Consider the following 66119-nt stretch of genomic DNA (forward strand, 5'->3'; position numbering starts at 1 on the left):
ACACATTAGATACTGGAAAAGGTTTCTTTTTTTCATCTTTTCCTGTAGACAACGTAAAGAAATGAAACTAGTCGATTGTTAGATGTATTCCTGACTGTATTATATCATTAATCATGCAGCATGCATTCAAATCACATGCAAATGGCACAAACCTGGAAGTATCCTGCTAAGCAGAGCCTCCATCAACCAGAAGGACTTCTCTTCATCCTTGGTGATGATGAGGAGATACCCGGCAATAAAGTTCATCCCCTGGAAGAGCGAAAATATTGAAGGATTAAGAAGCAGGAAGAGAAGAAATTCCTAACATACATCATGACAGCACTCACAGGATATTACAGAATCAGATAGAAGGCCTACACCAATTAGGCATAACATTATAACATGGGAAGTGAATAACACTGAAAATCTCCTCATCATGGCACCTGGTAGAAGGTGGCAGATATCAGGCAGCAAGTGAACATTTTGTTCTCAAAGTTGACGTGTTAGAAGCAGGAAAAATGGGCAAATTGGGACGTCTAGACGACTGGGTCAGAGCATCTCCAAAACTACAGCTCTGATGGGGTGTTCCTGGTCTGCAGTGGTCAGTATTTATCAAAAGGTGGTCCAAGGAAGGAACAGTGGTGAACCGGCGACAGGGTCATTGATTCACGTGGGGAGCGAAGTCTGGACCGTGTGGTCCGATCCAACAGACTGCTGAAGAAGCAAAAAGGGAGGACCAACACAATATTAGGCAGGTGGTCATAATGTTATGCCTGATCTTTTTATATTTAATACACCCAAAAAAGAATTAAGGGAAAATTGTGGTTACGAAACAGGAACATGCCGAACGGCAGGCGTCAAAAAATACGTGAACTACTTTGCATTGCAAATTGGATGTTAAGTGCTACAGAAACGTTGACTGTCAATGCAAAACTTTTCGTGCGTCAGGATTTGGACACACCCTACAAAACCAGATGACTGAGTTGCACTACAAGCAACGCATGTGGACTTAATGGCGTCATCCTGCAAACTATGTCCATGTCCTTGCAAATACCAGTGCTTCAAACATTAACTTGGACCAAAAACATAGAAACAACAGCAACCTCTGTTATCCCCTCATGTGCCCTGACAGCAGGACATTGTATCCTGAATCAGCAAAGAAAGGAGATCAAAGTTTATTGTGGAGAATCGTGTACCTGGCAATATCCCACTGCCTTGTTGTGGTGTCCGTACGCCAGCAGCACGTTATATAAGGGCTTCTGAAGGCACGGCTCGGCTGTCTTCCGGAACTGTACGTTGTCTGGGAACGTCCTGTGCAAATCTGTAGACAAGGTGTGGACAGCTCTAGATGTGGGCTCAATGTCAAAGAATATACATACTAAGCTTCAGTGGAAACTGCTGATTAAGGAGAGCCAAAAGGATCAGTTAGCATCATCCAAATAACTTCACATGCAGTTCGTCATTTAAGGACGTAGACTGATAGCATGAGAAGGCAATCTCCATTGATATTATGCTGTCAGTCAGTACACATCTGCAGTGGTGGACAGTAACTAAGTAAATGTAATTCGTTACTGTACTTAAGTAGCTTTATTCACGTATCAGTACTTTATTGTAATGTTTCCATTTGGGGAGATTTTTACTTCACACCATTCCAAAGTCAAATATCTTTTTACATTTTGTGAAGTCGTTCCTTGTTATTTATGAGGATAAAAACTTGACTGGTCAAACACGCAGCGATCCACCAATCAGGGTCAAGTGAGCGCTTCGTTTTGAACTGGTTTTGATTGGCGCTTTGTGTATCTACTGATCACCAACACACAGTTCAGCATCAGTTCAACAGCAAGCAGAACATTTAAAGAGGAGGAATAAATGATGGAGGAAACTTCTGACTCAAATTCGCCTGAGGTGATTAATTAAAGAGTCGTGATAAAAATGATAACAGGAACCGTAATAAATCATAGTACTTTGGATACTTAAGTACATTTGAAGGCAAAAACGTTTGTAATTTTACTCGAGCAAAAGTTCGAAGGGACGTTTACTTATACTAGAGTCCTATTTTACACAGTGTCTCAACTACATGGTTTGTGTACTTCATCAATCACTGTTCATCTGTAATATACATTTTACGTTTTATCATTCACTGTGAGCCCATTAACACTTCTCCACTCCCCGAAATATTTCAGACTTCTTCCTTCTTTGTATGTTGATCATGACACCGGGGTCAAACTGACCTGTGCGGATTGCATCCTCCAGTTTAGGGTCGTGTTGCCCCTGGAGCAGTGAACTGTAATAGTGTGAGTTCCTTTCCATCTGCTCCTGTGCGCCACTTGCTGCCATCCAGACCAAAGCTCGGTGTTCGTTTGGGATCCCTTTCCGGACATAACGCTTTACTGTGGGGTACACATTACACACACAAACACACACACACACAAGGTCATGATTCATCCCATAACCTAGTTGGTTCTCAGTTCCTTTATGGGTCTGTTTCTACCCTGTAGAAAAGAAGAGCTACTTCAGTGCATTATCAATGCTCTGAATATTTGTAATAGTTTCTTTGCAACTAACAGGAAATACGTGTGGAACACGAGGACATGTAATTGTTGAAAATCAAGTTCCTGGCAAGACCCGCGTCGACGCTGTCACCAGGGATACTGCTGCCACAAGTCGAGTGATTCTGCTTACTGATTATATATGACAGAAATATCGTTACCATTTTCTTAAAACAGGAAGAACAACTATTTCAAAATGTTGACCTTGCTGTGACCTTGACCCTTATTTAGACCGATTCCATTATCTCCTGGTTACAACAAGGATTCTGTGTAAATCCTACAAATATCCGAATGTTCGTTCTTGAGATATCACACTAGCATTGATCTCAGTGAGATTCTCAGAGAGCTCAGTGGTGAAGTTTCCAGATATTTCCATGGGAACTTCATCTGGGGAATTTTGGGGAAATATTCCAAGTTGGAAACTTTCCAGGAATTCATCCGAATTTACAGGAATTTAAAGGAATTAATAAAACAAATTAACCTAATCATATACAGATATAAAAATTTTGTTTAGTCATAAGCTACGAACAAATAGAATTTTTCATTAAAAAAAATTTTTTTTTTCAATTTGATTTAATTGTTAGTATAATTTTTTTCGCACACAGCACAAGGAAGTTTAAAACATAAATGTTGCAATCATCCAGTAACATGGGCGGTTTTTGGACGTTATTTTGTGTGCAGGACGCAATAAATGATGTGTGTTATGGTATGGATGACTGCACGGTGCATGTAGGTGGCGTGGCCTGCGGTAAGTTTTGCACACAGCTGTGATGTGCACAGGAGAAATTCAACAGAAATTGCATTAAATCTGGTTGTTTTAACCAAAATCATCCTGCAGAACTACATTCAAGATTCCTGTTATAGGCTCACCTGCAATTAAGCAAAAAGTTATTCCCATTAATTCCCATGGAAAGTTTTAGTCTTAAAAATTCCTGGAATTTTGCAACCCTAGAAGGGATAATAAAGTATTTCTGGGCTGGATATCTTCTAAATGTCTACATTCCCTTCTGTCAGTGGTGCTATAGACGCAAAGATAAAAGAATATTGTTAACTCCGCCATGAATAACCAGTACAATACAGATTTTACACAAAATCGCTGCCAGTGCGCATGCTGTATTACGAACACTGCTTTGTGTAAAAACATCTGACGGTCTTCTCATCATGTGTGAAAAACTTATCAACAATATTCAGGTAAGCCAAACTGAGGCCAACCCAGTTCCTGGCAGTGTCTGTGTTGTTCTAACTTGAGTCAAATGATGACATTTGTGTGGGTGTGGTGAGTTTAACACGTCATATTAAAACAGTCCAGGCCAATAGTACACTATATGGACAAATGTTGGTGGACACCTCTCTAAGATTCATGTGCTTTTTTTTTTTTTTTTTTTAACATTCCATTCCACATTTCCATTTGCTGTTATAATAACCTCCGCTCATCTGGGAAGATGTTCCACTAGAATTTGGAATGTGTTTTTTGGAGATTTGGACTCGTTCAACCACAATACAGGCAGTACACCTCAAGAAAGATGGAAGTGTTATGAATGGACAATTGGTGTCACAGATGTGGATCGGTTCCCTTTCTAGTCTGGTTCCTCTCAAGGTTTCTTTCTTTCTGTGTTTTGTATTGTTTAAAGATTTATGATCACACTCTTAATATCACCCAAATGAGGATGGGTTCCCCTTTTGAGTCTGGTTCCTCTCAAGGTTCCTCTAATGGATTTTTTCCTTTCCACAGCTGCTCATCAGGGATAAATACACATCATTCACCTTAACTCATAAATTCTGTAAAGTTGCTTTGAGACAATGTCTGTTGTAAAAAGCTCTATAGAAATTGCTATAGAAGTCTTATAGCATCTCAAGGAGTTCTTCCTGGCCACAGTTGCCATTGACTTGCTCATTAGGAATACAATTATAAGCAATCTTATAAGCAATCTAAACTAACACTACACAAAATGCATTATACAACCTTATAACCTCTGCTTTGAGACAATGTCCATTGTTAAAAGTGCAATAAGAAAAGGGTGTTCAAAATCGTATTACTGTTCGTAAAAACTGATGTAGGTGAGGTGATGAGGCATTCACATTCATCCCAATGGTGTTTCACTAGGGTTTGTGGTTGAAGCTCTATTGCAGGCCACTCAAGATCTTCCTCTCCATCCCATGTTTACACGGAGCTGGCTTTGTGCACAGGGGTGTTGTCATGCTGGAGCAGGTTTAAGTGAAGCGAAAATTCGACCACATCCAAAGATCCTGTACAACTATGTGCCTCAAATTCTCTGGTAACAGCTTGGGGGAGAACCACATCTGGCTGGTCAAATTTATTTTGTTCTATGTAGTGTATATTTTGTAGAACATCCTTGGATTTTGAGCCATGACAGCCTGATGTTTTCATAGAGCTGTGTGATGAAGCACGTTAATAATTTATTAACTACTTTAACAAGTCACCAAAAAAACAGCAGTTATATTGTACATCATAAATGCACTTGCTTAAAAACAGATGTCAATAGAATAAAATAATGGCTGTGTTCAGTTTAGGGAGAAATTGAGAAATCTTTTTTCTCTGAAAGTATCCAATGTACATTATTAGCTTTTTTTTTTTTTTTTTTTTTACAGGCAAGAGGTCGTATTACTGGTAGTAAACATTGCCATCCTGCTGTACTGCTTTGTACATATTACAGGTGTTATTGTGCTGTATTTATGCTATTAAAATAAAGGGAAAAAATTCCCCAAATTCCCCTATTTTAACTGATTTATTAGGATATTAAGAAGCCTTTCATCGATACAAACACATAAAAAGGCACGCCACTGTTCTACTATAAAATACACAATCCAAATGGGGTTAATGGACCAAAGCTGTGCATGTTGACGGTGTAGTAAAATGCATTATTGCCCTATAAATAAAATTAAAAGCACACATTTTACCTTTAAGACTCTTCTCGATGTGGCTTCTCCCCTTCAGAAATTTCGACCATTTGATGGTCCTTTTGGTGAGAATGGCCAAATACTCAGACATGAGCTCCTCATAGGACTCGTAATCGAAGTCATTGGGCCTTTCGAAGCCGTACGGATCCACTCTGTGGAAACATGGACGTCAACCGAGTGCACAAAGGAAGAATAAAGACAAATAATACAAACGTCATCAATGAATTATTTCGCTTTGGACAAAAAACTGTGCTTTGAGAAGGCCAATGAGGAAGCCAGATAGATGCAAGATCATCAAAATCATTTAACAATAAATCAATCTAACAGCAATATCAATAGAAGAAACGGAAAGTGGAAATGTTCTATTCATATTTATCAATAGCGATTGTATTGATTCAATTGAGGATTTTTAAATTTTGGTTCAGATGTCCAATGTATGGCAAAATTATTGGGACACCTGCCTTTCCCCAAACTGTTACCACAAAGTTGGTCGCACACTAATTAATAGGATGTCTTTGGATGCTGTAGCATTAAAGTTCCCTTTCACTTGAACTTAGAGACCCAAACTTGTGTACAAAATCCAGCTCAATGAAGATATACATGGGTTGGAGTGGAAGATCTTGAGAGGCCTGCTATAGAGCTCGGACATCAACACTAATGTACACCTTTGGGATTCATTGGAATTCTGACTGCACCCCAGGCCTCCTCACCTCACCTACATCAAAACCTGACTTTATTAACACCCTAGTGGCTGAAACGGCACAGATCTTCACAAGCACACTCCAAAATCTAGTGGAACATCTTCCCAGAAGAGTGGAGGTCATTATAATAGTAAACAGGGACCAACTGTGGAATGAGACACAAATCAAGAAGTTTTCCTGAGGTTGTGATGGACTTACACATGAAACATGGCAAGCACATCCATCACACACAACACAAGGAGCCAATTTGGGGAAAGTTGTCTCTATGTGTAGAGACTTTTGGGACTCCCTGTAGATAGTAATAACACAGCTGCTATCCAGTGTTAACGTTTCATCTTGTTTGTAGGGCAGCGTGTTTGAAATCCTTAGACCTCAGCATGGGAGATCACACTGTACCTGATCAAGTAGTTTAGCTATTTCAGTATTAACTCCTTACTCACAATCACTGTCAATTTAAAATGTATTTGTATGGCGCTTTTATCAATTAGACATCATCCCAAAGCAGCTTTAAATAAATAATTATTATAATTTTTATTTTCCCCCCTACAAGTGTATCCCTAATGAGCAACCCCCTGGCAAGCAAAACTCCCCCTGAGACGGTATGAGGAAGAAACCTTAAGAGGAACCAAACTCAAAAAGGGAACCCATCCTCATCTGGGTGAGACCAAATGTCTATTCATTACAGTTCCATCATTGTGAAGGATATCACTTGAAACCAATGTGAAACCATCGATCGTTTACGTGGCAGTATCAGAACAGTTCATTGTTAATGAATATAAAGGCTTTTAAACACTATACGATAGCAGCGGAATTGTAAATTGTACTGCTTTTTACTCTGTGTCCAATTCTTGGACAAATTCTGTGGCAAACTGTGCATCTGTTATGTTCACATTTAAACCACAACTAAGATTCTCAGCTACAATGCACCAGATAATCTCCTGCTGCTGGAGACCACAAGTAAGTGGGTTAAGTTGATGGACTTTGGATCGGAAGGTCTTGAGTTTCAATCCCAGTACCCTCGAGCTGTTTAAAGGGTTTAAATTCATGTCAATAAATACATTATTATTGTAATTTATATTAAGACTATGAACAGTGTAGACTTAGTACAGAACCACACTTTTTTTTAGATACAAGTCATGATATTTAGATTGATGCAACCTAATTTGGATTTTAAGATACTACAGTCTCAGTCTATAGTCTAATTATAATACACTTTACACACATATCAGTCATAACTTTAAAACCACTGACAGGTGGAATGAATTCATTTATTATTTCTCGACCAGAGATGGTGCAATTCACAGATTTGCATCAGTGCATAAAAGTTAAAGAGGGGCTGCATCGTTTTTTTATACATATTTGCATCAGTTAAAAAAAAAAACGATTTACTTGTATATAATTATTAGTAGATGCACAATACTTTTATTAATTAGGAAGTGACCGATAATTTGTGAACAATATTTTATATGTAGATTGATTTCTCCTCACTAAACTGTTTCTGCACCGCTGCTGCTACACGAATATGACGTATCACAACGGTATGGAGACCGAGGCGTGTCCTGGGAGTCACACGGAATATAGATTAACATGGCAGAGGTAGAGCTGCAACTTCCTGGAGACACAACAGGAAACAACAGGTCTGGTTAATTACTTCTTTTTTTTTTTTCCCCCAACTACAAAGGTGTGTTTGTGAAAGGGCCATGTGTTAGAAATCAAAAGGCACTTAAGTTAATGTATGATTTATTCTCTGTCTGAACCAAACAAATAAAAGTGAACTGTATGTACGATATTGGATTACATAGAATCATATTTTTTTCCATCGCATCGAATCGCATCGTGACGAATTAAATCGAAATCGGATTGCACTGCATCGTAAACCGTATCGCACCGGTCGCTGCTTCATATGTACCTTTAAATGTATCATATCTTTCACTACGTATGGAGATGCAAATCGCATCGGCCTCGGTCATGAAGATGTACATCCCTAATCCCTACGGCTGAAGCCGTTATTGTAATTCTATTGTATTTCTTCTTCTCATATATATCTCATATATCTCTTTATATATTCTTATATTTTATATAGTTTTTATACTTTATTTAACTGCCTTCTTTTTCTTTGTTTCATTTTTCTCCCCATCCTATTCCCTCATGCCGGACCGTCGTAAAAAGCATTTCACTGCATGTCGTACCCTGTATGTATGTGTATGTGACAAATAAAATTTGATTTGATTTTAATGTTATGGCTGATCATTGTAGATGTTTAAGGTATTTAATATTCAAAGGTTCGGAAAAGTCCAGAACCACTGGGAATACTTTGGCCATAATCCATAATTATCAGCTGAGAAAGTGGTGTACTTTACTTTAATCGGAAAACCTGTGCACCTGCTCAGTTATCCAATCGGCACATGTGAATGTGTGCGACATTCCCAGGAGTTCAGCAGTTCCTGAAATACTCATAGCAGCACATCTGGTGCCAATAAGCATGCCTCGATTAAAATCGCAGAGCTCACACTTTTTCTACATTCTGTTCAAGTTTGATGTGAACATTGACTAAAGCTCTCGCCCTGTATCTAACACGTGATGGGCTGATTAGATACCTGCATGAATGTATAGGGGGAATGGTTTTCCTAAACAAGAGGACGGTAAGAGTACGTGGTAGAGCAGAGATCCCCAAAAAAACAGGTCTGGATCGGTACTGCTGCTATTGAGGCTTTAACTGCACAAGTCCATGTATTTTGCTTTTAATTATTTCCTGACTTTCAGTAAACAGTTTTATTCTGGATTCGTGATCGACATGATGTTTAGGAAATAAATGTAACTGTCCAAAAAAAAAAAAAAGTATTATAATGTACAAGGTTGGAATATGCCAGGTTTCTTCCTCAGGATGCCTCAGGGAGCTTTTTCAGCCCTGAATCATTTTATATATACATAATTTATTCATATATATTTTTAAGTTTGATTAAAATTGCAGATTCCAGCACTGCTGCTGTAGAGCCTTTAACTGCATAAGTCCAAATATTTTTCCTTTCATTAGTTCCTGAATTTTTTTTTCCTCTCAGTAGACAGTTTGGATTAGTGTTTTACAGGATATTTAGGAAGGGATTGCAGTCTGCCAAAAGCTAAAAGCTTTAATTATTATTATTATTATGTTTCATTACTATAAACTTCAATCATTAAAAAACGTTGTGACTGAATATACATGGTTAAAAAAGTGCAAGGTTTCTGCCTCGTTATGTCTCGTGAAGTTTTTTTTGGCTCTGAAACCTTTTAGTTACTGTTGGACTTCATATGAACATCATTGTGGATATTTCCACAGACTGGTACTGCTGTTGTAGAGCCTTTAACTGCATTAGTCCAAGTATTTTTCCTCTCGTCGGTTAATTTTCTTTCCTTTTAGTAGACACTTTTAGTCAGGATTAATTTTACATGATGTTTAAAAAGTGATTTTGCAAATCACCCAAAAAGCTTTTATCATTCTAATCTTTTATTACTGAAAAACTTCAGTGGAAAACGTTGTGACGAACAGCCAAGGTATTAATGGATTTCATGGAGTGTTCGTGGATATTGCTGGTGTAAGGCATGATCGAGAAATTTCTAATCTCATGTATATATTAACTTTTCCTTGGTCAAAGCTTAAACTGGTGAAGATTGCAAACAATCTTAGAAGTCAAGTTTTTTTTAGGACTCTCTATAAAAACAGAGTAAAGGATATGAAAGAGATGTTGTGAAGATACAGTATGAAATAGAAAGAGTGTGAGGCACCTGGAGATTCTCTCCCTGGCGTTGCTCGGGACGTTGATGCGGTGTTGAGGCTGCTGCTGCTGCTGCTGGGAGCTTCTCGCCTTCTCCATTGTCCGGGTTTCACCTGCAGCTTCTTCTGCACAACTTTCCAGCCTTCATGTTAAAACCACATCACATCACATCTCAGCACACATCCACAAAGCAGGGGGGGTGTTTTTTTCTCTCTCTCTTTTTCTTTTGTTTATTAGGATTTATGGTTGTAGAATCACACGAGTCTTCTTCTCACGTCCATGGCATGAAACAGTCCCAGGAAAGTCCTCCAAGTATCTGAGATGCATCAGATTAAAAAGCAATAAAGCGTTGTGTATGAGAGAATTTCTCTTTGACAGGTTTCAAGTGGGGTTGGATTATCAGTCCAACTGCACACGCGCGCACACACACACACACACTCAGAATATACGCACCAACCGGCGTCCATGAACCAGTCCTGTACTGAGATAGTGAGCACAAGCTCCTCACTTCAGCACCGTGTCTCCGTCCCCGACCTGTGTGCGCACTCTTAACTCATCCCCACGCTAAAGGCGCCCGGTAGCCCCTCTTTCATCCCGCGATCACACGCACCGAGCTCGGCATTAAGGCTTCCCCGCTTTCCCCCAGCGCCACGCGTAATCCACCGGCGTGTTTTCCCGAGCTCAAGGGCAGACGTCGATCAAAGCGCGGAGGCGGGGCCTTAGGCCACGCCCCTCCCGGAAGCAAAACAAATTGCTCAGGCACACAGCGCCCTCAAAGGGGGCCCAAGTCAGGGATCCCAGTCTTAAATTAAATTTATTTCAACATTAAACGCGTTCAGGACACAAGTTATCCTATTTACTATTACTTTTATAATAATTATTTTACAATAGTATTAATATTACTTAAAAAAATTTTTTTAACCAATATTACACCTTTTTACAATATCCATGTAAAAAAACAAACTCACATTTCCCCGCTTTTTTTAGGAGAACCAAAGTCTCATCTGCCTTCTCACTTGTGCTTAAGAAGTGCACCTGTAATAATAAAGACAGTACTCTTTTCTATTCCATTCATAATACACTCTGAATATCCTTTCAACACATTTAGCATTGTTTATTCGGAAACAATTTATATTCTGGTATCACGATCACCGTCACGTAGAGCAAAATCTATTTTGAGGCTTGTCCCTCTCAATATTTCGTACTTACGATGTCTCGAGAAGCTTTTCCGCCCCGCGGAATCGTGTGTAAAAACCATTGTGCTGAAAGACACTGTTTTAAGATGATGTTTGCAGTAAAATTAGGCTTTAACAGGCACATCACAGACATTTGAGTCTCTGGAACTTATCACAATTTGTCCATAATCAAATTTCATGAATTATATGATCCCATTTTTTAATGAACACCATTTCCACTATTTCAATTCAATTGATTTGTATAGTGTTTATAAAAAATGAACATTGACCCAAAGCAGCTTTAAAGAGGTAAAGAGACTATAACATTTACATTTATATATTGGTGCATATTAGTTTATCCTAATGAGCAAGCCACTGGTGACAGTGGCAAGGAAAAACTCCCTGAGATGGAAGAAACCCAGAGAGGAACCAGACTCAAAACGGAACCCATCCTAATAAGGGGGACACTGAATATCCATGTTCAGTGAATTGTTCATTGATGGGCAGATAATTACAGAATGAATGGACAATCGGTGTCACCCAGATGAGGAAGGGTTCCCTTTCGAATCTGGTTCTTCTCAAGGTTTCTTCCTTATTCCATCTCATGGAGTTTTTCCTTGCAAGCGTTTTTCCTTGTAACCATCATCGGGATGGATCAGGCGGATCCAAAAAGAAGAAAGGGACAAGAACACTGGTCATTGTTACCTTAAGAGCATGTTTAACTCAATAGATTTAACTTGATAGAGAGTGACAGAGAGAATGATACCATACATGCTCCTCCTTCTTCCTCTTCTCATCCTTCTGCTGTTGTGTAAACAGGCTGAATAGAGATTAGTGTCATATTCACTAGCCCAGAAGACTTCATGAAGCATTGGTTAATAATTATTTCATGTTTAACATATTATAACAAAAAGTGGAAAGTGTCTCTTGAGAGCTTTAATTTTAGTTTATGAAGCACCTAAATGGCCTGATTTAAACAGGGATGTAGGATTTCAAGAATATTTCTGTTATTATTACACCTAAGGTGGTCTTCTGATTGTAAAGAAAAAGTTATCTGTGCAAGTGAAAAGAATTTCTCTGCAATGCGTAAGATTTTAGGTAACACTTATCAGTGGACTGTTAGGTACCAGGTGCATTCCTCATTGCCTTTTGGAATTCAACTCCTCAGTGGAAAAGACATTTCTAATTATTCATGGTTCATAAAGAAAAAGTATTCTTGGAGAAAAACCTTGTCAGATTAACTGGGATCCAGGTCAGTTTTCAGGAAACAGATTTCGCCTATTCCTAGAATTAAATCTGAGTTTATCTGGGACAAAACACCATACCATTGTTTGTTTTTGTAGATATTGAATTGTTTATATATATATATATATATATATATATATATATATATATATATATATATATATATATATATATATATAGCATGATATTTCCAAATGGTTGTGCAAAGAAAATGACAGGGTTAGCTTTTATTATGTTGCTTTGGGAAAACTGGGCCAGGTGTGTCTCAACAAATAGCTCTGTCGTTAATCACATGAAGAGCAAACAGACCGAGGTATAAGAGGTTTAACCTTGAAAAAGAAAACACACATATGCAATATTAAATATCTATAATAAACGAACAGTAAAGACGTATTAATCGCCAGATGCTTTTACATTCATGTTCTTAAATCTGCTTTAGACAATGATGTACATAAATAATAGCCTCTTTTTCCTTCGACAAGCTCTACAGAACCACTCCCTCGTGAACCGGGTGTGTTGCTCATATTACAGAACCTCCCACTGGAATTTCCATTACCTCACTTTATTTACTGAGCATCATTACATATAATAGCTGAGGTCAAAGCTCTAACTGCTTTATATTGTTAATTATTTTGGTTTGAAAGTCCTACAGGAGGTGGAGCGGAGTGCTTACAATGCCCTTCACAAATATTGGAACAGTAAGGTTTTGATGTTTCACAGTACACATGGTCACGAAACGCACTTACTTATTTGTATATACTGAAATACATTCATATCTGGTATGTACTGTATATTCAGTTAAAATGTATTTTTTTCTTTTAAAGTTTTTTCTATATACTATCACTTCAGTGAGATATGATATTAAGACATAAATATCAATCCTATATAATACATAGGAACCATCTTGGTTGTTATTGGTGTAAGTGGAAGCTCAGTGGTTTACTGAGGTTACTGATTCGAAGGTCAGCAGTTCAAGCCCTAGGATAGCCAAGCTGACACTCTTGGGGCCCTTGAGCAAGGCCCTCAACCCTCTGTATTCCTACAGTGCTGTAACATGACTGTGACTCTAGCATCACTGGAATATTAAAAAATAATAATAATTTTGAAGAAAGAACACTGTGCTGTAAAGTTCTTTTCTTTTTACCTATTGGCCTCAGAAGAACATGGTTCATAAATTTATAGCTCTACATCCCATTGTCTTTTACCCTTCAGTAAACAGAATGCACTTTGAAACTTCTTTTATGTACACTACATAGCCAGAGGTTTGTGGACATCACTATGTGATTTAATATTTAATCCCCCTTTACTGTTGTAACTTCCACTCTTCTGTGAAGGATTCCCACTAGATTTTGGCTATCAGGATTATATTCATATACTGTAGCTACAAGTGCATTTCTATCGTCAGGCACTGATGTTGGGTGAGGAGGCCTGGAGTACAATAGTGTTCCAATTCTTTCCAAAGATTTGAGGTCAGGGTTTTGTGTAGGACACGCAAGTTCTTTCACTCCAACCTTGGCAAACCATGTCTTTAAGAAGTTTGAGGTGATGGACCGCTGATAGCCATATTGTGTTCAATATATCTTGTGTGTTGACTCGATGCTGCCTGCAATAAGAATAAACTCCTCATTGTCTAATGCATGTTGAGAATTTAGAAGTTGAAGGTATCGGTGAAATGAATAGTCTTTGGTACGTAAGTCCTCATTGCAGAGGGATCATTATAATTAAATGTTGTGTATTTTGGACTTTCTTTTAGTGAAGGTAGATTTTGTTCATTCTTCATCATTTGCGAAGGTTGACTGTTTGATGTCGTCTGGCTGCATGAATTGCCTTCTGGAATCATTTGGTTTAGTACAGGTTTTCCTGAGAAATTAGGGAAATCTTGTTCATTGTCATTACTAGCATGATTCGAATCTTTGCAGGCTTTTCTTGTACATGAGGTTAGATGTTGAGTTGTGTCTTGGGACATATGTTTGTCACAATGCTCAAATGTTGTGCTCTTTATTGGTTTTACTGGCGTGAATAATGATGTAGAAGAGGTCATGGGCTCCAGAGTCTCACTGTCAATCCTAATGGGTTTACCTACCAGTACATCTGACAAAAGACTGGGAATCATGCACTGCCATGGTAAATAAGATTCACTGGCTGTTTGTATGATTAGAGAAGTACGGTTTATAGGTATTTTGCGACAATCTTCTGAACGCTGATCTTTATATTGAGCAAACTTAGCTGTACCATTCTGAAGGATCTCCTGGTGCATCTTATGCTGAATATCAGAGGAAAAGTGCTTCATGGTTTGTATTCCTGCCTGGTCAGGGCATGGCACCTCTGTGCTATTATTATGAGGCTGTAGCTCCAGTAAGTTCTGTTTGTGGTGGCAATGATCCAAACGTACTCTTGTTGAACAGGACAGTTCCCAAATATTAGGGTGTGGTAAGACTGTTGGTAGATTCCATTCCAGTGGGCTCTCAATTACAAGAAGTCCATACTCTGGCTCAGGTTGGGAGTTCACCAACAAAGATCTGAGAAAATCCTTTGGACTTTTCCATACCGCTGAGTCAGAGATAAACACACAAGGTCTTGTTCAGTCTCGAGTAAGTTGTACGGTGAGCATTTTACTACAGCCAATGGACTTGGCTGTTCCCCCAGGCTAATGCTGTGTTTCTTTAAGCTGGCAGACTTACTTATCACCTGTTTCTCCTGCTTGTCAAGAATAAATAAACCTTGAGCTTTCTTTTGTTTAGGCGCTTCCTTTTGCTTAGCTGCTTTCTTTATCCCCAATGTGTTATACTTTATTGCACACTCTGGCATCTTATGCTCGTTCAAACCATTTCTTTTTTGCAAGTTTGGCAGATCCTTAAGTCTCTTGATCACATTCGATAAAACAGGACCCTGGTTAACATGTCTGGCCAAGTCTCTAGTCTCGAACTTCGTCTTCTTCTGCTCAACCGCTGCAAATCTGGCAATCATGTCTCGCACCTTGAGTCTCGCTCCCTTCCTTTCTTGCCCTGTTTCATTGATGGGTTTGTCCATTTTCATTAATTTGTAGACTTGTTTTAATTTTAAAGTGCCCACTTCTCTTCTGTGTGTCAAAGCCGGCTTGGGGTTGCTCAACATATACTTGGATTGAAGAAGCTGAAAGCTGGTAGGTTGACGAACTCCTGGTTTCTTAATATTCTTATTCATGGTGTCCTTATTTACAGGCCTCTTCTGGGTATCTGTGCCCAGCCTTGGCAACTCCTGGGTAATATATTGCAACAGAGTGTCCAGAATCTCTCGGACCACTGGACCGGTTAAGTGTTCCAAGATTAGCTGTTTAAGTGTCCTGCCATTTACTGCTATGTTGTTCTCTAGAGAAATGACTCCTTGAGGTCTTTCCTGTTCTGCTCTGTATGAAACAAAAAAGCCATTCTTTATACTCATAGATCCTCAATAGCGTATCTGTAACAGCTTTTTTTTGTACAGAGGCCCCAATATAGCAAAAACAAGACATGAATGGGGGACTTGGTTATTCTGTAAGAATCAGAGCCTCTGCTGTAAAGCTTTGTGCATTTGAGCTAGATGATGGTTAGGTTTAATCAGGGACATACCAGGGAAAGAGAAGGTTTAGGTTTTTTTTAAGGACTCTGAGGTTTCACACTGCATTTTAGATATTCAATCTTTGCCTCAGACTATTTTTACTGGGAAATCCTCTGAGATTGATGAAAAATCAGAACATTATATCATGTTGTGTGAAAAGTCAGATGTTTAGACAAGTAGGAATACTATTTAATTAGCTGTGTGGTATTGCAATTAGGAGTAAAATTTTAAATAAAATATATTAAAAAGTCAGATTTGTTTAATGTCTTTTAATTTACATTATATACTCACATCCCAACATGCACACGTGCTATTTATTTACTATAGATTAAGCAGACATCAAAAATTGGCACAACTCCTGATAAATATATTTTACATCCATTATCATTGAAATAGCAATTCATTTATATATATCGACTTAGTGGAAATTAGCAGTCCTAACAAGCTTTAATAACTTACCAAACTTTTAACGGACAAAGGATGATAGTGTCAGAGCAAACCGAATGCCGAGAAAAGGTACAGGAGGGGTGTGTATCTGTGCAGCTTGTGAACCATGTCAACTCTACGTGTGAACAAGAAGGTGAGGAGCAGAGCTGTTACTTCTCTAGATTCTTTTCCGCAGATGCCGTGTGGTACAGTTTGACGCCAAGCGCTTCTAGTTTTTCCTTCTTTTCGAGGTTTTGGTACAGTCCTGAAGGCACGTGTTTCAATCCATAAAGCAGGCCATAGAGACATCCAGCAATCAGACCTGTAGCACTGCTCTCCCCTGGAACAGTTTTAGTGTCAAGATTTCTTTATTTATACATCTTGTTAAATAATAATTATTTAATTACTTGATTATACATAAATACATGCAGATATCAAAAATCTTTGGGGCAGACAATCCTCTTTTGTTTGTATGTTAAACAAAAATTATCACTAAAATTAATTTACATACAGGTGCATCTTAATAAATTAGAATATTATTAAAAAGTAATTTAATACAAAAAGTGAAACACGTATATTATATAAATTCATCACACACAGACTGATATATTTCAAGTCTTTATTTCTTTAAATTTTGATGATTTTGGCTCACAGCTAATGAAAACCCAGAATTCAGTATCTCAGAAAATTAGAATATTATTTAGATATAAAACCAATAAAAAAAATTATAATAAATACAAATATAAGATTTAACACAGAAATGTGGGACTACTGAAAGGTATGAACATGTACCAACTCAATACTCGGTCGTGGCTCCTTTTGCATGAATTACTGAAATAATGCGGTGTGACATGGAGGCGATCGGTCTGTGACGCTGCTTATGTGTTATAGAAGCCCAGGTTGCTCTGATAGCAGCCTTTAGCTCTTCTAGGTTGTTGGGTCTGGTGTCTCATATCTTCCACTTTACAATACCCCATGGATTCTCCATTGGGTTTAGGTTGGGCGAGTTTGCTGGCCAATCAAGAACATGGATACAATGGTCCTTACACCAGGTATTAGTACTTTTGGCAGTGTGGGCAGGTTCCAAATCCTGCTGGAAATTGAAATCAGCATCTCCATTAAGCTGGTCAGCAGAGGGGGAAGCATGAAGTGCTCCAAAATTTCCTGGTAGACAGCTGTGCTGACCTTAGACTTGATAAAGCACCAACACCAGCAGATGACACGACTCCTCAAACCACCTCTGACTGTGCAAACTTTACACTGGACCTCAAGCAACTTGGATTCTGTGCTATTCCTCTCTTCCTCCAGACTCTGGGACCTTGATTACCAAATGAAATGCTAAATTTTATTTTCTTTCATCTGAAAAGACAACTTTGTCCCACTAAGCAACAGTCCAGTCCTTTTTGTCCTTTGCACAGGTAAGACACCTCTGATGTTGTCTCTGGTTCAGGAGTGGTTTTACACAAGGAATCCATCAGTTGTAGCCCATTGATAAGTCTGTGTGTGGAGGCTCTTGATGCACTGACTCCAAATGCAGTTCACTCTTTGTAAATCTCCCCAAATGGGCTTTGTTTCACCTTTTTGTACCACATTTTTTCTTCCATTCAACTTTCCATAAATGTGCTTGGATACAGCACTCTGTGTACAGCAGCTTCTTTAGCGATGACCTTTTGTGTCTCACCCTCCATGTGCAGGGTGTCAATGATCGTCATCTGGACAACTGTCAAGTCAGCAGGCTTCCTAATGATTGTGAAGCCTGAACCAGACTGAGACTCCATTTAAAGGCTCAGGAAACCTTTTGTAGGTGTTTGGATTTAATGAGCTGATTAGAGTGTGACACCACGAGTCTCCAATATTGAACTTTTTCACCATATTCTAATTTTCTTACATACTGAATTTTGGGTTTTTATTAGCTGTAAGCCATAATTATCAAAATAAAAAGAAATAGAAATATATCAGTATGTGTGTAATGAATCTATATAATATACAAGTTTCACTTTTTGTATTGAATTACTAAAATAAATCACCTTTAAATGATATTCTAATTTATTGAGATGCACCTGTATATCGTCTTAGTGAAAATTAGCAATGAATACAAACTTTGTGCTTATTTAAAATGTTGCTCTAAACAATAAATATTATATTTCTACCCTCTTTATACTTTTTTAAAAGTAATTTTGGTTCTGGGTTAATAATGACAATTTACCTCCATGAAACATGGCCCTTTTGCACAGCTCGCCCCAGTCCGAGCCTGCAGCCAGCAGAGCATCGTAGGCGATCATGGGTGCATCATGGCCTCTATGCCCTCCTCGACCTTCTGAACTCCAACTCTTATACAACTGTGAGAGATGCAGTATAATTACTTTTACACATAAAAACTATATTTGAAGTTAACAACATTTCATGCTGGAGGTCTATGCAATATTCTGGTTGCCTGCACCTATGGGCATCACAGCTGACTTCAAAAACTGGTCATGTTAGTTAGTTTGTCATGTCATTCGTTTATTTTCATTAAGCATCTTATCTTGTATATTTAGAGCCTATCCAAAGAATCATGATGCTACATTGGGAATGCACTCTAGACAGATTATCCCTGACCATCCAGCATGTTTTAGGCAAGAAACTCAGAGGAATCCTATGCAGAACATGCAAAATCCCACCAAGACTGTAACCTGAGCTCAGGATCAAACTGACTACAGTCAACTACTGTAACAGTACTGATTACTCCTAAAAGGCAGCAGTATTATGTTCTACACCATCATGCTTCACCTAGTTTGGTCTTTATTTTCATATTTCATATCCATACTTAAACGTGTTTCAGGCATCTTCCTTAAATCTTAAATACACTAGTTGTGGTTGTGTTATGTATACAAAGTCATAGACACACATATACACACAGTCTAGAATATCTTCTTTTAAATACTGGCTGGCATCTTTTATGAAGAATGATAAAAATGATATAAAAAAATGATTTGAAAATTATTATATGAAAATAACTCAACATACAGCCATTATTGTCAAAATAGCTGGCAACCAGAGTGAGTACACCCTCTGAACACACTGCCTTAATCCTCCTGTGTATGAAATTCACCAGAGCTGCACAGGTTGTTGCTGGGATCATCAGGCACAGTACATGTGGGAATCCATGTTTCCTATAATGAACCACAGCTCTCCAATACCAGCAATAATAGCAGCACTCATACAGCCCCAGACCATGATGCTACCACCACCATGCTTGACTGTAGGCAAGGCACAATTTTCTTGGTTCTCCTCACCAGGGTGTCGCTACACATGCTGGACACCATCTGATCCAAACAAGTTTATTTTAGTCTCATCAGACCACAGGACATGGTTCCAGTAATTCATGCTCTTGGACAGGTCACATTTAGCAAAATGATTGTGGGTTTTATTGTAAACCAACTTCAGAAGAGGCTCCTTTTGGGACGACTTCCATGCAAACCGACTTGTTGCCATGTCCAGCGTACGGTCTGAGTACTGACAAGTGGACCCTATGCTTCTGCAACCTCTAAAGCAATGCTGCAGCACTCATGTATCTGTTTTTTGAGGCCTTATCCAAATGGAACCTGTCTTGGAAAACCTCTGTATGACCTTGGTCACTGCACTGTAACTATGTTTCAGGGTGTTACTGAGCTTCTTATAGCCTCCGCCATTTTTGTGGAGAGCAACAATTTAAATTCTTAGATCCTCAGAGAGTTCTGTGCCATGAGGCACCATGTTAAACATCTAGTGGTCAGTATGAGAGAATTGTAACAGTACATGTATTCATATGGAAACTTTTCGGTACAGGGTTTTCGGGTTTGGTACTGAATGCAGTCCTTTTGACGTGCAGAACATAGTTAAGATCTCAGGAATGTATTAATTGACGGACTGCAATTATTATCAAACTTGAAACCATACACAACACTGCCAGGGGCATAAAAAAGAAACTAGAATTAGGGCAGTGTCACTGTGGCTACTTACTCAGTACCAGAAATACGATTTGTTTTGCGCATGCTTGAAAAAGCAAAAAAATCAATAGCGTTAGCATTAGCCGCTATCCAGAAACCATATCTCACAGTCTAATCTAACAAATCAAAACTTAAAGTACATACCTATGCCTGTATATTTCACAATTCGAGGTGTATAATAACATATGGAATTAAGGCTTTACCTTATCCATCTCATCTGCATCATATGTATTAGGAAAGATAGGCTTTTTTGTCCCTCCTCCTCGATCCCTCTCTCCTGCAAATAGAACTGCCACTTGGCTTCAAAGTAAAACCATTTCTCCTGGTATTCTGAAAAAAGATTATTTACACAGTGAGTAGGGTTTAGGAAAAGTTGCTTTTACAGTATTACATACTGATCCATTTTACAGTTACTGTACTGGTGAGTGCGTTTGGTCACTGTGTTTATTGTCTCATTTTGTTGTGTTTGCACTAAATGTTGTTGTTGTTGTGCACTTTATTTATAGTACCAGTTCATATTGTCTATTGCATCATCTTGTATTTATTTCATGCATCATCTTAGTCTTGGGGGAATGTTGTTTTATTTTACTCTGTACAATAGTGCATATGTCTGGGATAACAATAAAAGCCACTTGACTTGACTTGATCTAATGCTCACTTTACTTCATGCTCACCTATACTGTTTACAAAGTTATTCAGTCAGCCAGTGTTCACTGCAAATATCAGAAAAGGAGAATGTGATCTCAGTATATTTAACTATGGCAGGGTTGATGGTCTCAGAAAGAATGGTTTGAGTATGTTCAAAAACATCCCATTTTGTGTTCACACTGGTTTAATTAAGGTGATGTTAACTCACCTAAGCATGCTAGAATGCTCAAGAAGACAAACCTTAAGGCAGATGGGCTATGATAACAGAATATAACATTGTGTGCAGGCGTTCCTAATAAAGTGGCCAGATGAAAACTTATTGCCAAAAGATTATGCAAATTCTTACATGAATTAATGTATAACAGGTTAGATATACAACCCCAATTCCAAAAAAGTTCAAATGCTGTGTAAAATGAATATAAAAACAGAATGCAATGATGTGCAATACTTATAAAAAAATATATTTTATTTACAATAGAACATAGAAATCATATTAATTATTTATTTTATTAATTATTTAAACTGAGGGACTGAACCATTTTATGTAAAAAATCAATTCTGTTTTTTTTCCAAATGTCCCATTTGTTTCTGATACAGGATTTCAGTTGTTCAACAGTCCTTGGTCTTCTTTATCATATTTTCCACTTCACAACACAGCAAATGCTTTCAGTTAGTGGAAGGTCTAGACTGCAGGCAGGTCACCTCAGCACCCGGACTCTACTACAAAGAAATGCTATTGTAAAAAAACGCAGTATGCAGTTTAGCATTGTCTTGTTGAAGAAAAAAAACGTCCAGATGAAAACATTTATTGCTTATAAAACCTATACATACTTCACAGCATTGATGCTGCTTTTCCAATTGTGCCTATTCCATAGACAGTTCCAAACCTGAGCACTGATTACAAGCCAGATGATCCCTCATCCATGTTTTCCAAAAATAATTAAAAATTTTATTTCATCTGACCAATTCATCTGAAAAATTTTATTCAATTGATTTCTAAGTGCAGTGATTTCAAATTCAATATTGGTTTTCAACTTTTGTCCCTTGCACACAAAGATTTCTCCAAATTCTTAAATTGTTTGATGGTATTCAACACCCATTGTTACTTCTGAGAGACTCTGCCTCTTTAAGATAAACTTTTTACACCCAATCATACCTGTTTCTAATTAACTTAAATAATTAACAAATAGTTGCAAAATGTACCTACTTTTCCAGCCTTTTGTTGCCCTGTGTCCCAACTTTTTTTTAGATGTGTTGCCATCATCAAATTAAAAACTTTCTAGATTTTCCTCAGAATTGTACTGGTACATTTACTCAGTTTAATATGGGCTCAAAATATGGGTTTATGATGTTTGCATAATCGTTGCATTCTGTTTTTATTTACATTTAACACAGTGTCCCAACATCTGTAGAACTGGGATTGTACTTTTAATGTTAGATATCGTGTGTAAGTTTTTTTTTGTTGCAGCATTGTTCTTAGTTACCAAACCTGCGAAGTGGCGTATAGTCTTTCTGCAGTAATCTTCAGCCTTGGGGATCACCTTCATGAGATCACGACCCCAGTTCACCAATGGCTTTCCTTGGACTGCATATGAAGCAAATAGGGCAGAACAAAGAGATCCCAAAAAGCCTGTACATAGAAGATGTACAAAATTAGAATCCATTGAAGTTTAAATTTTAACTAACCGAATGATAAAGTTCTTTTCTTCAGCATAGTATTTAAACATTCAGTTATTAATAACTGTTTATTAACGATTAAATGTCATATTGTTATTAGATTGCAATGAATTTAATAAAATATTAAATTCCAATAAAATAAAGTTAAAGTGAAAGATTTCTGCTTGCCCCCACCCTTATAAATTAGTCATGTAATAGGGTGTCATTTTGATTGTAGGATTTTTGCAACCAAAACAATGCTTGTATATTATTTGGAATAAAGTATTTTGTCCCCTGACTTCTTCAGCCATATGTGGTTGATCCCCAAACTGTTACCACAAAGTTGGAGACACACAATTGTAATGTCATAGCATTACATTTTCACTTACTTGGAGAACTAGGAACTAGGAGACCCAAACCTGTTCCAGCATGACAATGCCGATGTACACAAATGGTTTATATGAGTTGGAGTGAAAGATCTCGAGTTGCCTTCTATATAGCTCTGACCATCAACCCTATTAAACACCTTTGGGATGAATTGGAACGATGACTCCACCTCAGGTTTCCTCACCTCACCCTCCATCACTACCTGATTTTACTAACACTCGTATGGCTGAATGAGCCCAAATCTCCACAAGCACACTCCAAAATCTAGTGGAAATCTAGTGGCTATCTTTCCAGAAGAGTGTAAAGAGAAATGAGGTGTCGAAAAAGCACATACAATAAGGTTGTGGTCAGGTGTCCACAAGATTATACAATGTTTGTTCATATAGTGTATTTCCAGCATAGAAAAATGTAAACTGCACACCCGCTGATATAAAGAATAGGCTTTTAAATCTTGATTTATATCAGTGGTGTGGATTGGACATGACTGGAATGTTGAGATCAAAAAGCAGTGACCTAGAGATTAGATATAGTTTAGTCATAAACAGAACATAATAGGCATGGCATGGGAAGAATGCACCATCTCCACAATAACTAGCATTCAAGCTTTCCAGGAAAGTGTTTTGGGGTGTGGCTTTAAAAGAAACACTGAAGGATATACAGTATTTCCAAACAGATAAATAATTTTCACTACAGTCTGAGTACTTTTTTTAAATAAATGACTAGACAATACCAGTGGAAGTCGATTCCTTGGCTAGTCATAATACTATGACTTGTGACATGAGGACCATGTGGTACCTATGGGGTGGTTATGGGTCATCCGGCCGATTTCGATGCTCACTTCCACCAGGTTTTCCAGTCTTTCAGGCTGCCAGTAGCGCATGCCCACACACATAGCTTTTGTGGCCGCTCCAAAACCAGAGCCTGTAAGCAATGGGAAATACAAACATGGTCAAAGTAAATACTCATACATTCACCCAGTACAGGACTGGACCACTGCTGTGAATGAAGATGTACCTTTTTCATTAAACGGCGTATGCCAGGCCAGCAGGTAGTTATCAGGTTTGAGGAGAGAACAAGCTTCTACTGTGCTGGGGTCGGGAGTTCGGCCTTGAAGGGACACCATGGCAGCCACATATAGGCGCACAACCTCTCTGTATAAGTCTTCCAGACACCAGTAATCTTGGCAACACAATCCAGCATACACATACTTTGACATTTTCTCTACTTTTTGCTTTATGATGTCACACATCAGAACAGTGAATCCTTTTTTTCGATCTCTGTGCTGTTATGTGGTGTTAGCATGCTTAGCATTCCAGGCAACTGAGCACTAGTGTGCCCAGCTAAATATAGCTATAGTGTGTATGGAACAGTCAGAGAGAAATACTTTCAGGGCATTAGTGAGGCTCATCAGTAGCCACACACCCTCTATTCCGTCTGTCCACATCCCAAAAAAAACAAGCTCATACATAACTCCAGGAGGATTTCACTTAGTGGCTGTTGATGTGTTCTGGGATGGTGAGGAGCCGTGGAGGTGATTAGGTGGGTTCTAATTACAAGACATTATTGAGAAGCTGATTATGCAGTTAACCTCTTGCCCTTAATCTTAACCATTCTCAACATATGAAGAATGATCTGAGTTTTTCTCAGTAGTAGAAACACGGACCTAAACCCAAAGTCTGTCCTGTTCTGTTAGATAATCTGCAGCATGCTTTAAATAACCCAATGATTATACTGGGTCGATGGCCACCATTGTCCCATTTTGGAGGATCACCCTTAAGTTCTATTCCCAGCTTGGTTAAGACTCAGAGCTGTAGACAGCTGGAGTTTAGGTGTATGATAAAGGACGATGATTCTGACTTTGACCACAAGGTTTTAATGATGTCAGGGTTATCTATTACTTATACATTACCGTAAGTGCATCTACAGATTAAACAAATTTATGATTCCATTCTCATAATAATGGACATGCAGAGTTAAGAGAGAGATAAAAGAGATCAAGGCATACGCTGAGACTTTTTTCCTGCTTTATATGGCAAATCTAGAGAAATAATCCCATACCCTGCTAATGTATCTCCATCGGACCATACACATTTACATCTGGCTTGCTCTTATTTTCCTTTTTTTTTTATTAAAAAACATGATAAGAAACTAAATTTAACATTTATTAAACTATTTTAAATATATTAAACAATTATTATTTAATTTTAAACAGGTTTAAAATGCATTCATGTTAATTTGACATGAAATCCTCAACTCAATCACTGTAGCTCCTGTTGTGTCTAAGAAGAACAAGCTACAATAAATTCTTCCAAAGGGAAATCTTTCATTAAAATTACAAGTCTATGGCAAGACTGAACACACAGGTTAATGTTGGTCTCTATTACTTACTAAATCCTGAAACACAAAGTTAAATGAAAGTATTAGTGAAGATAAAAACCAACCTTTCTTTCTACAAATCTTACATGCTTGAGTAGTTGAGTTTGACCTGATGACACATCTTTACCTGTAACAAGGGCCTCTGCTGTGGTCATGTGCATCAGAGCTCCATCACTCAAAGGCCAGTTTTCTGAATCCAGTTTAAGAGCTTCCAGTCCGCCAAGAGCCGAGAGCTCTTTCTGTATCTGAGACCCTGACATGCAGCTTTCCCAGCGGCCTTTGCGGTATCCCAGGGAATCTCCTACCGCACAGAGGACCATCGCAGCCTGGAATTTCTCCATCAGGTGCCTCTACAAAGCTACACCATCGACAGAAATGTTTCTCTCTAGGCAAGAGCTGGGGTTCTTGGTTAAATATTTGACCGGACCACTACAGGAGCTACCAAGCTTTTCCAGGCTTATCTACTTTGTTTGGTAATGTTTCAGATTGGGCTTCACTACCTCAGAGTGACCAAAAAAAACAGGGCCCTATTCATCTCTCTCACACACACACCCCCACACACAACCAGCAGGCTCTTATCACCAAGCCTTCTTTGTGTTCCAGTGATCAGGTGTCTCCTAAAAAGGCAATCCCCATGGCACCAGAATCTAGCAGCTGGTCCAGGATCAGCACTAAATCCCCTCCCAAAGCCACAGACAAGAAAAGAATAGAGTTTCAGCAAAAAGTCATCATACTAAATTCAGGGCATTAAATATATCTGCAGCTCCAATACAATTTTCCACATCTTACACTCTGTAATTTTAGTCTGTAATGAAAAAGAACTGGAAATATAATGTTTGAGTACATGGAAATTAAGCCCATAATGTTAGAGGGTGGGGTTTAAAGTTGTGATTACATACAAAATTCCTTTCTGTTGAGCCAAACAATAAATAATAAGCCAGTTTCACCTTCCAACAGGGCAACAGCTCTAAGTGTACTGCCAAAGCTACACTGGTAGTGGAAGTGAGAAATGAGGCTTGATACAATGCTACATTCACCTTCATTCTGGCAATATGTAAATCAGAGCAAACATGTTCGCCAAACTGTCCAGACTATATTATATTTCAGTGGTGGATGAAGTGCACAAACCATGTAAAAAGTAGATATACAGTAGGTAAAATAAGACTCTAATAAAAGCAAAAATGTTCCCTTTAATCTTTCCCTTGTGTAAAAGTACAAAAGTATTTGCCTTCAAATGTACTTAAGTATCCAAAGTACTATGATTTATTATGGCTATAATGTTTCTATTATAACTGTTATCACAAGACTCTTTAATCAACTCAGTTTATGTGAAAATACTCTGTTACTCTTAACCAGTGGCGGACCATGCATTTGGTACCAGGGTCTTCAGTGGGGACTTTCCCGACTTAATTCACCTCATAATACCACCACTATCACGTAACGATTATAGAAACCATCAATACTATACAAAAAACGCAACATACTGTAAAAACGTGTGGCATTACAGAGAGAGGAATTTCACATATGGAGAGTGAATACCATTTTACTAAAGCAAGAAACCCAGTTAAGACTCCAAACCTCTACACTACAACCGCAACTGTGCACCTACATCATCTGGAGCAGTTCAGAATCAATATTTGTCGAATAACATGACAAAAACTTTAAAAATGTAAATAAAATACAACCTACTCACAAAGATGCAAAGTCATAATTTGCACCGATCCTCACTGGTCTTGAAGTGGAGAACAAACCCTTTCCCTGGCTGAGACAAGCTAGCAAGTTAAGGGTTGGCTGACCTCCTCACGATGTCTAGCTTTTATTGAAAAAGGATTTTTAAGTATGTCTGGGACCAAATCAATTTCTCTTCCTCCATCAGCAATTGTGGGCATAAAAAAGTCTAACTCAGATGTATTAATGTGTGCAGAGCGCTACAGATGTGTTTTGCCAGTCGAACTTGGCTGTAACAGTTTCCCTCTGACCAACCAATCAGAGGAACGGAAAATGGTGACGCTATTCTGTGAGAATATAAAATCCAATTGGTTAAAGAAACAGATTTATTTCTTATAGAGACTGAGGTAAAAAGGCCAGCAGTACTGACTTTAAAGGCTCTGGGCAGATTAGATTGACATGGCAGCACATAGAGGCTGAAATCTAAATCAAAAAATCTAACATCCACTGGAAGCAGTGCAGGCAAGAAAAACGCTACGTAAAAAAGAAAATAAACTGTTGGCAATAAATTAATACAATTTCATGGAACAAATATTAGAATTGAGGTTGTAAATGTAAGTCAGTGCTTCTGATAGTGTTTAGGCCTGCAGAGAAGACCTGCCCTCCCACCACTGCTCTTAACACACCAATCTATTAATAGAATAATATTATTGAGGACAAAAGTTTCTGAAAAATATTTGTATGGGCTTTTTTCACATCTCATTCCACATTTAGTCTATTTGTGCTATTCCAATAATCTCCACTCTTCTGGGATTTTGTTTGTCAGTGTTCCAGTTCATCCCAAAGGTGAGTTGAGGTCAGAGCTCTATTCCAGACCTCTCAAAATGTTTCATTCGAACCCATGTAAAGCAGATCTTCATGAAGCTGGCTTGGTGTAAAGGTGCATTGTCCTGCTGGTTCAGGTTTGGGTCTCCAAGTTCAATTGACGGGAAATTTTATTGTTACTGCATCCAAAGATTCTGTAGAATTGTGTGCCTCAAAGTAGAACCATATACGGCTGGAAAGGTCAGGTGTCCCAATACTTTTATTTACTTCACATCATTTATTTGTTAAACTTCACACAATTCTATCTCCGTGTATGATTTAGTTTGGGCAGAATTTTATATTAACAATTAAATAATCAGCCAGTTCTGAACCGCAAAAATAATCTTCTGACAGCACGGACCTTGTGAAGCCTGACATGTGAAATAATTAACAGTAAATTCTATGTGTTCTAACTGTGTTTATGGGGTCTTTAAACAAAATAATAAAAAAACTATTGATTACCATTTACAAATGGGATTTCTTTTTGTATCATATTTGATACATTGGGCAATTATGCAATTATGGCAACACTGTATATTTTATAACAAAAACAAAGACTGATTATTGTATTTGGAACGTCCACTCCTACTCATTGTCATTCTTATCTTCTTCTGACTGCTCTAAGTCACTTGAATTGCCTTCCATACTCATGCCGATAACAATTTCAACACTTAATTTTTTTGACATCTGAAAATACATACAGAAAAATGTTTGTGTACTCTGAATTTCTTCTCTGAATTGGTAAATAAAACCAAGATTATTATTTATTTGTTTTATTGAAAAGACAAATAGCAAGCTCTTTGTCTTAACAAGCTACAACATTTGACTGGATATACAAAAATCCCATAAATATTTAATTACCACTATCTTCTTCTTCTTTCGGCTTCTCCCATGAGGGGTCTCCACAACGGATGATCCGTCTCCATACCCCCCTGTCCTCTACATCTGCCTCTTTCACACCAACTACCTGCATGTCTTCCCTCACCACATCCATAAACATCCTCCTTGGTCTTCCTCTTTTCCTCCTTCCTGGTGGCTCCATCCTCAGCATTCTCCTACTGATATACCCCATGTCCCTCCTCTGCACATGTCCAAACCATTCCAATCTCACCTCCCTCACCTTGTCTCCAAAACGTCCTACATGCGCTGTCCCTCTAATAAACTCATTTCTGATTCTGTCCATCGTCGTCACTCTCAACGAAAACCTCAACATCTTCAGCTCTGCTACCTCCAGCTCCACCTCCTGTCTTTTACTCAATGCCACTGTCTCCAAACCATACAACATCACAGGTCTCACCACAGTCCTATAAACTTTCCCTTACACTCTTACAGATAGAAGGGTATCACACTTTCCAGTATTGAATCACTTAAAAATGATTTTAAGATGACCGTTTCATTTTTAATTAGTTTAATAAATGATAAAAACTTTATTTGTATTGTATTTTGTGTGTGACATTGTCGCAGGAAAAATGCAGATTGCATTTCATAATGTATATAAATACCTGCTGTATCATATTTGAAACACATTTTCAACACAATTTTACTATAACAGTCTTTAAAATTTATAAATTATTAGTTGCTTCAAAAAAGTACATATTCGTATTAAATAATCAGTAACGACATCTGCAACGTCAGTTTAGGAAGGCAGCCATATTGGAAAAACCTGCCTAAAGCCTGCTGTTGACTGAAGTGCATAGATATCTCCAATAGGGGGCAGAAGACAAGTCTCAGATTGTATTCAACAGGTTTTTGAGGAAAGTATTGTTAATGCAGGTGGTGCTGAGGTCCCAGAAACTCATGAATCAAATATGATACATTTGGCATTATAGCGTTAACTTGTCAACGTTTCCACGTGACCCTGGTATAAAAGGAATCATTCAAGTGATCTGCTTTGTAAAAGATCTCTCCGGGCGGTTATTCGCCTCCATATCGTGCATTAAAATTGTGTAACACACACCAAGCTGTGGATGAAAAAAAAATCAGTCGGAGTAGAATTTTCATTTTGTTAAAAACATGCTTTATTTAACGCTCTCTTCACTCCACAGTCAAACAAACCAACGAGTTTGGATTCGACAATGGAGATTTGCCGTTCGTTTCTCCTTAAATAAACTTTATTTACATATGCGATAATACTGATTTGACGAGCCGAACTCTGCGCTCAGGGACACTCTGAGAGGCGTACCATGTGACGATGATGCCACCCTTCCTCGTGACGGAAAGGAACGTGACATCAGACCGGACAAAATGGCAACAAACGAAGTGAGGTGAAACCAGAACACCGTAGCACCTTGTCCGGAACTGATGATCATAAAAATCGAAAGGAACAAACGAGAACACTTCGGTTGTGCGTAGAACAAAAATGTAACATTATTAACTCGACGTTCACTCGTTGGAAATTAGTGTTTAAAGCAATCGGTTGCTAAAAAAAAATCACTCGGTCACAATTTTCTGCAGTTTGATGATAGCGTGATATGTGCATATTTTAAAAAAAACAAAAAAAAACCATAAATCCATCTGAAATCAGAACTATTTTAAAACAAATGTTAAAACCCACTATATTGGATCTTAGCTCTCAAACCATCGCAATTAAGAAGTCCATGTATGTCAGGCATAACATTATGACCACCTGCCTGATATTGCGTTAGTCCCCCTTTTTTGCTTTCAATTTGAGATACAGGATCGGACCACACGGGCCAGCTTTCGCTCCCCACGTGCATCAATGTGCCTTGGTTCGGTTCACCACTGTTCCTTCCTTGGACCACTTTTGATAGATATTAACCACTGCAGACAAGAGGTGCAGGTTTGGAGATGCTCTGACACCCAGTCGTCTAGCCGTCACAATTTGTTTCTTACGCTTGCCCATTTTTCCTGCTTCTAACGCGTCAACTTTGAGGACAAGATGTTCGCATGCTGCCTAATAAATCCCACATACTAACATGTGCCATGATGAAGAGATCATCAGTGTTCTTCACCTCACCAGTGGTCATAATGTGATGCCTGATCGGTGTATAACGATTCATTAATTCGATATACTTCCATTTCACGTTAATAAGCGAATGTTTTTGTACGTTTTCCGCATCACGTCTCACCATCGCTGGTATGTAGAGCAGTAGCAATACGCTGGCGTTCTGGGCATCGCTACGTGTTTTCTTGCTTCACGATCGGGAATTGCGTGTTCACATTGCGTGTTCATCTGGACCATCAGGGGTAAACCAGAGTTCTCATGTCCTATATAGATGATCGTAACAGCTCGATAAAACATGTACATGACCTTGAATCCTCCGATTTCTTTCCTCCTCCTCATCATCCTGTATTCCTGCCTCCTGGGGTTTCAGATGCGGGCACTCGAGACGCTCCTACACCTGGACTGTAGATGGTTAAAGGGTCATGATGTCCATATAACAACGGGGCAAAATCAGAACGTGTTTCCATCAGCCGCTGTGATGGGAATATTCCGAAGGAGGAGGAGGAGGAGGAGGAGGAGGAAAGTAACGTGATGAAGAGCAGCAACTGTCAAACACACCTTCTAAAAGAAATAAAATAAAACCCTCCATCCTTGTTCATCTTTTCCACCTTGGTTGCCAGATTTCCATAGGGATCAAAGCTGCATACAAAGTGTTGAATGGAAAAGGCGGGGCAACTCAAAAACCAGAGGGGCCCATTTCCCCAGCTCTCCTCAAGCGTCACTGCTGCCCCCTGGTGGTGATGCCCATGATGCGTCCATATAATGTTCGGTAGCACAGACTCGCCTCTTTAAAGTCTCTTGCGTTTTCTTTGTTTTCTATTTCAATTTTTATTTTCGGAATATAAAAAAAAGTCCCTTCACTCTCCGAAAGGAAGCGGGTGATTATACATTTATGTGCTTGCCTGCTGTGATGATTGGCCGAGCGAACTCCACAAAGTCATCGATAAGGACCGGCCACGCCCCTGAAACAAGAGAATATCATTTCACATTAAGGAGTTTATAATTGATTGGCCACAGAACGCAGAGAACTTCATAAAGTCTTTTATTGTTGACTAGAACTATACGGACAAACGTATTGGGAAGCCTGACTTTTCCAGCCATTTGTGGTTCTTCATCAAACTCTTAATACAAATTTGGAGTCACACAATTGTACAGGATCTTCAGATGCGGCAGCATGAAATTGTCCATTCACTTAAACTAGGAAACCCAAACCTGTTCCAGGAAGACAATGCCCCTGTGTGCAAAGCAAACTCAATGAAGATATGCTTTGCATAAGTTAAGAGTGGAAGATCTCCTGTTATAGAGCTCCGACCTCAGCCGTATTATTGCTCCCCACGTGCATCAATGTGCCTCCGCCGCCCAGGACCCAGTTGGCGGTTTACCACTGTTCATTCCTTGGAGCACTTTTGATAGATACTGACCACTGCAGACCGAGAACAACCCACAGCTGCTCTGACCCAGTCGTCTAGACATCACAATTTGTTAAACTCTCCCTTACTCTTGCCAATTTTTCCATTTCGACTTTGAGGATAAAATGTTCACTTGCTGCCTAATAATATATTATTAGACCATAACATTACACTGATGAAATTGCCGAACGGGTTCAGGTGAACCAATGAAACTCTTTATATTAAATCAGATGCACTCCCACTGAATCGGGCCGCACCACATCATAAATATGGATGAGTTTCCTCTGACGTTTGACCTGCCGCTCACTCGGACTGTCTACAGGAAATGCGAATCATTCATCACGCTGAAAACAACCGGGCATGAAAAAACGCACTTCACCTGTGTTCTGAGCTGCACGGCATCGGGAGAAAAGATTCACCGATGGTGATTTTTAAACACACGGCGATGCCAAAAGAAAAACTCCTGAGAGAAATTGTTGTGAAAGGAAGGAGAAAGACAGTGAACAATGACTTTCTTGGTAGGCTACTGTTTAGATACAAGCCGTGTAACAGACACTGTCTTCGTAAAAGCCTGTGTAAAGTAAATTAGTTTCAGTGTAGACACATGCGGCTTATAGACAGGTGCAGCTTATTTATGTTCAAAATAAAAATCTTTGTAAAATTCAGTGGGTGCGGCTTATATTTGGGTGCGCTTAATAGTCCGGAAATTACGGTATATATTTGTTTGGTATTACTTATAATGTTTTTGTCTGATGTTTACTTTTACAGATTTTATGTTTGTTTGTTAGGAAACTCGTGATTTTTTTCTTTCTTTTCATTTCTTTCTGTATTCAAGTTCTTTCCCAGAGCACTGTACATCCAAATCTACAAAAAAATGGTTCCAAATTATTCCAGGTGCCCAGACCTAAACTCAGTGTTTAAGGCATTGGACTTTGGATTCGAAGGTCATCCCAGCCACACCAGGCTGCCACTCCAGGGCCCGTGAGCAAGACACCTTAACCCCTTCGCTGCTCCGTTGTATAAATGAAATAAATGTAAGTCACCCTGGATAAAGGCATCTGCTAATATGCCATAAATGTAAAAGTTCCGTAAGTGTGAGGGATCTGAAGAGTGTACTAAAAACTGATGTGTGTTTTTATTATTATTATATTTAAAGTGAACTCGCTTCTGTTACATCTCTCCTCTATTGTCCTGAGTTATAAAGTGATATAAAGGGAATAATTGCAAAAGAACACTACACAATTCACCGGAATTCTATTTATAGTACGACTCGTTCTATGTATTTTAATGTTAAAGCTCACCTTCCTCATCATAGTTCGACATATCATCCGCAATCATGTTCCCAAAGTCTAAAAGAAGATTCCACGTGTCTTTAGGGATCGAGCGCTTGTGGTGCTCCTGCAAAAAAAAAAAAAAAACAAGAGAGAAAAAATTTAATACTAGTATGAATAGCAGTTCTGCCAGAAAAGCTAATAGTTTATATAAATTTATAGTGTTTATATATTTGATTATACTATTTTGTGTGAATGTTTGCATACTAGCAGAAATGTGTTCCAGAGGTCTAGGAATTTGAATCGGCCTGTCAGAACCAGGTTCCAATAGGCCACAGCCATCTCTAAGTCTGGACCCCGGACAGGAAAGAGAGAAGTGAAAGACAAAGATCAGGAAAGTCAGCTGAATAGAGATCGATCAGACAATGTCCTACTGAGAAGGTACTAGCGCTGAAATAGAGCTCACTGTATACTGAACTGTACTATATAATTGAGTTTAATACATTTTATTTGTACAGAGCTTTCAACAATAGTCTTATAATAGATATAAATTCCAGATACAATTCGATTCATTTTTATTTGTATAGCGCGTTTAATCGTTGACATCGTCTCCGATATCTTTACAGAGATAAAGGTTATACAGTTGTATAAAAGAATGTAAAATACGTTTAAAGCCTTTAAGATTTTTTCTTAATTTTTAGGTCATCCCTAATGATTAATTACTGTATATCTGTTCACTTTTATATTATATCTATAACATTTTTGCCAAAACTATTGGTGCAGATTAAACAATGAAGTTTGTACGTTTGATCTATCTATCAATCCATCTATCCATCCATCTATCTATCCATCCATCAGCGGCAGTAGCAAGGAAAACCTCCCTGAGAAACCTTTAGAGAAACTAACAGAGGCTTTTGGGTTAAGGGCCTTGCTCAGGGGCCCAGAAGTGGCAGCTTGGTGTGGCTGCAATTTGAACGCACGACCTTCAGATCCGAAATCCGATGCCTTAACCACCAAGCTCCCCTCTGAGAAAGTTAATCCCTTGTTGATTATAGGCATTAAACTTCTACATTGCCATATTTAGAACCTGTAAAGCCGCTTTGAGACAATGTCCATTGTTAAAAGCGCCACAAATACAACTGAAATGAATGCAATGCTCTAACACTAGTTATGGAAAATGTAACGATCGACTTCCAATTCATCTTTGAATCAATAATTTACTCAATAATCTTTATTGTATTAGAGGTCGACCGATTTATCGGTTTCGCCGATACGATCAGCGCCGATAGTCGATTGCTGGAACTGTCGGCAAAAATTCCATACAGGTAGTTTTTCTGGGTTGCGTTATACAGTCACAGCCTCTGGAGGCAAATAACCGACACCACATGCTGTTTATTTGTCTTTTTTTATTCATTTTTGGATGCAACTGTTTTTATTTATTTGAGGTGCTACTTTTAGAACACATTTATTTTCCTCAATATTTATTCATATAAATATAAATATATTCATATTTATTTAATTTAGCACATTTTCATGATTCGGTACTTCAGTTCAGTACTAATTTACATACATTTACATTGTTTTTTTGGGTTGTTAATACACAAATGTATATTTTTTAAAACCTATATAATGCATGACTCATCAAAAAGGATGTTTTAGGCATTACACAGGATCTCTTTGTGATGAGTGTGTCCACTTACCTAAACCCTTCTGGCCTGGATTCTTGGCAAAATGAAAAGTAAACTGGTAGAAATCTTTAAACTTCCCAGAGTCTTTAAGCTCCTGTTCTAACCGAGGTAAGATGGCCTTCAGTTTCTCAGGACTGTCACAGCTATAGAGACACAAAAGCACATACAGATCAAACTGTGTATATACAAACCTGATTCTGAAAAAGTTGGGACACAAATTGTGAATAAAAACAGAATGCAATTATGTGGAAGTTTCAAATTTCAATATTGACATATCATATGTTTAAACTTAGTATAATGTATAATTTTAAGGGAAAAATAAGTTGATTTTAAATTTCATGGCATCAACACATTTAAAAAAAAGTTGGGACAAGGCCATGTTTACCACTGTGTGGTGTCCCATCTTCTTTTTATAACAGTCTGCAAACGTCTGGGTACTGAGGAGACAAGTTGCTCAAGTTTAGGAATAGGAATGTTGTCCCATTCTTGTCTAATGCAGGTTTCTAGTTGCTCAGCTGATCTGGACTGCAGGCTGGCCATTTCAGTACCCGGATCCTCCTTCTAGGCAGCCATGATGTTGTAATAGATGCAGTATCTGGTCTGGCATTGTCATGTTGGAAAATGCAAGATTTTTCTCTGAAAGAGACGACGTCTGGATGGGAGCATATGTTGTTCTAGAACTTGGATATACCTTTCAGCATTGATGGTGCCTTTGATGGTGATGGTGCCTTTTGTGTAAGCTGTCCATGCCACACGCACTCATGCAACCCCATACTATCAGAGATGCAGGCTTCTGAACTGAGCGCTGATAACAACTTGGGTTGTCCTTATCCTCTTTAGTACGGATGACATGGCATCCCAGTTTTTAAAAAAGAACTTAAAATTTTGATTCGTCTGCCCACAGATCAGTTTTCCACTTTGCCACAGTCCATTTTAAATGAGCCTTGGCCCAGAGAAAACGCCTGCGCTTCTGGATCATGTTTAGATATGGCTTCTTTTTTGACCTATAGAGTTTTAGCCGGCAACGGCGAATGTCACGGTGGATTGTGTTCACCGTCAATGTTTTCTGGAAGTATTCCTGAGCCCATGTTGTGATTTCCATTACAGTAGCATTCCTGTATGTGATGCAGTGCCGTCTAAGGGCCCGAAGATCACAGGCATCCAGTATGGTTTTCTGGCCATGACCCTTACTCACAGAGATTGTTCTAGATTCTCGGAATCTTTGGATGATATTATGCACTGTAAATGATGATAACTTCAAACTCTTTGCAATTTTTCTCTGAGAAACTCCTTTCTGATATTGCTCCACTATTTTCCGCCGCAGCATTGGGGGAATTGGTGATCCTCTGCCCATCATGACTTCTGAGAGACACTGCCACTCTGAGAGGCTCTTTTTATACCCAATCATGTTGCCAATTGAACTAATAAGTTGCAAATTCACTGCAAATTCCAGCTGTTCCTAATATGTACATTTAACTTTTCCGGCCTCTTATTGCTACCTGTCCCAACTTTTTTGGAATGTGTAGCTCTCATGAAATCCAAAATGAGCCAATATTTGGCATGACATTTCAAAATGTCTCACTTTCAGCATTTGATATTTGTTATCTATATTCTATTGTGAATAAAATATAAGTTTATGGCATTTGTAAATTATTGCATTACTTTTTTATTCACAATTTGTACAGTGTACACACACACACACATTATATATATGTGTGTGTTTGTGTTTGTGTATATATGTATGTATGTATGTGTGTGTGTGTGTGTGTGTGTGTGTGTGTGTTTGAAAAAGAAAAGTGTTGTTGTAAAAGTCTGACCCCAGCTCGGACATGCCATCCAGGAACTCTTTCCGGCTAAATTCACATTGCGTCGCTGCCCGGAACTTCCAAGCCACCACGAGGATGCTCATGCTGGCTGGGTCCTGAGCGAGGTCGTCGCAGAACTGCTGGATCCCATCAATGCCAATTTTATTCTCATCCTGTGGGTCTTTGAGAGAGGTTACAAGAGGCCCATTATTCATTATAAGCATACACTATACACACAAAAGTTTGTAGACACCTGACCATAAGATTTGTATGTGCTTTTTGAACATCCCAGTCCACATTCAGAATCTCTGCTCCTTCAACAGCTGGAGTTCCTGGCTTGCGCCTTGGAACTCTCCTACGGATGCCTTTTGTGCCCAGTCTCGTTCTTATGGCTGAATCATGAACACTTAGCGTAACTGAGGCAAGTGAGAACTGCAGATCTTTAGATGTTGTTCTGGGTTCTTTCATGAGCTCCTGGATGAGTCGTCGGTTCACCAGTGTTCCAAGTTTTCTCCATTTGTAATGATAACAGCTCTCACCGGGGGTCGATAGAATCCCAAAGACTTATGTTTTTGTAATCTGCCGTTTATTGAGGTTATGACCAGACATTTTTTTGTCAAATGTAAATATTTTGCAGAGTCAGATGAATGTTTTAAAACCGTTTATCACCAATCCCTGAGTTTGAGGCTTGACCTGATATATGTAGGTCTCTATTACAGGTTGACTGTGGATTTTACCGATAACGACAGCTGGGCGGTAGCTATCGTTGATTTAATTTTATCTGTTAACTTTAGTTAATGAACTTAATATACTAACACGCAGCACGAGGTGTCAGGGATTCACCTCTAGAGGCCGCTCTTGTACTGTATAATGACTTTTTCAGCAACCCAGAAAAACTATTGGTATGTATTTTTGCCGATAGTCCCAGCAATCAACTATCAGCGCTGATTTATCTCTAAAACCGAAAACGTCTATGACTATATGTCTAAATCTAAACTATATGGACAGATGTGAAGGCAAGCAAAGGACCAAACCAATTTCCTGTTATACCTTTGTATCGGTTATAAAGCTGCTCCAGCTTCTTGCGGTCCACTGTGGTTTTCATGGATTCTTTATAGTAGAGATCTGGGTTCTGGTAGTAGTTGTCCGTTGCCACTTCTAGTTTCCAGTCATTCTGCGTGAGGCAGTAGACGGCTGTCCTCTCACCAGCCTGGGTAAAAGACATAAACTGGCGAACCTTCTCCTTCTGTGATGACTTCAGCTTATGCTGTGGAGTAAACACACACACACACACACACACACACAAACAACCAATCAGTCACAAAGGTGGCATGGGTAAAGTATTCCCATTGATTCTACATTTTGAATTTACATTTAAAGCATTTGACAGAAGCCCTTCTCCAGAGCGGCTTCTTTACACAGTTAAGCAGTTGAGGATTAGGGGCCTTGTTCAGGATTTCTTCTTCTTTCGGGTCCCTTTAGGATCATCGGTCTCACACACAAACACAAAATCTGCATAATGGAGGAACAAGTTCATGCACACTGTCAGCGCCAACATCCTGACCTTCTACTTCTCATCATCATCATCATCATCATCATCACCACCACCACCACCACCACCACACACACACACACACACACACACACAAACTCTGCATAAGCAAAAAACAAGTACATGCACACAGTCAGCTCCAACAACCTGACCTTCTACTTCTCTACATCATCATCATCATCATCACACACACACACACACACACACACAAACTCTGCATAAGCAAAAAAAAACAAGTACATGCACACAGTCAGCTCCAACATCCTGACCTTCTACTTCTCATCATCACACACACACACACACACACACACACACACACACACACACACACACACAAACTCTGCATAGGCAAAAAAAAAAAAACAAGTTCACAGTCAGCTCCAACATCCTGACCTTCTACTTCTCCTCATCACCACCACCACCACCACCACACACACACACACACACACACACACACACACACACACACACACACACACACACACACACACACACACACACACACACGGCCAATACGACACGGTCGGAAGACAACTCCCTTAAACACAGATCCCTCCTCTCACTGATTAATACCCTTACACCTTTCTCTATCTAGCTCTCCCTCTGTCTCTCTCTCTGTCTCCGTGTTCTTTTCTAAACATAAAGTTTCTGTTCACCAGTTCATTATTATTGTTGTTGTTATTGTTGTTATTTCCCCCCCCTCCATCTTACCTACCATTTTTTTTATCTCCCCGCTGTTTGACCAACTTGATAGGCAACGGCCCGCACTGCGCATGCGCGGGACTCCGCCGGGCCTGCGCCTGTGACACCGTTGCGGTGACGTCAGCGGCGGGATTAATTTTTATTTGATTTAATTTTTGTTTATTATTATTATTATTATTATTATTATTATTATTATTATTATATTTACACGTCTGTTTTTTTCCCAAATACCAAACTTTCGTAAACATATATACATTTTTTTAAAGCTTTAATAAATTAAGCTTAAACGAAATAAACTGCGTAAAAACCTTAAAAGAAATACAATTAAATTAATTTAATAAAAATATTCACGGTAATATTGAATTAATACCAAAATAACAACCCGTGCTGTGAAAATACTGCACTACCCATAATGCACTGTGTCTCTCATATTCGTTTATGTTTCGGAAGTGAAAATATTGTCCTGTAAGTGAGCGCATGCGCATTAGCACGAAGTGAGCTCACTCGACAGATTTAGTTCAAAACGTCTAAAAATAAAACGTGTACTGAAGTTAATATCTGATCTGGTTCCTGAGGGAAGCTAATGTGCTATAACGTTAGCCTGATCGGATTCCTTTAGTTACAGTGGCATTCGATATGGAAATAAACGTGGTTAAGGAAAGTTTTTGATTAAATGACAGCTAAATACATTTTTAATTGTATTAATTTAATGAATTTTCACATTTTTGTGTCACTGGGAAGCAGAGATTCGAACCTACCTGTGGGAATGAGAAAAACCCTGACGTGTAGCGACAGCAAGTGAATCTACTCTCGTGCTGCGTTCACGTGCTCCCACGGTTTTCTATAGTAACTTGTAGTAACTTTTTCCCAGGCGTATAATAGAAATATTTGAATATACTACACAGTTATAACTATTAAATTGCCTTCAATTTCTTATATACACTTGGGTTTTTTTTTGTATGTTGCAAACTAGTTATAACGTCTGATTCTAGCATTATTTTTTTCCTTTACAATAAGAATAAATTCTTAATTATGTCGAAATGGTGCTGAAAATAACTGATGACGGGACATAAATGGATCACAATGATTAGAATGCAATATTTTTTTCCGAGCCCCAATAAACGATTTATAACTACGATTTTTCCCCTACTAGGAAACAGTGAAAACTAGGGAGCTCGTGAATGCGCCACGACTGCCGCAAACCGGTGTGTGGTGTGAACGCGGCGCTCAGGCTCCGGTTCAGAGAGGAGTTTAGTATTTGGTGGCTGGAGAGGGGAGGCATCACAAGAGACCGATTGTTTCCTTCATTTACTAAGGAGCACTGGGCTACTGAGGCGACCTGAAAAATCTCCAAGGTAGGAGAGCATTACTTTTTTATTATTGTATGTTTTCATCTCGAGGTGATGTAGGTCATATGACTGGAGGATGTCCTGGTCATCTGATCAGCCGTGTTTGAGATCAGGTAATCAGGAGAACAAGAATTCAGAAGATCAGGAAACCAGGGCACCAAGAAATCAGGAGACCAGACAACCATGCGATCAGGAGCTAAAGAAATCAGGAGAACAGATGATCAGGAAATTGGGAGCTCAAGAAATAAGGAGATCAGAAAATCAAGAGCTCAGGAGATCAGAAAATGAAGAAATCAGGAGACCAAGAAATCAGGAGACCTGACGATCAGGAGAACAGAAGGTCAGGAGATTCAAAAGATCAGATGTTAGAAATTAAAATGGGCAGTTTAAGCAAAACACATGACTATAGTGTATAGTGTGTGTGTGTGTGTGTGTGTGTGTGTGTGTGTGTGTGTGTTGACAAGCTTGGGACAGATCACCTTCCAGGTAAGCAGGAGGGCATCTCGGGTGACAGTGGATGGTATACATGACGCACGTGTATGGTTCCAATTAACACACTAATAATATGTAGACTAAATACAGAGCTCATTTGTGTCTTTCTGAATCCCATGTAATGATGAGATGGTAAAGATTTTGCCTTCTGAGTTTTACTGTAATATTATTTTACCCCACATCTACTATATAGACTCACTTTAGTTCAACTTCTACAGTAGAAATGGTCACAAAAGGATGTAGATGTTGATCTTTGATGAGCAACAAAGTACAACGAAGAACCCTGGAGAGTAACCAGACTCTAAAGGGAAGCCGTGTATAAAGAATCGCAGTCTCACAAGTGTATGTTTAAACAGGCGTGTGTGTACACAAATGTAATAGTCTGATGATTACAGTACAGTTTGTTATGTTCCCTTGTGATATTATCTACTCAGATAAATATGATTGGGCTAGAATTCATTTAATACAGGATAATACCAAATGAAGATCATCTATTAGGTCTTCACTTGGGTCAGTTTTTTCATGGCCCAGCAATGAGTGAACAAACTGGTGGAGCTCTGTGCTCGGGAACGCCCCTCATTCATGGTTCTTTGTATGAAATGATGTGATTGAGAGCAAACAGTCGATAGATAATTCGTAGCAGCAAAGATTCCAACAAATACACCTACAGAGTTACCTATAGAGTCACGTTATATAATAAAACACCCACTGAGTGTATATATTTCTCATCAGGTGATCGCCCTATCGAAGTGGAATTAACATCTGTTTTATGGCAGGTGTGATGTAAATACAGATTCGTCACACTTCAGGATTTTAAATTAATTAGTTAAATAGCATTAGTTAAATAGCATTGTGCCCCGCTATGTGAGCTCATTTTACCTACCTGTGTAATTGCAGGTTATTTAAATAACCTACATTTTTTCCTCTTGATGGAGCAGATAAATCAGTGAGTGAATTCAGGGCAGAAATAAACCCTGTCTTAACCTAAATATTTCATGTAAAGATATGAAAGTAGTTATGTTCTAATGGCGGCTAGGCCTAGGGCGAGCGCAGCAATAATAACGGTTTAATTGTTGCATGGGCAACCAACAGCATGGAAACAACAGCAAGGGCAAACGCGCCACCAACAGCGGGGGCAATCAACAGCCAGGGCAAGCACGGGCCACCAATAGCAGGGGCAACCAACAGCAAGGGCAAACACGGGCCACCAACAGCAGGGGCAATCAACAGCCAGGGCAAGCACGGGCCACCAACAGCAGGGGCAACCAACAGCAAGGGCAAACACGGGCCACCAACAGCAGGGGCAGCCAACAGCAAGGGCATGCACAGGCAACCAACAGCAGGGGCAGCCAACAGCAGGGGAAGCCAACAGCAAGGGCAAACACGGGCCACAAACAGCAGGGGCAGCCAACAGCAAGGGCAAACACGGGCCACTAACAGCAAGGGCAACCTACAGCAAGGTCAAGCACGGGCCACCAACAGCAGGGGCAGCCAACAGCAAGGGCAAGCACGGGCCACCAACAGCAGGGGCAGCCAACAGCAAGGGCAAGCACGGGCAACTAACAGCAGGGGCAGCCAACAGCAAGGGCAAGCACGGGCAAACCAACAGCAGGGGCAGCCAACAGCAAGGGCAAGCACGGGCAAACCAACAGCAGGGGCAGCCAACAGCAAGGGCAAGCACGGGCAAACCAACAGCAGGGGCAGCCAACGGCAAGGGCAAACACGGGCCACCAACAGCAGAGGCAGCCAACGGCAAGGGCAAACACGGGCCACCAACAGCAGGGGCAGCCAACAGCAAGGGCAAGCACAGGCAACCAATGGCAACCAACAGCAACGACAACAAATAGCAGCAACTAACAGCAAGGGCAACCAACACCAAGAAGGGTGACCAACACCAACCAGCACCAAGAAGGGCGACCAACACCATGAAGGGTGACCAAAACCGGCAAACACCAACCAACACCAACTGTTAGGGAGTTTACTATCTGACTCAAAGAACCAATTGTAAGGAAGGATCACTATACGGCTTAAAGGATTAAATGTAATAAGGGTTATCCAGTGTATGTTGATTAGGAGATTGCACTCGCCTCAGCGTGTCAGTAAAAACACGGTACAGGATTCAGAACACTCAAACTTTACTGGGTTTAGGATTTGATCGTGTGTCGTGTGATTCTTGTTTTTATCTGCCAGCTCCTGTTCGATAGCTTGTGTGAAATCGAATGACATCTGCTGCTCAGTGTTCTGGCCTTTTAAGCACTCAGTTGAGAGCGGTGCACTCTGATGTCACCGAGGTAACTTATCATGAATGGTAAACTGTGAATCTCCCTCTAGTGCTGGAGTGTGGAAATAAAACTGAAGGGGAATGCTTTCCTACACCAACCAAGATGGGGGACCAGCACCACCAAGAAGGGTGACCAGCAAACTTCAGACAAAAGGCTTTAGAGTGCTGCTTTTAAACTCCAGGTTCCACCTCCTCTGGTCGGGTTCTTGTTCTTGATTGGTCCCTTCCCCAGCCACCATTTTATTATTATTGACAGGGGGGCTCCACCTATAGTAGGACAACTTGAAGACAACAGAGCAAAACACAGAAGGAAGAGAGAAACACACACTGTGCCTTGTGGTGTTGAGCTGACTTGAAGGATCATCTTTCCACAGTGCACATTGTAACCTTCTGCCGCTTGGTCAATGTTTGAAGTCTGGAAGATGGCTGTATAGTTTGATGAACTATCTCTGCTAATTTAACATATTTTGTTGTAAATAATTTGCCCCAAAGCGAAACACCAAGTGAACTGATGAAAGCGTGTGATACAGTTCCTATAGTTCCTCTTATTTTTTCTTTTTATGTTTAGCTAAAGTGACCCATCAGCTGAATGCAGACCCTGTATGCGCTGCTGTGTCTGGGTCTGGTTGGGGCGCTGCAACCGGCTGAGCGTGTGGCCCGAAATGCTGTTCAGCTCCATCGGGGGAGAGGGGTGCCGTCTGCCAGCGGGCACCGCTGGGTGGCCGAGAACTGCCGCCGTCTCTCCAGCCTTCTGCGACAAAAGAATGCGGCGGTACGGAAGCTGGAGGCAGCAGCGGCAGCGACGGAGCGTGACCAGACGCTCTCAGATGCTGAGCGTCTCTTCCAGGTGCACACGCTCGAGGTGTTCCAGAAGGAGCTGAACGAGAGCGAGCGTTCCCTGTTTGAGGCCGTGCTCGGCCTGCAGCGTGTGCTGAAAGGTGACTTCGGTGACGTGGCGAACATGAAGGAAACCAGCCGCCAGAGGCTCGAGGCGCTCAGGGAGGCTGCCATTAAGGTGAGACAAACTCGGATTCATTAAAGAAATTCTTTTTTTAAAGACATTTTTTTTGTAAAGTTTGTAGATGTGTTTGTATTTCCATATTAAGGCTTTTTGGATTTGAATTAAAGCTGCAATTTGTAGTGTGTTTAGAAATCTAATACAAATAGTCTTCAACTTACAATGGAGATGCGTTTCGATGACCCCATATCGCAACCTGACGAAAATATCGTAAGTTGAGACATGGTCTAGCCTACACAGGAGTTTGGTGATAAGCATGGGGCAGTATACTGTCATTTGTTAACGAATTTAACAAGTTACAGTACATACCGTAATTTCTGGATTATTAAGCGCACCGAAATATAACTGAATTTGACAAAGATTTTTATTTTTTACACATATATACGCCGCACCTGTCTATAAGCCGCAGGTGTTTACACTGAAACTTATGAACTTTACACAGGCTTTAACGAAAGACAGTGTCTGTTAAAGTAAACAGCAGACAAAAACATTATAAGTAATACCAAACATTTTCGGGCTATTAAACACACCCAAATATAAGCCGCACTGAATTTTACAAAGATTTTTATTTTAAACATAAATAAGCCGCACCTGTCTATAAGCCGCAGTGTAGTGTCTACACTAAAACTAATGAACTTTACACAGGCTTTAATGAAAGACAGTCTCTGTTACACGACTTGTATCCAAACAGTAGCCTACCAAGAAAGTCATTGTTCACTGTCTTCCTCCTTCCTTTCACAACAATTTCTCTCGAGAGTTTTTCTTTTGGCATCGTCGTGCGTTTAAAAACCACCATCGCTGAAGCTTTTCTCCCGATGCCGTGCAGCTCAGAACACAGGTGAAGTGTGTTTTTTCATGCCTGGTTGTTTTCAGGGTGACGAATGATTCACATTTCCTGTTGACAGTCTGAGTGAGCGGCACGTCAAACGTCAGAGGAACCTCATCCATATTTATGATTCAGTGGGAGTGCATCTGATTTAATATAAAGGAATTCATTGGTTCAACTGAACCCGTTCTGCAATTTCATTGGTCTAATTTTACGTGGTACTCAAAATTCATGGTTTGGTTCATTCCTGGTTTTAAAGTCCTAATTCAGGTAAATCTCGGTACAGTTAGAGGAAAGAAATGCCAAATATAAATTTGCTTGGTTTAAAATGTTGTATGTGTGTATATACATACACATACAGTGGGGGAAATAATAATTTGATTTCCTGCTGCTCCCTTAAAAAATTAATAAACAGTCTAGAATTTTTGTGGTAGGTTTATTTGTACAGGGAGAGACAGAATATTATTTAAAATCCATACGAAAGGTTATAAATTAATCTGTATTTGATCGAGTCAAATAAGTATTTGATCCCGTACCCCAAATGAGTCCTGCGCTTTTAAGAAAGTTATATCAACTCGTTATGTGTATAAAAGACTCAACCTCAGAATCAACCTCTTCCATTCAAACCTCTCCACCACCATGGGAAAGACCAAAGAACTGTCAAAGGACGTCAGGGACAAGATTGTGGGCCTGCACAAGGCTAAAATCGGCTACATTAAATGCATTTATTAAAATGTGTTTTGATAAAGGAGGGGCTGTTTACTGAAGTGAAACAGAAGGTAACCCTTGCATCAGATGCGGAAAAGGCTACTTTATTCCTTTGATAAATATAACATATGGATATTAGTTAGAACCCCTTACAAATAAGAAGAACGTGATTGTAATTGGGAGGACTGATACAGTGCAGTTTCCATGGCAACACCAAAATGCTAGGGTGTTTTCCTGAGGTGCTGGAGCTATTTTTGCTTAGAGAAGGTCTATTCTAATCAGTGAAGGACAGGACACAGTGTGTCTAGAGCATCACTTTTTTGATAACACACTGCTGTCTGTGTATTTGTTGGACGGGTCGAGGGGAAGACAAAAAAACTCAAACGTATTTAGCTTTAGTTAACAGTGTTTTATGCCTTGACTTGAACCTGAACCACCAGCTCTAAATGCAAGGTGGTATCAAAATGTTGTTTATTAGTGCTATTCCGACCACGTGTGTTACCACGTCTGCGATTTCATCACGGACTGCAAGTTAGAACAAAGTGCAAATGTGAAATTCTGCATGAAACTGGGCATAGGGCGATGCAATGAGTCGTTCGAGGTGTTTTGAGTGGCACGCACGCTTTAAGAGCGGAAGAACATCACTGGAAGATGAAGAGAGACCAGGAAGGCCTTCAACGAGCTCAACCCCCGAAAATGATTATCGGAGAACTTCCGCACCCACCCTACTTGCCAGATTTGACTCCCCGATGATAAAGATCCAGCTCAAACACCATTTCGACACCGTTGTGGAGATCCGGCGCGAATCACAAAAGGTGCTTGACAACGCTTCGAAAAGAAGACTTACAGGTCGCATTCCTGAAGTAGCAGGAACACTGGGAGCGCTGTATTGCTGTGCAAGGGGACTATTTTAAAGGTGATCGTCTATAAACGTAGATAAATATAGTGCTTTGTAAACAGTGCTAGTCTCAGAACTTTTTAATACCACCTCGTAAAATGTTCCAGGAGTAAATTTGATTTCTGCAGCAACTGTCATAAAGCAGCTTTAAAAAAAACATCTATATTAGTAGATCTAAAGAACATACTTAGACAAGAAGCCATCATCCTTATGTTCCTAATAGGAGGAACAGGAGTATGTGGAGCTGATCGCAGCTGAGAAACACCAGCAAGAGGCCCTAAAGGTGGCGCAGGAGCGGAACAAGACACTCTCCATGCTGGAAGAGATCCTTGAGGATGTCCGGAGAGCTGCTGACCGCCTGGAAGAGGAGATCGAGGATCATGTCTTTGACAACAACAAGCAGGTCACTCATTAGTCTCTTTTCTCTTGTCTTATGAAGGACATTTTCCTTTGTTGGCTTTTACAAATTCAACCCCATTCTTTTCTTCCCTGTCAGATGAAGGGCGTCAACGTGGAGGCGGTTCTGAGGGTGGAGGATGATGAAGAGGACAACAAGAGGAAGAATGTGTCATGGCAGGTAGCAGAAGGTGACCTGGGACTGAGTATGCTCATTGATTCACAGAACAACCAGTATGTACTGACCAAACCCAGAGACTCCACCATTCCACGTGCTGACCACCACTTCATCAAGGTTAGTGCTTGAACTCATCACTTAGATGTTTGTTCAAAGAGTCTATACTAACTCTTTCCACTGACTAGTTATCTTCCAGACATCAAACGGAGAGTGTATGCTATTCCCGAGACATTTATTTTAAAAAGCAGGTTCATTCCAAGTCACAGGGAAACTGACCATTCAGAGGCAAATGATATCTGCCCTCTTCCACATACATAAGCTCAGAGACAACAATGATCACCAAATGTCTATCTCGGGGGGCTAATGGTGGCTAGGTCGGTCTAACAGAAAATGCCATGGGCTGGAATGACAAATAGTATTATTGTGGAGATTTTAATGTGATTTTAAATCTATTTTTTATGCCTCCCAATGCTAGATTATTTAATTTCTTTGTTATGCACCGTACAGACAAATGAGCATTACTTTTTGAGAGATATTATTATTATAATGGATATTTTTTTATATTCATTGCTATTGAAATGAAAACATTTACTTACTTATGCATATATTTATAGTGGATTTAACTGATACCGATAGCTTGGGTGGATTGTATTTGCATATAACCGATTTATCACCCGATATCTTTTTAAATGCATACTAGAAAAAAAGATTAAACAAACAACACTCTATGTAAAATAGTACTTAACTTTATTACACAAAAAAAACAGCACTGAATTATGAAAATGGGCTAAAGGAAATAAAAATGAATATATTCATAATTAATAAATGTAATTATATAATTAATAAATAAGAAATAATAATATATAATAAAGCTTCTCTGTGCAGTGTACAGTTTTAGGTGTAAAAACAAACAGCACATGTCGTTAGTAATTCGCCTCTAGAGGCCGCTCTCGTAATGACAGCAGACTGGAAGCCTGGAAAAACTATCTGTGCATTGACCTCTATTATAAACTAAGGAAATTTTTAGTTTGAGAGCAAACCTGTATTTTCAAATACAGATATGATTTGAGTTAAACATATATTTGAAATTTAATTTGTAAAATATGTCTCTGGCATTGTTTAGAGTCGCTGTTCCTAATGTGGGGGTGGGTGTTTGTTTTGGGGACACCTGTTCTATCTGATTGAAAGGGAGGAGTAAACCCAGTTAAAGGGGCATTGCTAGACTTGAGGTGTAGCATTCGAAATTTTTCATGTTGCGACATTTCGTAACACTGACTCTGTTACATTTCTTACATATTTGTTCATATCTGTTTAACATACTGGGACTGCAGAATTCTCAGAACTCTAAATACCATTGCACTCAGTACTATTGCACCTTACTTGCACACTACGTACCTTTGCATATTTGTTTGTATACCTAATATATACATTCTCCTTGTTATCCTCCATCTTCCATATTTTTTTTTACAAGGTTACCTTATGCTAATATGTCATATGTGTAAATACTCCTAATTATTTTTTTATATATATATAATACAGGCACCACTGCACAGATTTATAAATAATTATAACTTTATGCTTTATTGTTACTTTTCTCTCCTTTTTCCTTTTTTTGTTTCTATTTCAAATTCTGTTTAATGTTTTCTATTTAACATTGCTGTAGTTTGCCTGAAGCCTCACTTAAGAATTTAACTGTACAAACTGTCACTGACTTTTGTACATATAATAAAACTTGAAACTTGAATATGGGCAGCAACCTGATATGATCTTGTGCCTAATGTTACAAAAATACAGCTTCTGTTCCTTTTATTATTTTAAAGCTATGTCCTATAAAAGGAGAATGGTGCGACCTAAAACTCTTCCATCTTGTATTTTCCGAAGAGGTCATGCCGTGACATGTCGGCTTTCACTTGGTCATGTTATCACGTGATACAAATGAATGAAAAGTGTGACCCTCTTAAGGATGGGCGTCTCATCGCTCATATGTTTTTTTGAGATTTAAGAATTCTTGTAAAGTAGCATCTTGCTGCTTTGTGGTTTAAAAAGCCTCAATTAATTTCCATACATCACCATATGCAAAGTCATTTTTTTGCACTGCAATGTTTTTTTTTATACATCAGACTGTGTGCAGAATTCTTCTTTTTTTAGTTACTGATCTATAAATAACTCTTTAAATTGATCTCTATAAAGATAACTCTTTGTGATTATAGCATTATATGTTTGTATCTGAGTGAAAAGTTGATTTGAGAACTATAGAGAACTAACTATTCCAGAGCACTGTTGAATTCCTGAATTGTCAGAAGGTGTTGATTCATTTTCTGTAGCAGCACCACTGGCAAAATTATTAACAGTAATTCAAATGGCATTAATATATTTATTCTCGAATTCCCATATATAATTGTTTTTATAAAAAGAAGTTAATACATTGTAAAAATGTGGTATTTAATGACAAAATGAACCTATTTTGTTTTTGCCGTATATTCGTAGTTTAAGAGGTATAAGAGATGATAGATAAGAATTTCATGTTTAATTTTCCTGCTATTTGAATCTGGATGTGTTAGAATGTGTTTAACCCATTAGAACATGGTGCATTTTGTTTTTTTTTAAGTGATCAAAAATATTGAAATGGAAATTATTTCTTGTTGCTCAGATTTGTCATTGTTTAAATAGTTCGAAGCTAGGTTTAAGCCCTGGTTATGGTTATGGTTATGGTTATGCATGTGAAAACTGCATCATTTTAACATAAAGACCTGGAAAAAAAAAATGCTAGAAAAGAAATCTGAGAAAAACAGGAAATTCAAACAGAGCCATTAAAGAAGCTTAGGCAGAATAATATTTTTGAATGTCTTAAAAAAATTAAATAAAAAATAAAAAACTACTGTCTACTAACAACCAGACATATATATATTTTTTTTGTTGTTGTTGTTCGTATTCAGCGGGCCACAAGTGTGTTTAATCTCTGCCTCTCAATTTAAGTGGATTTTAAAAAATTATTATTAAACTTGAAAACATACAAAACAATTCCAGGGGTATAAAAAAGAAACTAGAGTTAGCGCAGTGTCACTGTGGCTACTCGCTCCGTACCACAAATAGGATTTGTTTAGCAATTTTATGTCCCGCTTCAAGAATTCCACATACCTAGGGAGTGAATAAATGAAGGATGGAAGGAATGAAAACATGTTAAAGTCTGTTTAAATAAATAGAACAGTTAAGTAGATTATATCTTTAAAAAATTAAATATTACATGTAAAAAAAAAAAAACATACACGCACATACAATTAGAACATCTGTATTACCCAAATTGAACCAATGTAAATGATTTCATAAAATGTTCTCATTAAGTTAATTGTAATTTAATCAATTGAATTTGTCAAATTTTTTTTCAAAATTTTATTTTTATAAAATATTATTTCAATTATTTAACCAAGCGGGCATTTTATTTTTAAACTGTTTGAAAAAAATTTAAACTGTAGCTGTTCATAAATATTAATGATTATAAACTGTTTTAATAAAAAAACGACAATTTTGCATTTCTTCCCCCTAACTTAACAAAATTGTACTAATTGAAACTGTCACTTAAAAACTGAGGTACGTACTGAACCCTGAATTTTGTGTACTGTTACACCTCCAATATACTCTGTAAATAAAATGGTCTTAATTATAGGAATGGGCTAGTGGTATATGTTATAAACACAAGCTCAGCTACATCACATAATATTATATTGTATCTAAGTGCTGTTTAAATTTGCCGAATTAGTAAATAAATACACAAATATTAAATTATATTCTATTATTCTTTTGGAGATTTTTGAGTAATTGTTGCACTTTGGTTACTCCTATAGGACCTGGTGTCGGTGGTGATGCTCTCTCTGCCCTGCGGCTGGCTGTGCACACTGCTCGGACTGCCCCCTATGTTTGGCTACATAGTTTGTGGGATTCTGCTTGGTCCCTCAGGCATTAACAGCATCAAAGCAAGTTACTATCAAATGTTTTTACAATATGCCTGTTTAAACTGGCTGTAATTTATTCTATGTTTGGGAAAAGTGTTCTATTAAAGTATCTAAACACTAAACTTATTGTATGTACAGTGTGATCCCTAATCACAGTGTATCTCTGTATCTCTAGTCCATGGTACAAGTTGAGACGCTGGGGGAGTTGGGTGTGTTCTTCACACTCTTTGTCGTCGGTCTTGAGTTTTCGCCGGAGCGATTACACAAGGTAAAAACTAAAAAGCAGACTAAAAAAACTGGAATGCACCAATAGCAGCACTCGACCCAATTGGAGGAATATGTTGGATATAAAACCTCGGTAATGAAAACATCTGGAGCTATAAAAAGGTTGATGTGAGATTCCTCCTGGATAAAGTGTGAGGCTGAAAATGTGTGGAGGCAAAAACGAGACATGAATTGTTGGATATTACAAGGTTTATATTATGAATAACACATTTAAAAACAATTCCTGTAAAATCCGCACATCTGTATTCATCTCATTTGATTTAAAATTTGACATCTTCTTTTTTAGTTCGCAAAATTCACTTCAGAAAAAATAGTTAGGATGGGGAAAAAGCTTCCAAACCTGGACTGATACACTGTGTTACATTACATTTTCAGTGGTGGACAGAAATGTAAATAAATGCAATTTATTACTGTACATAAGTAGCTTTTTCATGTATCTGTACTTTACTAAAGTATTTTTATTTACTTATTTAGGTACTTCGGATACTTAAGAAAATGTTGAAAGTTTAAAGGGACCACTTTTAATGGAATCATATTTTACAGATTGAAGCGAGTGTTAACTAGTGTACTGAAGAATGTTGTTCACAAACTGTACGAACTTGAGAATACACAGGAATTTTAAGTATTCATCATAAAGGAGTGTATATCAGTGAAGTTCTTCTCTTCTGGGCAAACAAAACATGTATTAACTGTAAGGATGATGATAAGCAAAATATCACATATTGCATGTGAAAGGCATTTAATGAATTATAGGATCCAATATGTATTAAATCACTGTATATGCTCTTCTTATTACGCAAAAAATTGCTTATCTCAGTAATGGCTGGAAATTTTTTTTTATTGACATATTATTGAGTAAAACATTGTGAATAAGATATTTGGGCCTGATAGAATGTCAGGGTGGACATGGGTTTTATCAAATGGTATTGAATTTATTTTTTTTAATGCATTATAAATATAAATATGTATTTAGTATTGTATTGTATGCTAATTTATTTCTTTATGTTTGCAGGTCTGGAAGATCTCTGTTCAAGGCTCCAGCTACCTGAGCCTCCTGATGGTGGGAGCAGGGCTTCTTTGGGGAAAGGTGTTCAGGCTCCACCCGATTCAGACGGTGTTCGTTTCCAGCTGTTTGTCTCTGTCCAGCACACCGCTCATATCACGATTCCTTTCTGGAGGGTCCAGAGGGGATAAGGAAGGTACAGGATTGTGTGTGAGGAACAGACGGAGATTTAATGAAGGTTTCGGTTTGTGTTTCAATGGCCGATGTGGATGTGTGTGTAGGTGAACTGGACTATAGCAGTGTTTTGCTGGGTATGCTGGTGATGCAGGATGTTCAGTTGAGCCTTTTTATCGCCATCATGCCAACGCTTATCCAGGCAGGAAGTGGTGGGATGGACAGGTAAAAATTAACATCGATCATGCATGCAGTTGTGATTGGACACAGTGTCTGTATAATACTCGGATCAGAAGACTATTCTAGAGAAATTTAACTGGTTTAACTTCCCATTGACTTTCCGAGGGTTTCCTCAATATTGTGGCCATGGTAATTACATATTAGAAGTGTAAAGAGTACCTGAAAATCATAGTTAAAGAAAAGCATAGATACCTTACTGCAAAACTGCAAAAACCTTAGTTACCAATTCTGATTTGAACACTACTTTAGTATTAGACTCTTATTGAATGTAGGTTAAACGATGCACTACGTTAGTGAAAAGCCAAAAACATTGATTTAAGACATTTTATTTAATAAAAGTAAAAAAAAAAGACAAATTAGTAAAGCAGTCTTTCAAAAACAATCTTCAACAAATAAAATGACAGTATTATGTCACAAAGTTGAAAAACTATTAGTATTCAATGGACAAATAAAATGAAAGTATATAATTTGAGATCAAATGAAACCAAATATTCAGAGCTGACTGTGAGTTGATGCACCTTTGAGTCTCAGAGAGGGACAATGTTTTTACTTTAACTTCAAAAAATGTTTTTGTAATTTATTTGAGCTCTTTTCGGACTGAAAATGAGGCCAGCGGTTAAAAAAAGTCTCTCACATGCAGTAGATACAGGTAGGGGAGTGTTGAGCCTTAATCACATCTTCAACAGAGGTGCAAAAAGTAATGGTCAGGTAGAATATAGTGAAGTAAAATGTACACCTAAGCATCTTTTTTCTTCTTCCTTCGGCTGCTCCCATTGGGGAGCAAACAGGAAAGGGCTTAGAGCCGGTCCTTGATGCAATCCAACCTCCACCCTGAACCAGTCTGTCGTTTCTACTGCACACTTCACTGCTTTCACAATGTCCTCAAACATGTCCTGCACCACACTTACCAACTTCTCTGATACTTTATCATGCCAATTGAAATCTGCCCCAACCCTCATCGTTCTTTCCTAGGTACACCTTCTACCACTTCATCTAACTCGCTCCAGAATTTTTCCTTCTCCTCCATCTCACAACCCGCTTATGGAGCATAAGCACTGATGACATTTATCAGTACCCCGTCAACTTCCAGTTTCACGTTCATCACCCTATCAGAAACTCTTTTCACCTCCACTACACTCTTACTGTACTCTTCCTTCAGAATCACCCCTACACCATTTCTCTTTCCATCCACACCATCATAGAACAGATTAAACCCACCTCCAGTGTTCCTGGCCTTACTCTCTTTCTACTTGGTCTCCTGAACACACAACATATCTACCTTTCTCCACTCCATCATATCAGCTATCTCTCTCTCTTTACCAGTCATAGTACTAACATTTAAAGTGCCCACCCAAACTCCACTCTCCTACACTTCTCCTTTTCCTGCTGTCTCTGTAGACGTCTTACATTTACATTTACATTTGCGGCATTTATCAGACGCCCTTATCCAGAGCGACGTACAAAAGTGCTTTAAATCTCTAGTAATGAATAAATCTACACTGGTACACAAGATTACAAACCTAATATAAATATAACTCGAATTCTACAAACTTGGAAAGTGCTAATTTAGGTATTTAAGGAAGAGGTAGGTCTTCAGTCATCGCTTGAAGATAACCAGGGACTCTGCTGTACGGACATCTAGGGGAAGTTCATTCCACCACCTCGGTGCCAGAACAGAGAAGAGCCTTGAAGTGTACTTACCTCTCATTCCTTCTTTCCTTCTCCTCCTTCGGCCAACATTAGCCCAATTTCCACCGGTACCCTGTAGGCTAACGGTCGTTGGTAACCCAGGCCTCGACTGATCCGGTATGAAATTCTGGTTTGTGATCTGCATATTAGATTTGGCACGTTTTACACGGGATGCCCTTCCTAACACAACCCTGCCACTTTATCTGAGCACTGAGCACCGGCACTAAGAGTGCACTGGCTAACCCTAATGGCTGTGTTACATCTAATGCATTTTTAATGTAAATATTTGTAATAATCAGTAAAACTAGTAACAAAGTAGCCAAAGAATTTCTTAAGTACAGTAACAAAGTACATTTACTCAAATATTTTACACCACTATTACATATGCTACAGATGAATTATACATGTATTTGAACTTAGTGAAAATTTCATTGAAAGTACATTGTGTTAAATAAGGTGACCTTGTTCATTTGCTCATTTCCTCACACTCCCACTTCAGACTTTTACTATACCACACCCATACCTGCAGTTACTGCCATGAACATGCACTGATCAGCCTTAATATTACCTCAACATTAACAAAATCACTGATGTAAATAACACTGATTATTCTGTTTCACTGGCCTCTGTCAAAGGGTGGGATGTATGAGGCACCTTAGTTTTCCAGGGATAAACAGTTTTCAGTATGTCAAGAACTATGAGGATGGATTTGGAAGTCCACTACCATGCCTCAGAATCACAGGTTTGCATGAACAGTTTTGCATTTACGCACCCATCACTGAACAGTTCAACAGCAGTGATGATCTGTAATGAATAGACCTTCAGTGGAACCAAGATGAGGACGGGTTCTTTTTTGAGTCTGGTTCCTCTCAAGGTTTCTTCCTCATACCATCTCAGGGGGTTTTTCCTTGCCACAGTCACCACTGGCTCACTCATTGGGGACAAACTTACAATTATAAGAAACAAATGTATACATTCTTTTATACAACTTTATACCCTTTTTATCAATGTAAAGCTGCTTTGAGACTTAGAATTAGAAGTAGTCCAAGAAAGGACAACCTGTGAACCCAATGCTCATAGATTCATGTGGGGATCAAAGGTTAGTTCATCTAGTCCAATCCCAGAGAAGAGCTTTAGCGAGATATGGCACAAATGAATGAAAAGCTAATACTGGCTCTGATAGAATGATTTCAGAAGATCACAGTGGATCACTGCTTGCTATCTTTTTCTTTGACGTGAGAATGGCCTGATGCATGTGTGTTGCTTTACCCGGGAAGAGATTGCAGCAGGATGCACTATGGGAAGAAAGCAAGTAGGCAGAGACAGCGTGGGCAATATTTTGCCAGGAAATTGTTAGATTGACACATACTTACTTGAACGTTGTTGCAGACCAAATACACCCCTTGGTGACAATGGTATTCCCTAATGGCAGTGGGCTCTTTCAACAGGATAATGCACCACAGAAATTAGGGTTTTAATGTTCTCACTTACCTACCAAGCATTCAAACATTTAATGATGAATAGAGGCAAAGAGCTTACTCAAGACCTTTGCATTAAGATGGCTGCTTTAAATTAAAACGCCACTGATTAGCAACAGATTTCACAAATGTTCCTGTAAGCAACATTGGAGCCATTATCGGCATGTGAAAGGAACTTTACTCCATCATCAGCTTGCCATGTACACCATCTCTTTAGAAGATTTTTGATCAGGGAGTCAGAGGTTAGTCAGAAGAGTAGCCCAAGAGCCAAAAAAAAGCTTGTTTGAAGTTTGCTACACAAGTTTTGGAACTTCAACATGCCTTCTCTTCAATAATAAAGACCTCTGGGGTGGGCGTGCATGGAGGTTGTGGTGGTTGTGTTCCTTCCATTTGCGGGGAATGACCCCAATACTGCTAGGGAGCATCCAGGAGTTGTAAAACTTATCGCTAACCACTGTGGTTGTTATGTAGCACTCCCATCTTGTTGCAAAGGTCTTGAGAAAGGTCTTTGCCACTACCCATCATGAGACATTTGCATACCTGTTTACCTGTGAACATGCACTAACCCAATTGACACTAATTTGCCCAGGTAGGAGGTCCGATCTATCGATCGATCGATCGATCGATCTATTTATCTATCTATCTATCTATCTATCTATCTATCTATCTATCTATCTATCTATCTATCTATCGATCTATCAAAATAGCTCTAAGTACAACGCAACATCAATGCACTGAAAAACAATTCATATGCAGAATTAAATTAGAACAGGATTTACCTTTACAGAATCTCCCAGACATTGTTAGATATTTAAATCTCTGCCACCAAGATGCTCCTGTGTTGCTCACGGATCATAGAAAGTGAAACTTTTAAATATGTCCCAGAGATGGATGGATTTATTCACACATTAAAAATATTTATTAAAAGATTCTTTCTCTTCACATATTTATTTACAGCATTTTCATAATAAATTGTATGTTAACTTATAGGGAGAAAACTAGTAGTTCTATGTGAAAGCAGAAATTGAGCACCCCCATATAATTAAAATGGTATGATCTTCATTTTAGGCTCCTCCTTTTGACGCATCGATTCTTTGACTATTCAGCGTCGCTCCCAATATGTAGCTATTTTATTTAATAACTTTCGAAAAGTTTGATTGGTTGCCCCTGCTCTTTTGCAGTGCTCTGATTGGAGGATTGCGTGTACTGGTGCTCTTGGCTCAGGTGGTCGTCTCTTTCGCCGTGGTGTTGCTGATCTGCTGGCTCCTCAGGTCTCATCTGATTGGTCCATTCTACAGAAAACTCCACACTGAGAGTAAAGGGAACAAAGAGATCCTTGTGCTGGGAACTGCAGCCTTTGTATTCCTAATGCTAACTGTGAGTGTTTTTTATTAGTCTCAAAAATGGCTGCATTGATGTTAATTAGGCTGCCTGACAGATTTGATATGACCATTTGCAATAGAGAGACATGCATTGTTCGTGAGAGATCATCACAACATATCATCATATTTGATACACAGTGTTCATGTGCAATCCTAAATCAGCACTTTACTAATTCTGTGTGCCAACATCATATTTAAGGCATCGCTGTAGATAGGTACTTTACCTCAGGGAGCTTGACCTATGAAGATGTAACAAACAAAAACTTTTTAGGTAACAGATTTCCTGGAGGTTTCTATGGAACTCGGCTGTTTCCTGGCCGGGGCTTTGCTCTCCTCGCAGGGTCACATGGTCACCAATGAGATCATGAGCTGTATCGAGCCAATCAGAGACTTCCTTGCAATTATCTTCTTTGCGTCTATCGGTGAGTGGGTTCATATTTTATCTTCTACGTGATGTTCTTCTTTTTATTTGATTGAAAAAAGTTCATTTCTATTAATGTTTGTTAATGTTTGTATAAATACAGTATGTACCATTTGAGTTTCTTCACTAAGACCAAAGGTTGTTACTGAGAATCTGTCTGAAGTTCTGAAGACTTTACAATTGGGGGTAAAATTTTCCCTTAAGAGAATGTTCCTATATTGTTTTGGGTTTTTTTTTGGTTTTTTTTTTACAGGGCTGCATGTGTTCCCAACATTTGTTCTATATGAATTAACCATCCTGCTGGTTTTGACCCTGTCAGTGGTGATCATGAAGGTAAGACCGCTTTTATGCAACACTTATGATGGCTTTGTGCTTTTTACTTTACTTTTTTCCTTCTAAAATGTCAGAAGATAAAAGTCAGACTTTCAGATTTTTTCTTCTCTCATTCCACATTGTCCTGTTAAGTTTGTCATGGCAGTGCTGGTCCTGACTGCAATCCTTCCCCTGGGATACCGACACATCCGCTGGATTGTATCAGCTGGCCTGGCACAAGTCAGCGAGTTCTCATTTGTCCTAGGCAGCCGAGCTCGCCGGGCTGGCATCATCTCACGAGAGGTAAACCACCAAAAATAACATTTAAATGTTATATATTTGCAACTTCAACAATTTCATGATAGTTACTTTGTCCCATGATACACAATTTTTTAAATTTGGTCAACTGATTTCCAATTTTCTGTGGTGGATGAAGTATAACATTCATGTACTTAAGCAAAAGTAGGAATCCCCCCTGTCTTAAATATTACTTCAGTAAAAGTCAAAAATACTTTTGTTCCATTTTCCAATTGAGTAAAATACAAAAAACTCAGGCCTACCATGTACCTGAGGAAAAAGTAAGTCCTCTACATCTGCCTCTTTCAAACCAACCACCTGCATGTCTTCCTTCACCATCTCAATCTCGCCTCTCTCACTTTGTCTCCAAAACGTCCTACATGCGCTGTCCCTCTAATAAACTCATTTAAACTATTGAACCAATGTTGATGTATTCATTAATAGAGACTTTAAAGCATTCTGGATAAAGGTGTCAGCTAAATGCTTTAAATGTAAAACACGTTAAATCAAAAGTTCACAAATGTTATGGTAATGGAACCATCTTTTCCTTGTTCTTCTTCTTCAGGTGTATCTTCTCGTACTGAGCGTCACTACGCTAAGTCTGCTGTTAGCACCCGTTCTGTGGAGAGCTGCGACTCTCAAATGCATCCCACGGGTTGAGAAGAAAACGTCCACCTGAGCCACTCAGCATGACGAGACTCTCTCTTTTAACTTCTCACATGGCAGATTGTGGTACTATAAGGGTTGTGGGCACCTTTTCGGCAAAACCGAACCATTTTTGTGTATTTCAAGCCCTTCTGGGACTAAGGGACGGACGGTCACGTCTCACTTTCTAATCATGACCAGTGCATATAGATATTTTAAAGCTTCATTCATGAAGCGTACGTAGACATGAATTCAAAAGATCGCACAACGATGAAACGAGACTTGAATTTTTGTTTTTATAGTTGCGACTCGGAGCTTACGCTCTTTATTGCATAAACTGTGTTTAAACTCTATTTATTTCTGTAGATTTGCAAGCTGTTCTGCTTGTATAAAGAAATGCCTAATTGTGCCTTGACGACACCTGATGTCAAAAAAATGTACCAAATAAACTCCAGTGGCGACGCACCTACCAGTTTATCGAGTTGCACCAGCCTTTGAAATCTCAACAGTTTTTTTTTTGTTGTTTTTTTTTTGCATGTGTACACGTTTGCACATTCTTATTGACTGTTATAAAGGTCAACAGCTTTCTGGGCTGAAGTCAAAATTAGAGCAATGTCAAGGAAACAGCAAACACATTACAGCTCTGTCCTGTTTATTATTCCGTAACGTGGCCACTGTTAGACGTGGCAATGTGTACTTTTTTTTAATGAATGTCCGATAAGTTTTATTTTTGGAAAGACTGGACCATATACCAAGGTTCAAACTTTTGGGATGAAGGAGCTTGTCATGTTGTCATGTTCCACAATGCGCTGTAAGTAGTAGAAATGACAGTTTACAGATATAAATATATGGAAATATGTAAATAAATATATTAGCTCATGAAACATTAAACGAAATGATGATTATTAATGGATGCACTCTGACTTTTTTGCTGACAAACATATATGAGCCTTGAATCTATCATTATTTACAGTGTGTCAAAATCTACATCGATATTTTAGGGCCGTGTATTTCACACCTCGGCTTTCAGTGGTGTCCTATCTGAATCAATCCACCTCTCAATAACATCATTATGGCACATCATTATCTGCAGAAACCATCAATATTATAAAGAATTGCAGTATAACAGAGCGCTGCATCACAGACAGTAATCTCATACAGTGAGAATGAATGGTATCACTGAAGCAAGAAACCCAATGAACACAAGTCCCCTTTCACTGCAGCCGTAACTGCATCACCCACATACATACAAAGTCCACGGAAACTCCTGTCTGACCTCGTCCATCAACCTTTCCATCACCACTGCCAACAGGAAAGGGCTCAAAATCGATCCTTGCTGCAGTCCAACCTCCACCTTGAACCAGTCTGTCAATAATACTGCACACTTCACTGCTGTCAAACTGTCCTCAAACATGTCCTGCACCACCCTTACATGCCTCTCTGACACACCTGTGAACACAATGAACACAAGTCTCCTTTCACTGCAGCCACAACTGCATCACCCGCATACATCATCTCTATTGGAAGCGTTGATATTAACCTGATGAAAAGACCACCGGTTTTCTGTGGGTTTTTTGTGCATTTTCTTCCCTGCATAGCGATTTTCTTGGGGATTTGAAATAAAGGCAAATTGTGTGTTTTTGTGCAAATCCGACAGGAAAGAAAAATGCATGTTTTCGCCGACTTTTCGTCACGGCCTCCAGCTTTTCTTGAAAAGTCCGTTCAAAGTGCTACCAAATCAATTTCTTCTCCTCTGTCAGCCATTGTGAAATGAAAAAACAGCTATTAAATCCACACAAATATATTTGAGCTTGGCAGTTTGCTACAGATGCGGCTTGCAAGTCTGACTAGTGCGCTATCTGACCATCCAATCAAATTAGGTGAAAATGCGTGAGTGGACAAATCACAGTCTGAAAAGCAAAAGCTTCTAGCAATATGTATTTGATTCTACTAAAAGCCTGCACAGTTCATTTCTGCTGGCCTTGAGGCAATACATGATGTAATGTCTGAAATCTGAATGGACTAACCCCAAATTAAAATTACACACAGCACTGGAGAAAAAAGCTATGAAACAGAGGAAATGGACTATTGGGAGAAATGTATTAAATATACATGGATGAAAATACTGTATATTAAAATCTGAGTAGGTGATTCTGATCAGGGAAGGTAGCAAGGCCTTCTCTGCTGGCCCTGATGGCCTGCTACTGGTTAGCAGATCTTTGGACTGACTTCTGACTTATGTTATTTCGAGGGTTCGCTGACAGTCAGTTGTTTCAGCATTTTTTTATTGAAAAACGATTTTACGATAAAAGCTCATAGTTCATTAAGTATAAATAGTAGTGTCATCTTTTTTCAACTATTATTATAAATAATACGACTTTCTTTTCGAGGGAAAAGGAAGAGAATACATTTGCAAGACAAAATTACAAAATTTCATACAAATTTATATTGGGCTGTTGGACATAATGCAATTCTATTGGTTCCTAGATTTTTCAACAGTGCAGCAACACCTGAAAGGCCAAAATCTAGAGTTAAATGAATTGGAACAGAAAATGATTTGACATGTAACCCAAAGAAACAGATAGAATACACTACATGGACAAAAGTATTCAGACCTCTGACTTCTCCAGCCATATGTGGTTCTTCTCTAAACTGTTGTCACAAAGTAATAGGCACACAAATGTAGAGGACGTTACACATAGTTGTCTTTAAATGTCATCCGTGTTTGCCAATTATGTATAGTACTATTATATAGTATAAAGTATAAAAAAAAATTCTGCACACTACAAATTAAAAATTATTTTCTTTAATAGCCCAGAACTAAAACTTTCCTGTCCTGAGCACCAAGGATACAGATGTTTTTTCCACCACAAAGCAATATCTAGTTGCAATTAATTATGTTTTGCTATTAATAATGTTAAACACAAAAAATAAAATCCAGTTCAAACATTCTCACACTGTCTACATTTCTGTACAAAGAAAAATAAATATGAAAAAAGCACAAAACACCTGACTATTACAGCTATATGTGTTTTTCCCCCCAAACTGTTACCACAAAGTTGAAGGCACACAATTGTATAGGATCTTTGAATGCAGTAGCATTACATTTTTCTTTTCACTTGAACTAGGAGACCAGAACATGTTTCATCATGATGTCCCTTTGCACAAAACATTCTCCATGAACATTAGACTGCACCCCAGGCGTCCTCTCCCTAAATCAGTGGCTGACTTTAGTAGCACACTTGTAGCTGTAACAAATCTCCACAAGCACGCTCCAAAATCTAGTAGAACGCCTTCCCAGAAGAATGGAAGTTAACAGGAAAAGGGAATTAAATGTGGAATGGGAAAACTTCTTTTCCATATTGTGTATCTTTTGGCTGCTCCCTTTCTGGATCGCCACAGCCGAACATCTGTCCCCATACTACTCAACCCAGCTACCTGCATGTCTTCCCTCACCACATCCATAAACCTCCTCCTTGCCCTTCCTCTTTTCCTCCTTCCTGGCAGCTCCTGGCAGCTCAGTATTCTTCTACCGATGTACCCCATGTCCCCCCTCTGCACATATCCAAACCATCTCGCACCTTTCTCACCTTGTCTCCAAAACGTCCTACATGCACTGTCCCTCTAATAAACTCATTTCTAATCCTGTCCATCCTCATTACTCCCAATGGAAATCTCAGCATTTTCAGCTCTGCTACCTCCAGCTCCACCTCCTGTCCTTTACTCACTGCCACTGTCTCTAAACCATACAAAATCGCAGGACTCACCACAGTCCTATAAAGTTTTCCTTCCACTCTTGCAGATACCCTTCTATTTCGAATCACTTCTGCCACTCTTCTCCACCCACTCCACCCTGCCTGCACTCTTTTCTTCTCTTCTCTAATGCACTCTCCATTACTTTGCACTGTTGACCCCAGGTACCTGAACTCCTCCACCTTCTCCACCTCTTCTCCCTGCAACATCACCACTCCACTGCCCTCCCTCTCATTCACACACATGTACTCTGTTTTACTTTTACCGACTTTCATTTCCCTTCTCTCCAGCACGTACCTCCACCTCTCCAGGCTCTTCTCCACTGGCTCCCTACTCTCACCACAAATCACCAGAGGTGGCAAAAGTACACACATCCTTTACTTAAGTAGAAGTACAGATACTCATGTTTTAAAATACTCGGGTAAAAGTTGAAGTACTGATTAAACTTTTTTACTCAAGTGAAAGTAAAGAAGTCTTGGCTCTGACATGTACTCAAGTAAAAAGTAGTTCATGTCGCCATTATGAGGGAAAAACCCACAAAACGCCATCTAGAGGGTTAATTGTGTAAAACATGGCGGATTTTGTTTTGTTAATAACATTTAGTGCCGTTTACAATAATTTTAATTTTTGACAGCCAAATATATATATATTAATACAAAACGAAATAAAAATGTTGTTACCTAATGAATGTATTTAGACTGAAGATCCACATATAGAACACAAGCAGAGAAAAGATGATGATGATCATGAATGTGTCTGTTCTCAGTCATGTTCTCATCACTGACTCCCTCTGTCTCATCCACATTAACCCCAATTAAAGTAACAAGCCGGTTTTGAAAATGTAAGAAGTAAAAAGTAGAGATATTTGTGTAAAAATGTAATGAGTAAAAGTAAAAAGTTGTCTAAAAAATAAATAGTGGAGTAAGGTACTGATACCAGAAAAATCTACTTAAGTACAGTAACGAAGTATTTGTACTCTGTTACTTCCCATCTCTGCAAATCACAATATCATCCGCAAACATCGTAGTCCATAGAAACTCCTGTCTGACCTCGTCCTCAACCTGTTCATCACCACTTCCAACAGGAAAGGGCTTAGAGCTGATCCTTGATGCAGTCCAACCTCCACCTTGAACCAGTCTGTCATTCCTGCTGCACACTTCACTGCTGTCACACTGTCCTCATACATGGCAAGTCAAGTCAAGTTTATTTCTATAGCGCTTTTCACGACAGACATTCTCTCAAAGCAGCTTTACAGAGTCAACAGTTAAGGTGAATGGTGTGCATAATCCCTGATGAGCAGCCATGACGACTGTGGCATGGAAAAACTCCCTTAGATGTTATGAGGAAGAAACTTTGAGAGGAACTAGACTCAAGAGGGGAATCCATCCTCATTTGGGTGACATCAAGAGTGTGATTATAGTCATTAAACAATACAGAACACTGGAGAGTGAGAACTCACATGAGCACTAAAATGTAAGATTATAAGTAATGATCTTTCTACAGTCTTTCACAGTCATTGTTGTTATAAAACTAGAAACTACTGAGCAACTCATAAAATAGCTTAACATTTGCTATCATTACAGATCCAACACCAGCTTCTCCATGCCAGAGCACCCTCACATACTTCTCTGACCTACCTGACTTCCTCATACAATACCACAATTCCTCTCTTGGCACTCTGTCGTACGCTTTCTCTAAATCCACAAACACAAACGATGCAACTCCTTTTGACCTTCTCTATACTTCTCCATCATGTTGGTGTTAACTTCTGGTTCTCCCTTTTAGTTATGCTGCCATAGCGAGTCTTGCCGGAGTCCAAACTGCACAGTGATATTAACTTTCATACAACAATAAAAACACTTCATAATCCATATCCTTCTCTTCCTGTCTCCCCTCTTCTCTCTCTCTCTCTCTCTCTCTCTCTCTCTCTTTCTCTCACTGTCTCTTTGTCGAGCTAAACATGCTCCTGAGGCTCCAGTGACCACTGTTCCTGCTCTTCTCCCCTCCGTGGATCTTCCCACTTCATCCAGGCCTGCCTCTGGATAGTGTTCTCTTCGACTGGAGGCCACTCTGTGCAGCTTGGGACGGTTTCTCATCAACGCCTTGGTGGTTTCATGAAATTCCGGATTAAGAACGGGCGCTTTGAGAATGGATTGGACTGTAGTTAATGTCAACAGTCTGCTACACTGACTCAGGACTACTTTTCGCTTCTGATCATCATCACTGCACATCGTTTATCTGCTATAAATGGACATTTGGTGCAACCCAGATGAGGATGTGTTCCCTCTCGTGTCTGGTTCCTCTCAAGGTTTCTTCCTTATGCCATCTGGGGGAGTTTTTCCTTGCCACAGTTGCCACCGGTTTGCGCATCAGGGACAAACTTATTTATAAAGAACATATTCACTTTTAATCACCACATTATCTGTGTAAAGCTGCTTTGAGACAATGTTCATTGTTAAAAGCGCTATACTAATAAAAATGTATTAAATTGAATTGAATTGTAGTTACTGCAGGTCTCCCTTATTCTTAAAAACCGGTACCAGCACACTCCTTCTCCATTCCTCAGGCATCCTCTCAGCTTCCAATATCTTGTTAAACAATCTTGTTAAAAACTCCACTGCCATCTTTCCTAAACATCTCCATGCTTCTACCGGTACGTCATCTGGTCCAACCGACTTTCCACTATTTATCTTCTCAATTACTGCTTTCACTTCCTCCTTACTAATCCTATCCACTTCCTGCTTCAACATCTCCACATAATCCAACATTTTCTCTCTCTATTTTCCTCATTCATCAGCTGCTCAAAATATTCCCTCCATCTTCTCAACACACTCTCCTCACTAGTCAACACATTTCCATCTCCATCCTTTATTGCTCTAACTTGCAGCACATCCTTCCCAGCTCGGTCGCTCTGCCTGGCCAATCGATACAAATCCTTTTCTCCTTCCTCATTGTCCAACTTCTCATACAGCTCCTCATATGCATTTTCTTTTGTCCATTGAAGTCTGCCCCAATCACCAATCTTTCATTCCTAGGTACACTGTCCACCACTTCATCTAACTC

The 66119-nt window shown here is 39.0% G+C and overlaps 4 protein-coding genes across 8 annotated transcripts in view; 1 reads left to right on the plus strand and 3 right to left on the minus strand.

The window, feature by feature from the left end:
• grtp1a (growth hormone regulated TBC protein 1a) overlaps positions 1-10599 on the minus strand; it is a 17920-nt gene extending 7321 nt beyond the window's left edge. Inside the window, exons 1-6 of one of the 2 annotated variants that reach the window (XM_046838417.1) lie at positions 10354-10599; positions 9911-10042; positions 5448-5599; positions 2211-2369; positions 1176-1300; positions 153-249 (exon numbers count right to left, since the gene is read on the minus strand). In XM_046838417.1, coding sequence (XP_046694373.1) covers positions 153-249; positions 1176-1300; positions 2211-2369; positions 5448-5599; positions 9911-10042; positions 10354-10367 — 679 coding nt within the window. In that variant the 5' untranslated portion in view covers positions 10368-10599. Of the gene's footprint in view, positions 1-152; positions 250-1175; positions 1301-2210; positions 2370-5447; positions 5600-9910; positions 10217-10353 lie in introns of both variants that reach the window. The other variant, XM_046838418.1, reaches the window with a different exon arrangement.
• Positions 10600-16150: 5551 nt separating this feature from the next.
• On the minus strand, positions 16151-25902 carry adprhl1 (ADP-ribosylhydrolase like 1). The gene is given in 8 exon segments (XM_046838421.1): positions 16151-16662; positions 18529-18661; positions 20494-20540; positions 20543-20620; positions 22428-22568; positions 23777-23902; positions 23996-24160; positions 25485-25902. Coding segments are annotated over 8 exon segments (1074 nt in total). The 5' UTR covers positions 25699-25902; the 3' UTR covers positions 16151-16492.
• A 3981-nt stretch (positions 25903-29883) lies between these two features.
• dcun1d2b (DCN1, defective in cullin neddylation 1, domain containing 2b) lies at positions 29884-40113 on the minus strand. 3 transcript variants are annotated; one of them, XM_046838432.1, is made up of 7 exons: positions 40040-40113; positions 38078-38294; positions 37040-37208; positions 35235-35365; positions 33802-33884; positions 33565-33661; positions 29884-31816 (listed from the first exon to the last, which is right to left on the minus strand). In XM_046838432.1, the coding sequence occupies exons 2-7, from the start codon at positions 38250-38252 to the stop codon at positions 31737-31739; spliced, it is 735 nt and encodes a 244-aa protein (XP_046694388.1). In that variant the 5' UTR covers positions 38253-38294; positions 40040-40113; the 3' UTR covers positions 29884-31736. The 3 variants fall into 3 exon arrangements, with proteins under 3 accessions (XP_046694388.1, XP_046694387.1, XP_046694389.1); XM_046838431.1 differs by lacking the exon at positions 40040-40113 and adding an exon at positions 39295-39390; XM_046838433.1 differs by lacking the exon at positions 40040-40113 and adding an exon at positions 38400-38554.
• Positions 40114-40480: 367 nt separating this feature from the next.
• Positions 40481-60212, plus strand: tmco3 (transmembrane and coiled-coil domains 3). 2 transcript variants are annotated; one of them, XM_046838390.1, is made up of 13 exons: positions 40481-40636; positions 43972-44418; positions 47077-47256; positions 47350-47544; positions 51270-51398; positions 51553-51645; positions 52675-52861; positions 52947-53064; positions 57428-57623; positions 57900-58050; positions 58303-58382; positions 58515-58664; positions 59224-60212. In XM_046838390.1, exons 2-13 carry the CDS (start codon positions 43993-43995, stop codon positions 59335-59337), a joined length of 2019 nt encoding a protein of 672 aa, XP_046694346.1. In that variant the 5' UTR covers positions 40481-40636; positions 43972-43992; the 3' UTR covers positions 59338-60212. The 2 variants fall into 2 exon arrangements, with proteins under 2 accessions (XP_046694346.1, XP_046694347.1); XM_046838391.1 differs by lacking the exon at positions 40481-40636 and adding an exon at positions 40713-40970.
• The last annotated feature ends 5907 nt before the right edge of the window (positions 60213-66119 follow it).

This window comes from Silurus meridionalis, chromosome 24 (genome assembly GCF_014805685.1).
Source record: "Silurus meridionalis isolate SWU-2019-XX chromosome 24, ASM1480568v1, whole genome shotgun sequence".
In the NCBI taxonomy this organism is placed as follows: Eukaryota; Metazoa; Chordata; class Actinopteri; order Siluriformes; family Siluridae; genus Silurus; species Silurus meridionalis.

Coding starts and splice junctions, on each gene's coding strand:
- dcun1d2b (XM_046838431.1), bottom strand. CDS start 39,354: ATGCGCAGTGCGGGCCGTTGCCTATCAAGTTGGTCAAACAGCGGGGAG. Junction 33,885..35,234: donor TCCAGGCCAGAAGGGTTTAG/GTAAGTGGACAC, acceptor TCCGGGGTCCAG/ACTTAGAGATGGCTGTGGCC. Junction 33,662..33,801: donor TCTGGAACACATTTCTGCTA/GTATGCAAACAT, acceptor TTTTTTTTGCAG/GAGCACCACAAGCGCTCGAT.
- tmco3 (XM_046838390.1), top strand. CDS start 43,993: ATGCAGACCCTGTATGCGCTGCTGTGTCTGGGTCTGGTTGGGGCGCTG. Junction 47,257..47,349: donor TCTTTGACAACAACAAGCAG/GTCACTCATTAG, acceptor CTTCCCTGTCAG/ATGAAGGGCGTCAACGTGGA. Junction 58,665..59,223: donor CTGGCATCATCTCACGAGAG/GTAAACCACCAA, acceptor CTTCTTCTTCAG/GTGTATCTTCTCGTACTGAG.